Here is a 71,208-nt window from a genome sequence, read left to right as displayed (position 1 = left end):
CCCCCACCTCCATCCCACCCCCGCCATCCCAGGTACTTCTGTCTCCTAGAGCAAGAGGGGCTTTTTAAATGCTTTGAATTGACCAATTAAGATCAAATAATCACACCTGCCAAGTCTCTGAGCCTGAGATGAGGTTTTTTCCTGGTGACCTGTTTATGGCATACGGGCCATACTGACCACACCTTGGACATAGCCCTTGACTTTGTTATAGAGAGGTCTGATGGTGAGCCTCTCCCCCTCTGCCCCTCCTCCTCCTCCCCTCCCCATCTCCACTCCCTCCTTCTTTCCTTCCTCCCCTCCATCTCCCTCCGCCTCCCCCCTCCATCCCTCATCTTAGTCCAACCCACTCATTGTACAGGTCACAGGATCTTAGATTTAGAGCCAGAAGGGACCTTAGAGGTCATCTAGTGCAACTCTCTCATTTAACAGATGAGGAAACTGAGGCCCAGAAAAGTGAAATGTTGGCCAAAGTCACACAGCCAGTGAAGAAGAGCAGGGTCAGAACTTGAACCTGTCTTTGGATTCCAAGTGCAGGGCTGCTGCAGTCTCCTTTAGGTGCCTCTTGCGGGGTTTGGAGAGAGGGAATAAGGGAACAAGAGGGTGCACATATCAGAGGTCTCCCACCAATGAGGGGGAGCCTTTTGGAGAAGGTTCTGGGCTGGAACCCCTAGTTTGTAAGCTGCTCCAGGCTCTGGGAACCCTTAAGATGATTGCCTGTTTGTCGAGGTCAGAAAAAATGGATCCTCCCCTACCCCACCTCTGTCTCTAGAGGGACAGTTGGTAGGATGTGAGTCACTGGGCTCCTAGGGGCTGGTGGCTGGAGCTCAGGTAGGAATGCCCTGCTGGCCTCCACAGTCAACAGGAAGAGCCTCCTGGGCTTCCTGGGAGGAACAGCAAGCAGGCAGGATAGGGGCGTTGGGGGGCGGAGGGGGTGGGGCTGGCAAAGCCTGCCTAGTAAACAGCACATTTGTTCAGGCCCCTGGGTCACATGGGCATCCCTGCCAGGACCACCTGCTTGGCTAGCCTCCCCCACCTTCCCTCTGTGCATGACGCTTTGGGACTTGTCCGTGGCTGCACACCGCCTCACGCTGCCCCAGCTAGACTTGTACCTTTAGAAAAAGAAAAAAGTGGGAGTGAGCGGGAGCTAACAGAGCAGGCTGGGAGCTGTCGAGGCAGGACGACTGGGGCAGAGCCAAGTTCCCGGGCCCCTTCCAACACTGCTTATTCTACCCTCCCCTGGACCTGAGCATCATTTTAAAATGCTTTCCCCTGAGCAGCCAAGGGCTCAAAGAGATCCACTCTGGAGCCCCTTCTTGATTCCTTGGTGCAGGGCCACACGGGCTGCCCCGTGTGCAGAGCTGGGGGTGCGAGGGGCCCTTTGGAGCCCTGTAAAGAATCCTAGGAAGGGACCTGACAAAGGTCATCATGGCCCAGATTGGAGGAAGGTGATTTTGCCCAAGGTCACCCATAGAGAGGTCTAGAACCTGGGCCTCTAGCGTTCTTATCGCTCCTTACCCTGACTTTCCTAGAACAAGCCTAGAACCCAAAAATCCTCCGGAAAGAAGAGGCCAAGAGGTCAGCTGTGGTTCCCCAGAGAGTTCATGGGATCATAGATATAAAGATGGAGGAAGGGGTCATAGAAGTCCCCAAGTCCAACACTCTTATTGCATAGATGAGGAAAATGAAGGGCAGAGAAATGAATTGGTTTGTCCAAGGTCATCCAGGTGCTAAGTTGCAAAATTGGAATGTGGATCGTGGGTTTCTGAGTCCTGGTCCAGAACACTTTCCAGCTGCTGCCTCTCCTTTAAGGAATCCAATAGCCAAACCAGCATCACTCTGGTCACCCCCAAACATAAATATGTCAGAATATATTTCTAGTTCTTTATTCTGGTTAAATGCCTGGGCCTTTCAGTAGGGAAAGAGCTACTTTATCAGAGAATCAGTGATCCAGAGAGATGTACTTTGCCCCTAGACCAAAATGTGGGGGCCCAAGATGAGTCATTTCACCAGTCGAACCTCAGTTTCCCCGCCTGCAGAATGGGTATGATGAACCTCATCACCTTCTTCTGCTACCGGAGATAATAAGGAAGAAGCTAATAAATGCCCTGGCTGACCGGACATGACTGTACATGAGATTAACTTGGGTCCTGCCTTAGGGCAGAGAAATGGACCCGATGACCTTTTCTTCTTGCTACCTAAGGATTCTGTGAGAGGCAAAATTTTCAAGGCCTGCTTGTCTCAGCCTTCCACCTGAATGCTGCCTATCTTATCTCTTTGGACTACATCAAGCCAGACTGCTGATTTCCCAAGGGTATTGGGAGTCAGGTTTCCACAGGCCTCAGGATCCTTGGATAAAGAACGGGAGTCTCGGGCTGGAATCTCATATTGGCTATGTGACCTTGGGGAAGTCAATTAACTTTTCTCAGCCTCAGTTTCTTTGTGTAAATGGGGAAAGGAGAGAAGATGGCTTCTACCAGATCTATGCTCCTATGAGTCCTCAGTATTCCGTGCTTTGGATGTCACATTCTGGGCCAGCTGATAGCTTGTTAGAGTCCCCTAATCTTTTATTTTATTTTTTTTAAGGCAATTGGGGTTAAGTGACTTGCCCAGGGTCACACAGCTAGTAAGTGTCAAGTGTTTGTTCTGAGGCCAGATCTGAACTCAGGTCCTCCTGATGCCAGGGCCCGTGCTCTATCCACTGTACCACATAGCTGCCCCAGAGTCCCTTAATCTTTGATAGATCCCTTCCCCCCTTATGCCCCTTCCACCATGAAATGCCCCTTCTATACTTCCCTTATAGACCATGAATCTTCTTTACATAGCTCTATGCCTGGCACAGAACAAACATTTATATAGCACCTACTATGTGCCAGGCACTGTGCTAAGCACTTTACAAATATTTTCTCATTTGATTCTTGCAATGACCCTGTGAGGTAGATGCTATTAATATCCCCATTTTACAGTTGAGGAAATTGAGGCAAACAGAGGTTAAGTGACTTGCCCAGGGTCACACAGCAAGTGCCTGAAGCTAAATTTGAACTCAGGTCTTTCTGATTCTAGGCCCAGAGCTCTATTCACCAAGCCATCAGCTGCCTAGAGCTTAATAAATACTCTACCTATTCACCTATCTCTCTAGCTCTGTCTGTATCTAACTACATATCTGTCCATCTGTCTCCAGAGGCATGCTCATAAATATCTACCTACTTATTTATCTACCTGTCCATCCATCTGTTTATCTGTCCATCTACCTGTCTGTCTATCCATCCATCCATCCATCCATCCATCCATCCATCTATCTCAGCTTAAAGTTTACCAATTTCAGGAAGCCTTTCCCTATCCACCCCACAAAACCAGTGAACACGTCTTTATGACCCATCCTCTCAGTGAAGGAGACAGTATTGTTTACTGAAAAAAGCCCAGAACCAGGGGTCAAGGGTTCATGACTCCTAGCCCTACCATTTATATATATATATATATAAAATTTTCTCCATTAATAAGCATTTATTTTTTCCTCCTTCCCACCTCCTCCCATGGGAAAAGAAAAAGAAAACCCTTGTGACAAATATGCATAGACAAACAAAGCATATTTCCACTTTTAGTCTTATCATTTGATAGTTGAGTAACCTTAGGCGAGTTATGACCTTTCTGAACCTCAGTGTTCTCATCTGTAAAGTGGGGATGATAATATTTGTACCAACTACCTTGGTACAAATAGGGTGGTCAAGAGGACACAATGAGCTAATACATGTCAAGGGTTTTGTCCCTCTCCCCTCCTTCCCTACCTCCCTAACCAAACCATAATACAGAAAGCTTCATACAAGAGCGCCCTCAATCCATGATTATGACGAGCTGACCAAGCTCTAGAAGAAAGAATCTTGGGTGGCTTCAGGCAGCACCATGACTGGCCCACTCTGGGAGGCTTTTCATTGGCCTTTGGAGTATAAAGCCTACCTTTCTATATAGGTTGATCCTATGGAAACTGCCTCAGTGGCACAAGGCAGGTAGAGAGGAGACAGAAGAACGTGGGCTCCCCCCCCCCCCCCCCCCCCCCCCCCCCCGTTCTTTACAAGGCACAGCTGGGTCAGGGCGGCTTTAAAGAAGTCAGGCCAAGGGAAGGGAGGGAAAAAAACTGGCCTTATCTCCAGCTAGATAAATGCTGCCTGTGCCAGAAGGCCTGCTGATAGAAGCCAAACTGGGTAAACAAGCCTTTTGCACAGAGGGCAAGACCCAGAAGGGAGGCAGGTTTTCTTCCCAGCAATTACAAGGTTTAGGAAAGCTGAGCAAACCATGGGACACCTCTGGCTGCTGCTGCAGTGGCCCCCCAGGAGTCAGGCCTGGGAGCAAGGGGCTTTGCAACCTCTGTTACCATGGAAGAAGCAACTATCCAAAAACCTTCACGACTGAGAGGGAGTGAGAGAGGAAGTAGGAGGGACAGAGATAGAGACAGAGAAAGAAGAGAGAGAGAAACAGAGAGACAGAGACAGAGACATATACACAGACGGGGAAGGAGGGAGAGAGAAACAGAGAGAGAGAGAGAGAGAGAGAGAGAGAGAGAGAGAGAGAGAGAGGAGACAGAGAGAGAAAGAGATAAAGAACATACCTACAAGAGAGAGAGACACAGAGAGAGAGAGGCAAGGAAGGAGGAGGGAGAGAGACAGAAAGAGAGAGAGGAGAGAGAAAGAGAGACACACAGAGAGACAGGGAGGAAGAGAAAGAGAGGAAGGATAGAAGGAAGGAAAGAGAGAAAAAGAGGGAGACAGAGAGACAGAGAAGGGAAGGGCTGTCCTCAGAATTTTTTTACTCTTAGAGGTTTCAGTCTTCAGTCTCTGTTATTTTTTAAAAATAACATTTCTTTTAGCTACTGTATATTCATCTATAGACCCCAAAATGAAAATAATCAGTGGTCTCTACAATTTGGAGCTTGTTACCATGGGGAAAATCCTTCACTTGGTGACTGAAGTCCTCAGTTAGATGTCCAGCTCTGCCCCTTGGTATCATTATCTTGGAGCTGAAATGGACTTTAGAGGTCATGGATCTGGGCCTTGGTTTTCTCATCTGTGTAACAAGGGGTTTGTACTTCCTGGCCTCCAAGGTTCCTTGCATCTCTAGATCTCACAACCCAGAGATAAAAGTCTGATACAATATGTTAACAGTGAGAGTAGAATTTCCAGCACAAAGCCTCCTATCTTACCCTTCTTGTGCTGGAGATTTCTTCCCAGAGATTCTAAACAGTAAATGGACATGTCATTATTGGATTCATCCTCCATATTTTCCAAGGAGTACCCTTCCCCTGAGAGGGTTCAGAGAAATGACAGAAGTTGTTCAAGGTCACACAGTGGGAAAACCAGGACAGCCGATCTAATTCTGTGCTAGATTTGGGGTCGGAGGATTAGGGTTCAAATCTAAGTTCTGCTTTCAGTTCAGTGAACCTGAGTGATTCCAGTCTGGCCCTTTCTGGGCCTCCTTCTAGAGCCAAATCCAGAATCTTATTATTTTGAGACTGGGACCAGAGGAGGTTGAGTTTAGCCTGGAAGCCTGGTTCGCCTCCCCTCCTGTGACATCCCTGTCTGGGTTAAATAGATCACGTGAAGTTGCGAGATTGCGGTTTCCTTGACTAAAACACGTCAGTCCCGTTTCTCTGGGGTAAACCACAGTGTGCTGGTGACGACATAATTATTGAACAATGCACTGGAAAAAAGGGAAATCAGATCTCAGAAATGGTGTTAGTGCTGCCGGGTCTAGCAGACTGGTTGAGCCACAGCTGTGCACAGTCTCCCCGCACCTGCAGAGACCCTGCCTTGGAGATGTCTGTCAGGTCAAGGGAGGAAAGAAAATCCCAGCATCCCCGGATCTCAGAGACGCAAGGGACCGTGGAGGCCTGTACCTGAGTAGGGGTGACCTTGGATAAATCCCTTAACTTTTCTGAGCCTCAGTTTTCTCCTCTATAAAAATTAGGGTGGGAGGCAGCTAGGTGGCACAGTGGATAGAGCTCCAGCCTTGGAGTCAGGAAGACCTGAGTTCAAATCCGACCTCAGACACTTGACATTTAACTAGCTGTGTGACCCTAGCAAGTCACTTAACCTCGATTGCCTCACCAAAAAGCAAAAATAAAAAATTAGGGTGTTGGATATCAGGCGCCTATCACTGCCTTATGGCCATTGATGGCCTTAGGTATACCATTCTTCTGATGAAACTAGACAAGGATTCTTTCCTCCCTTTGAAAGGTAGTGATACAAAAATGTGCTTAATATCATACAGTAAGACATAGACAAGCTGTTGAAGAGAATTCCTTCCTTTGTGTCATGGTACCTCTGGGAGGGTCTGGTGAAGCCTATGGACCCCTTTCTTAGAAGAACATTTTTAAATGCATCAAATAAAATCCATGGGATTTCAAAGGAAACCAATTATATTAACATACAAACAGTTATCAAAATATTAAAAAAAACGTTCACAGACCCCGGGTTAAGAGCCCCTAGCCCAGATGGACTTCTATGGCCCTCCCAGCTCTAAATCAATGATCAAGATAATAATCAATGGTTAAAATGATTATCTAGCCTTCACTTGATGACTTCCAGGAATAAGAAATTTATTACTTTGGAGGTAACAACAGTTCTCATTGCTGAGAAGTTTCCCTCACTACTTCCTCTCTGTCTAAATCTCTTGCTAGCTCGTAAGAGCCAAACATTAAAAGGGGCAAATCCAGGGTATAAAAGAGACTTGGATTTTTCAAAATCACTTTGAACTGACTTTACTCAATAATTAATAATACTTGTACTTACGTGGATAGGAGGTTTACCAAGCACTTTCCTCAGGGCTAAACCATGAGGTAAGTGGTGTTAGTATTATCACCCCCATTTTACAGATGAGGAAACTGAGGCTCAGAATGTTGAAGGGACGGTTATACAGCTTGTAACAGAACCAGGACTCAGAACTGTATGTCTCCAGACTCCAGCAAGAAGCTTTTGGGAGAAGCTATGTATATGGTTCAAATCCTATTTTTGCCAATTACTACCCATGTGACTTTGGGCAAGTTAACCTTTCTGGGCCTCAATTTTCTCACCTGTAAAATGGGGCCATTGCACTAGATGTCCTCCAAGTAACTTTCCAATTCTATCCTATGATATTTTTTAAAATAATAAAAATTGCATTTTCCCCCTAAATTTCAACTGCTTTTAAGTATAAAACTCATTATATCCATCATCTCATTGGAGGTTCCCAACAGCCCTGGGAGGTAGGTCCTATAGGTATTATTAGAGGAAAATTTAAGACGAGGAAATTTAAGATGTGATAAGTTAAGTAACCTCCCCTGAGTCACATAGGTAATATACGGCAAAGGCAGGATTTTCCTGCCTTCAAACCTAGCATTGTTTCCACTAAGTTACACTGCCCCATGGCCCCTGATGGCCTTGCCCACACCATTCTTCCTGATGAGAGCAGACAACAATCTTTCTTTTCCAAAAGTATTGATAGAGCTGTCCAGGAGTGTGATTAAGATCATACAATAAGACATAGCCAAGCTGTCCATGAGAATCGGGGATCCTGGCTCTTAGTTCAGCCCACATGACTTCCCCACCTCCTTTCTTAGGGTCAGGCAGTCTCTCCACATTCCAAAGGGGTAGGCTATTGCTGTATTCTCTCAACATGGAAGGCTTGTAGCAGCTGGACCATCATTGGCCTGGGTTCTTCTCCTGTTTCTGCCACTGACCTTGAACAAATCCTTTCCTCTCTGCTTTAGTTTTCTCCTCTGTTGGACCAAATGTTCTCTGGGGTTCCTTCCTGCTTGATCCTGTGGGATTTTCCCTGGGATCTAATACCCTGCCCCATAGGGATTGGTAATGGAGCTAGGAAGTAAGCCTTGGGTGAACTTTACCAGATTCCACAGTCTCCTGCTCTGGAAAAGTACAGCAAAAACCTAAATGACTTTGGGAGTGATTTTTCCTTAGGATGGCACAGGAGAGGGAAAGAGTCAACCACAGCTGCCCTGGGAGGAATGACCTTCCTTTGTCAGGGAGGGAATGTGAGTTAGTACAAAAACCTTGATGTTGGATTTAGAAAGACTTGGGTTCAAATCCTGTCTTTGACACTTACTGTGTGACCATGAACAAGTTATTTCACCTCTAAGACTCAGTTTCCTAATATGTAAAATGAAAATAGATCACCTGTAGTGCTGACCTCAAGAGATAATCAAATAAGACTATGAAGAGAAACTTTTGTAAACTTTCAAGTGTGATGTAAATGAAAGCTTAGAAGCAGCGAGGTGGCTCAGTAGATAGAGAGCTGGTCCTGAAGTCAGGAAGACCTGAATTCCAATCCAGTCTCAGATATTTACTAGCTATGTGACCCTAGACAAGTCACTTAACCTCTGTTTGCCTTAATCCACTGGAGAAGGGAATGGCAAGCCACACTGGTATCTTTGCCAAGAAAGCCCCACGGACATATGGGGTCCATGGGGTCATAACTGAACAGTAATAAATGAAAGTTGTTATTAATATCTAATGTAGCCAAGCAGGTCTTGCTGCCCTGCCTGAGAGATATGTGTCCTTCTCCTCTCTTGGGGTTTGCTGTCTGTCGTAGGCTGGTCTTCCAACTGTCCCACAGTACTGCCAATCTTCTATAAATTAAAATTTTCTTCAAAATAGCTAGCATTTACATAATGCTTTCACATTTATGCAACATTTTATATATGTTATCTCTCAAGAGTTTCTCTGCCTCCATGGCTGTTGACATGAGTTCATTCACTTCCATTTACTTTCTCCTGTGGGAAAAGAATGGGGGAGATCCCCATCAGGCACAAGAAGTCATAAAACCATAAGCCTTGGAAAAATTAAATCAGAGGGAATGTGGGTGAGGGATTGGCATGATTCTTAATCTTCTGTTTTAGTCTCCCTTCCCCTACTCAAGCTGGCATTTTTGTATTTTATCTTCAGGAAAAAAATCAGCATGTATTCTTTCATTTCTGCATTTCACAAGCATTTATTAAGAATCTACATTATACACAGGCTGCTCCTCTCAGCTTGGCCTCTAAGAATCTCTAGCTTCCTTCAAGGCTCAGGTCAGGAGCTGCTTTCTCACATGAGGCCTCCCCATGATTGGCATCTTTTGTATATTTGGCTTTTACTCATCTTTGCACAAGTTTCTACCCAACAGAATGTAAGCTCCTTGAGGACAAGAATTATTTCATTTTGTCTCTATCTCCAGCATCTTTCTCAATGTCTAGCATTTAGTAAGTGCTTAATAAATGCTTGAATGAATGAATGAATGTTGAATAAACCAAAGGTAAGATAGTTAGAAGCCAGCTAACCAAAGAGCAGACAAGAAAGTCCAGCTTTGTACTGCATATTTCTAAGTGACTTAAGACACTAAGGTGGAGCACGGGATACAGCATTGGACTTGGAATCAGAAAGACTTGGGTTCAAATCCCACCTCAGATACTTCTCAGATGTGTGACCCCGAGCAAGACTTAACTTCCTGGTTCCTGTTTTCTCTCCTATAAAATGAAGGGGTGGGATCCAGCGACCTTTAAGTTCTTTCCTTTTCAATTCTGAGTCAACGGTTCTCTGGCCTAAGCATGATGACTTTGTGAGGAATTGGTACCCAAAATATTTGGATGGTGCCTTTCATAACTAATCAAGATAACCTCATGGCTTAATTTTCTTGTTAACCTGAATGAAGTAGGTTTGTGAAGGTGTTTCTATGAAGTCAAGCCAACAAGTATTTATTAAATACTTATTTCATGCTAGGTACTGTGCTAACTTCTGGGAACACAAATATAAGCAGAAAGACAGCCCCAGCCCTTGAAGGGCTTACATTTGAAGACGATGCATGAAAGGAAGCCAAAAAGGAAGCCAAGATGGGGTATAGTGGAGAAAATCTGGAGAGTCTGGAGTAAAACCTGGAAAGAAATGACTGGCTTAGGTACTTTCCTTAAAATGGAAGCTCTGGGAGGAACCAGCCAATCAGAGGAAGGGACCAAAGGGCAGAGTAAAATTCCAGGGTGAGGAGGCCAGGGCAGAATGAACTAAATGGTCCTATTTCTATATTCCAATTATCATTTTATAGCAGTCAATTCTTATTGGTGGTTTATATCCTTCAATGAAACTTCTGGGGCATTTTATTCAATAGAGCTAAGATTTTTATTCTCTTTCAAATACATTTCAGATGAAGAACTATATAGAATCTGTTCATTGCCACATTGACTAACTAAAAAAAACCAAACCAACTGTTCTAGAACCCTTATTTATGATGATAGCATCCAGTGATCTCAGAATTGGGAATCAGCCTCTGAGAACGCTGTCTAGATCAGCCCGCACTGGAACTGGAATGCCCTCTCCATCATCCCCAAACAAATGGTCACCCAGCCTCTGCTGGAAGTCCAGGGAGAAGCTATGGCCATCTCCTTCTTGATCCATTCTTCTTTCTAGGTTGTTGTGACTCCTCTCCTTCCTGGTCCTCCTCCTACCTATGTGACCAAACCTTCTCAATCTCCTTTGCTGGATCTTCCTCCGGGCCATGCCTGCTAACCGTGGATGTCTCTCAAGGCTCTGTCTTCGTCTCTCTTCTTTCCTCCGTCTGTACCATTTCACTTGCTGATCTCAGCAGCTTCCATGATCATCTCTTCACTGATGATTCGCAGATCTATTTGTGCAGCCTCACCTCTTTCCTGATCTCCAGTCTGGCATCACCAGCTGACTGTTAAACATCTCAAACTGAATGCTGGCAGGAATATTCAGGCAGAAATATTAATACTGAGGCAGCTGGTGGCTCAGTGGATAGAGCACCGGGCTTGGGGTTGGGAAGACCTGAGTTCAGATCCAGCCTCAGACACTTCCTAGCTGTGTGACCCTGGGTAAATCACTTAATCTCTGATTGCCTGACAAAATGGATCCACTGGAGAAAGAAATGGCAAACCACTCCAGGATCTTTGCAAAGAAAACCCCAGATGGGGTCACAAAGGGTCAGTCACAACCAAAATAACGGAACAATGAAATATCAAACTCAACATATTCAAAACTGAACTCCTAATCTCTCCCTCAAAATCCTCCCTTCTTTCTAACTTCCTTGTTACTGTTGAAAGCAGCATCACCCTCCAAGTCACCCAGGCTCCTTACTGAGGTGTTCTCCCCAACTTTTCTCTCGGATCCCACCCCCACAGCTAGTCTCTTTTGTCTCTTCGACCTTGGTCACATCGCTCATATGTGCCCTCTTCTCTCCTTCGACACTGCTGACACCCTGGTACAGGCCCTCGTCAATGCCAGACTATGCAATAACTGGCTGGTTAGCTTCTTTGCCTCAGGTCTCTCCCCATCACCTGTCAAACTGATCTCCTTAACACCCAGGTCTGACCATATCCCCACCCCCTCCCCATCCAGTAAGCTCCAGGGTTCCCTATTACCTCTGGGACCAAATTTAAAATCTTCTATTTGGCTTTTAATGTCCTTTGTAGCCTGGGCCCTCCTACCTTTCCAGTCTTCTTACACCTTACTCCCTATCATGGGTTCTGTGACACTCGCCTCCTTGCTGACTTTGAACAAGACCTCCCCTTCCCCACTCTGTATTTTCTCTGTGGCTGCTCCCCATGTCGGAATGCTCTCCATCTTCACCTCTGCCTCCTGGTGTCCTTAAAGGGTCAGTCCAAATACCACCCTCTGCTCCCCAAAGCACCTTCTCTCTGAGGTTACCTCTAATTTAGCCTGTTTGTATTTTGTTTGTCCTAATTACTCTCATGTTGGGTCTTCCACCACCCCTTTTTTGTATCCCTATGGATTAGCACGTGCTTGCACACAGTAAGTGCTTAATAAATGCTTGTTGCCTTGACGTGATTTCCATCTGACAGCACAGACATCATGACCCACCTCTCCTCCAAGTCTTCCAGGCTAAACATCCCTAGTTTCTTTACCTGCCCCTCACATGGAAAGAACATGGGGCCATTGATTATTTTGTTTACTTTTTGCTGGACACTCTCCCAGCTTATCCATGTTTTCCCTCAACTGTGGGACCCGGAACTGAACACAATTCTCTGAGGCAAACTGCATATATATACACATATATACATATACACATATATATATATATATATACACACATATATATACACACACTCACACATATACATATATATATACATATACACATGCATTATTCTGAGGGTTCACTGTATATTTTGTTGTTGTTCAAAGTGTCTCATAAAACAAATATCATTGGAAACCACTGCTACAGGTTAATGTAATCACACATACCACACATATACATATATATATATATACACACATATATGTCCATATTATATATACATACATGTGCCTACAAATACAGACACACACATAAATGCATGTGGTTGTGTGTATATGTATATAATGCGTATGTATATAGGTATGTATATAATACCCAAACTCTGTATTTCTATGACAACAGCAGGCTGAAGTAACAACCAAATATCTGAGATTGTGGGTTTCCTTAATTTTTCTGTGCCTCAGTTTCCCTAGCTGTAACCTGACCCTCCCCCCTTTCCCCTCCGCCCCCACCCCCAAGCCTTATGGCTTCATAAGACTGTAGTAAAAAGTCAGTCCCCTCCCTGAATTCTTGTTTTCTGGTCAGTTTTGTTTAACTTGCTTCGCTCATTTAGAATCATGAATCACAGAATGTAGAAGTTGGAAGGGACCTCAACTCTTCCAGCACAGGGCTTCTGAGCTATTTTGTATCATGGGCCCCTTTGGCAGTCTGATGAAGTCTTTGTGCTCCCTTCTAAGACTTTAAAAAGTGAATAATTGAAGAAAATGATACATTTCAATTAGAAGATAGTAAAAATAAAGATGTCATTTTTTCCCTATTCAGGTTCACAGACCCATTGAAATCTATCTATAGTCTCCTGGGGAGTCCATGGACCCCAAGTTAAGAGCCCCCCAATCTAGGCCAACACACCATTTTACAGAAGAAAAAAGCTAAGGCCCAGAGAGGCCCAATGTATTGCCCATAGACTTACAGGTAGGGAGTGGTAGAGGTCGGATGAGAACCCAGGTATCCTAACCCTTAGCCCCAGTACCCAGTGCCCCTACCCCACCTCTCTGCCAAGTTCATCCATTCTTCCAAAGTGCTTTGCGTATATCACTGCATTCTGTCCTCACCTGTTTGAGGCGAAGGCAGCAGGGTTTTGGGCTTGGGAAGAGGACGGGAGAGGTTGAGGATTAGGGGTAGTTCTTAGCTGGAACCCCATATATTAAGTGCAAGACAACCATCCTCATAGCCTGGCAGGAGGCTGTGGCATGTGTGGCATTGGTCACAGGGTTAAGTCCGAGACGGACTCAGGGTTCCTGGATCCAGGAGTGATTAAGGGGTGACTGAGGCTGGGGCTGAGCAGCTGTGAACCTACTGGCCTAGGCTCAAAACTGCTCAGCTCTCAGGTGAGTGTGAGAACTCTGTTGTCATGTGCACCTGGGATATCTTAGGCCCTGGATCATAGGAACAGAGAGTTACAGCTAGAAGGGAACTTCGGGGACATCTAACTGAAGGCTTCATTCTTTTTTCTGTGGAGAATTTAAGACCCAGATTAATTGAATTACCTAAGTAATTAATAATAATAATAATAACGAGGAGGAGGAAGAGGAGGAGGAGGAGAAGAAAAAAGAAGGGGCGACTAGGTGGTACAGTGGAAAGAGCACCCCCCCAGAGTCAGGAAGACCTGAGTTTAAATTTGGTCTCAGACACTAGACACTTACTAGCTGTGTGACCCTGGGCAAGTCACTTAACCCCAGTGCCTAGCAAAAAAGAAAAAAAAAAGAGGAGAGCTAGCATTTACATAGCACTTTAAGAACTGTAAAGTGCTTTACAAATACTTCTTTTTATCCTCATAGCAACCTTGGGAAATTATTATTATCTCCATCTTACAGAAGAGGAAACTGAGGCAGTTAGTGGTTAAGTGACTTATTTACCTAGCTAGTAAGGGTTTGGGGCAGGGGATTTGAACTCAGGACTTCTTGACTTCAAACCCAGGCCTTCTGACTTGATTAGCTTCTCTAAGGTACTAGAGATTTCCACCTGGGTTATTTCCTTGTTTTTGGTGATTTCCAGCCTCACCCACTTTCATGGGTCCTGGTTAATCAATCATCCCTGGCAGGAGCCTGTGCCAAGGTACAGATTAGTAATTCTCTGGTCACCATGAGTTTATCTCACCTGGTTCTGGCTTCTGACTCAGGTTGAGTCATCCGTCCCGCATGTTCTGCTTGGTTTCTGTGAAAGATGACTTGTCTACTAGTTGTTGCCTAGTAGATGAGAAATCATGGCCTTCAGAAATTAATTGCTTCTTCTCCGCCCACCCCCATTTTGTTAAATTACACCACAATACTTTAGATCATCCAAGGACCTCCATGGCGATGGGGGATGGTAAAAGGCAGCAGGAGGGGACCAGGGCAGACACCTCACCTGACATAAAGAAGGGAAGCCTCATCCCTCCCTGTGACTGACTGCATTCCCTCCGGAGAAGGGGGAGCCTTCTAGAGACAATCTCAAACATCCCCTTGCCTCTAGCTCATATTATATAAATGCTGCTGTTTTTAAAGAAAATACAGCTTTGCTGAATAGGAGAAGGCACAACAGTCATGGGAGACGGACCTAACCTGAGGAGCTCAGTCCCCCCATGAATCCAATTTCACTCAGCCTCATGGCCTCTCCCAGGGTGAAGAAATGGGACCTGAAAGCCCCATGACACTTGGCTGAAGTCAGCAGGCCTGATCACTCCTTAGGAGGCATAGGCTCCACAGAAGATCCATGGGCTTTCCCAGTATCAAGACAGCAGTGAACATACCTGGAGTCATTTTTGAATCATTCCCCTCCTTCCTCCTTCATATCCTGTCACTCACCCAGTCCTGGTGAGTCTTCCTCCGTAGAGGTACGAATAAGAGCACGTACCAGATGTTCTGACACACTCCAGAGCAAACACTACCATTGGCCTTTCCCCTTCCTCCTCAAGGAGAGGGCCAGCAGTAATGTTCATCATAGATGCAGGCCTATGGTGGTACAGTGGGAAGTGTACCAGCCCTAGGATCAGAGGACCTGGGTTCAAATTCTGCTTCTCTTACTGCCTGTCTTTCAATCTCCTCGGGTCTCAGTTTTCTCACCTGTAAAATAAGACAGTTGGATTAGACATCATCAGAAGTCCCTTCATGCTTTAGACCTAAGATCCTATTATAATATCTCATGTCCATCATTTCCTTTCCATCCATGCTGATATCACCCTGATCCAACCTCTTATCACCTTACACACAAACTAACTAGAAGTGGTTCCCCCATTCCTGTTCCAATCCATCCTGAATATCCTGCCAGATTCATCTTCCTTAAATATAGCTTTCACCATGTCACACAAACCCACAGAAACTCAGTTAAAAGGGACTAACAGCCACACCTCCCCCTCCTGTGCTTAAGAAGCTGATTTTTCTTTTCAACTCAAGAATGGGACTTTATATTGATCTATATTACATCTGGTTTGATATGGCCTCACCTCCTAGCCAGTCAAGATCTTTTCAGATCAAGTGTCTGTCATTCCAGGGGCTAGCTCTCTCCCAGCTTAGTATCATCTGAAATTTTTGAGAAGCATTCCATTCACATATTTTTCCAAGTCACTGATAAAACATGAAATACCACAGGATGAAGCAAAGGTCCCTGGGACACTCCACTAGAAAGACCCTTCAACTTAACATTGTCGCATTAATGATTATTCTTGGATTTGGTCATTGAACCATCATTTGTGACCTAGCATACTGGTCATTTATCCAATATTTAGCCCTTTGGGGCTTCAGTTTCCCCATTTGTATAATAAAGAGGTTAGATGTGATGGCCTCTGAGTTTCCTTCTAGCTAATCCTGTTGTCCCATGGTCCTACTGCACTTTGCTCTTACCTATATCTCTTCATCTTATCCATAAAAAAAAAAATAAAAGTTTTTTTTTCAAATACTTTGAGGAAATATGGCTAAGCTATAATTATGGCATTTCTCTTATCCCCTGAGCCTACTAACCTTGTCTAAAAAAGGGGACATGAAGCTAGCAGAAGATGATATCTCCTTGACAAAGCCATGCTGGCTCTTAGTAAGCACTATTTCTCTTTCTAAATACTTGAGAAGGGAGTTTCACAAGAAAATTCATATAATCTCCTCATCCCATCAACTACCCCAACACCCAGCAAATGAGTTATATCTCTTTCTTCACAAGAAATTCCCTGGCTCAAGTACCCTCATTAACTGCACATCAACTCTAAACTCGCCCTCCTAGTTTTGAAGGCCTCTACAATCTGAATTTGTTCCACCTATCCAAATTTATTCCCCTCTGCTCTCCAGCACTCACCCTCTAGTCTAATCAGACTGGGCTCCCCAATGTCTCATGAAGACACTGTATTCATCATTTTGACCTATATGCCTCTACTCACTGCAAGGTTGTGAGCTGCTTGTGTATGATATGAATATCCATGTGAGTTGTCTAAATGTGGCTCATGGGAGACATTGACAGATATGAACAGAAGTCTGGACAGCCCCTGAGAAGAGAAGAAGAAAAGAACAGCACAATAGCTGGGGGACAGGGGCAAGCTGGGCACTCTTTACTGGGGTCTCTGAGGAAATATCAGACTAGATTTATGTCTATCAGCCTCCCTAAATAGTGCAGGGCCTGGGGTACAATAGATTCAATACAAAAGCCACTTCCCTGGTCTTTCTTTTTTTTTTTGGCTAGGCAATGGGGTTAAATGACTTGCCCGGGGTCATACAGCTAGTAAGTGTTATGTGTCTGAGGCAAGATTTGAACTCAGGTCCTCCTGAATCCAGGGCTGGTGCTCTATCCACTGTGCCACCTAGCTGCCCCATCCCCAGTCTTTCTTAAGTAGAAAGAGTTACCCCAGGCTGATATCTTTAGTTTAACTCCTTCCTACCAAATGCTAATTATACAAAAGACCATCACAAATAGTGAAGATGGTGAATAAATCCATTTATCCAAGCAAATAGAAAGAGAAATCAGAAATGTTATACAGATTAGAGTATATCAGAAGATACACAAAGTGTATGAGCTCTTTAGATGGGAATGAGAACCAAGAAAGAAACACCAGACTCAGCCAAGATAAAATGCTCCTCTTCCTCCTCCTCCTCCTCCTCCTCCTCTTCCTCCTTCTCCTTCTCCTCCTCCTCCTCCTTCTCCTTCTCCTTCTCCTCCTCCTCCTCCTCCTCCTCCTTCTTCTCCTTCTTCTTCTCCTTCTTCTTCTTCTCTCTCTCAGTAGTCCTTTTTTCTCCCAAGCTCTTGAACCATGCAGAAATGCCTCAGGATTCTCCCTAGCAATTCTGAGTCAGCCCCTAAGCAGCAGCATGCAAAACACCCCAGGTTACAATCTGTTGTTTAGGTTACAGGTTGTTGTTTAGCCGTCATTTATCTACCTTCACTGGGGACTCCCCATCACAATTAGTCTGTAACTTTGAGAATGACCTACCATCCTTTAGTTTTCCCCATCGTGTAGTATTTCTTCCATTTCTTCCGTTTCCTCCATCATGTCCACCACACTGCTGAAGTGCATACTTGTCAGTGGATTGATTAGGAGGAGGCTAAGGGAAAACTGGGAGACTCAGTTGAATGGAAAAATCCTTCTCATGATGAAGTCAGTCAAGCAACATTTTATTAAGTGCCTACTATGTCCCAGGTGCTAAGCTAATTGCTGGGGACATAATGACAAAAAAACCAAAAACAACAATCCCTCACTTGAGTAGTTTATATTCCAATGGGAGAGACAACACATACATATATAAGTATATACAAAATACACATATAAATACATTAAAAAACATACAAAGCAGATCTACAGTCACCTTGGAGGGGAAGGCAGTGGCATATAGGAGCACCAGGAAAGACCTCATGTACAAATTGTTACTTGAGTGGATCTTTAAGGAAATTAATTATCCCAAGAAGCAGAAGTGAGGAGGGGGAGCATTCCTGGACTGAGGTGCAGCCCCCGTGGAGAGAGGTATAGGGATGGGAACTGCAGTATCACCTGTGAGTAAGAGCACCTGGGCCAGTGTAGCTAGACCATGGAGTTCATGGGGAAGAATAGTATATAAGAAGGCTGGAAGGGTAGATGAGACCAGGTTGTGAAGAGCTTTCAGAGAAAAATGGAAAAGGTTATATTTGATCCTAGAGATAATAGGGAGCCATTGTAGTATATAGAGTAGGGGATGATGTGGTCAGACTTGCTTGAGGAAACTTATTCTGGTAATTGTGTGAAGGATGGATTGGAAAAGGGTGAGATTTGAGGCCCAGAGCCCAATTAGAGGGCTACTGTGATTATTCAGTGATGAGAGGCTGAGTCATGGGTATTTCTTCTTGGTCCCTTTCCAGAGCCAGGCTATCTCACTGAGCATCCAATAGTTGGCCTGGTAGTGCTGAGAAGCCCACTTAAGAAAGGCTGGAGGGGGAGGGGAAAAGAAAGGTGGGATCAGCTGCTGAGTTTTCTCTCTTTCCCACTTCCTAATAAAAGCATGCAGAATGTCATCATTACATTTATAGATTTTATTTCTTTATATTTAAATTGTGTTTTTCAATTGACAAGCATTTATTTTCTCTTCTTCCCACCTTCCTTCCATTAAAAAAAAGGAAAAACAAAACCACTGTATAACAAACTTGCATAATCATACTCAATTTCAAAAATGTTCAGAAAATGGACCCCAGAGATCCTCTAGTCCAGCCCCTTCATTTTTATTTTTTTTGAGGCGTTTGGGGTTAAGTGACTTGCCCAGTCACATAGCTAGTGAGTATTATGTGTCTGAGGATGGATTTGAACTCAGGTCCTCCTGACTCCAGGGCCGGTGCTCTATCCACTGTGCCGCCTAGCTGCCCCCAGCCCTTTCATTTAAAAAAAATTATATTAATTTTTAATTTTTGGAATAAAACAAGCATTTCCATAACATAGCATAACAAAAATGTTTTCATGTGAAACTGCAAATCTATTATGTAGAACTTGCTATTCCTTTTAAATATACAACAAAGTTATTATATACAAACAGCAGCACCCCAGAAAGAAGTGACTTACTCATTGTCACACAGCTAGCAAATAATAGCAGAGCAAAGATTCAAACCCAGGTCTTCTGATTCTAAAACCAGAGTTCTTCTCCCTCCGCCTTAGGTGATGATAAAGTGAATGAGTGAGAAAATAAAGGTATGAAACAGGGAGGAAAAAAACCACCATCCAAGTCTTAAGAGACTACTTGGCAGGTGGCTTCCCCCACTTTTATGTGAGAAGGGGAATCTTGTTTCCCCCTCCCACCTACATGTTCTGAGATGTTGTCAAGGACTAGGATGGAAATGAGGTTTCTGCAGCTGGGTCCCAGCATGGACTTGTCTGACTTTAACGGGCCACTTTCTAATTTATTATTTATTTTTTAAAGAATCCTTTTCAGTTATAATTACAGGGTCTCTTAATGATCTATTAATTGGATCTTGTTCTTTTGCTTCATGTCTTAAAGGTCCTACTGGGTTGGCCTGGCATCTCCTGACTTGCACTGGGCCTCGGGGGATGCGTCAGCAGAGTTCCATGCATCCAGCCAGGGCTGAATCTCACTCAGCTACAGGAGCCTCTGAAGTCATCTCTAGTGCATGTGTCCTGCTCTAGCCTTCTGGTTGGTCTCCCTGACTGGAGTCTCTGTCCGTATTCCACTTTGCTGTCAAATTGATCTTCCTAGAATATAGATCTGACCATGGCACCTTCCTATTTGATAAACTCCAGTGTCTCCCTCTGGCCTCCAGGATCAAATATAAAATCCTCTGTGCTTCCACGTTTCTTATACTTTTCTCTCTTCTACATACTGTAGTGAAAGTGTCCTTTAAAAAGATACATTTCTCTTTGCCTATTCCCTGATGTCTCCTACACTTTGAAGGCTCTCTCTTCTAACTTCCATCCCTTGGCTTCCTTCAAGACCCAGCTCAAATTCCATTTTTGTAAGGAGCCTTCCCTGGTCCACCCATCCTGTTAGTAGTGCCTTTCATGTATGTGCACGGTATTTTGCATATTGTAGTCCTCTATTAGAATGTAAGCTTCCTGAGGGCAGAGACAGTCTTTTGCCTTTCTTTGTATCCCCAGTGCTTAGCATAAAGCCTGGCAGGGGAGTAAATATTCAATCAATGCCCATAGCCTGAATGACGGTGTCTAGGGCCATTTATCAGCATGATAGTTGCAGATGTAAACATATCCTTTGAGCCAAGTGTGTAGAGATTATAAATCAATCAACAACACTGCTTGAGGCACCGTCAAGTGGAAAGAAAACTAGGCTAGCTAGCTGGAGTGACAAAGCTAGTGACCTTTGGTAAATCATTTAACCTCCTGAGTCTCTCCTTCCTCATCTGTAAAATTAACACTACAATATCTTTACCTCACTCAGCTTTTGTCATGATCATGTGAGAGAATGCATGAGATAATGCTTTGTAACCATAAAATGCTAAATAAACTTAAATTGCTACGGCTCACTTTGCTCCCACTTCGAAACCCAGCCTTATGTGAGATGCTCTGGGACTTAGAGATATATGAGAGAATTCAAGGGAGCTCACAGTCCAATTATGGTGGTAATTATGTAATCATACCATTGAAACAGACTTCGGAGGCCCTCTAAAACACCCTACCCCTGACTGCTAATTCCTTATATATATCCCCAACAAATGGTTGGCTGAAGAACTCTAGGCTGAAGACCTAGGAAGGAAGACCTTTAGGACAGGTTCCCTAAGGTAATCCGACTTACTTTTGCATCTCTTAATTGTTAGAAAACTCTTTCTTAGGTCAAGCAGAAATCAGACTCTTTGAATCACCCATCCACTGCTAGGGTAGTTCTGCCCTTTGAACCAAGCAGAAAAATTCTAATCCCTTTTCTAGGTAAGAGCCTCTTAAATACTTGAAGACAGCTAGCATGTGCCCTTTAAATTTTCTCTTTTCATTCTTTGCTCCTTCAACCTTCACCATCCTGCCTACCTTTCCCTAGATGTCTTCCAGTTCATCGCTGTCATTCCTAAAATGTAACAGAGACCTGAACACACCAGGCCAGAGTTAAAGCAGGCCCACCACCTTCCTCTCTCTGGATACTTAATGCAAGGCAAGGTCAAATTAACTTTCGTGTGTATGTCAAACTATTGACTCATAACGAGCTCATAGCCAATAAAATCACAAAATTCTTCCTTTTTTTCAAAACTGCTATACAGTGACACCTTCCCATCTCCTACTTGTGAAGTTGATTTTTTGAACCCAAGTTCAAAAGCATTGTATTTATTTCAATTAAATTTCATCGGTTTATATTTGCCCCAGATTTTTAGCCTGTCAAGACATTTTTGGATCCTGAATCTATTATCTAATTCTATCTATCCTAGCTTTGTGTTATTTGCAAATTTGATTGAAAATGTCATCTCTAGGTTTTTGTGAGTCACTAATAAAAATATTAAATAACACAGCTTCAAGCTCAAATCCCTGGGGCACTAAGACCTTCCTCTAAATTGACATTGAACTACTTAATGACTACTCTTTGGTTCGGATCATTGGATCACTTCCAAATCTATCTCACTCTAACATTTAGCCCAGATTTCTATATCTGGTCTACAGTAATAACGTGATAGTCCATCAAATACTTTGCTGAAATCTAGGTAGACCGCATATAGAATTTTGCCAATCCACCAATCTAACAAGCCTGTCAAATAAGGTATTATGGCTAGTCTGCATATCCTGTTCATAATGAAACCATACAGGCTCTTTGTGATCACCGATTCCTTTTCTAAATGTTCATTAAGCAACCCTTTAATAATGTAGCCTAGCATTTTGTCAGGAATTGGAAATCAAGCTCATTGGCCTATATACTTTAAAGGATCTATTGTCTTCCTTTTTACAAAATTGGAACAACATGGCAGGTATGAGTATAACCTGTACAAAAGGCAGTAAGAAGACTTGATGGGAAGAGTAGAGAATATATAATAAGGAATAGTAGAAAATAAGGTTGGATAGGTCAGCTGGTACTAGCTCATGCATGTTCTTTAAAGCCAAGCAGAAAAATTTGACTTTAATGTAGTAGGTAAATAGGTAGTCATTGTTGATTTTTGAGGAGGGAGAAAACATTGATTATGTAGTAATTGGGAAGGGTGGGAAGGTGAAGATGACCCAAATTAATTTTACAGGCCAAATGGAATGATTGTATTTTAACCAGGAGATTGGGTTAGGTCATAAAATTAAACTGTGGAATTTTAGAGCAGAAGAAACTGGAAATCTAATCCTGTCCTCTTTTTACATTTATGTGGCGGGGAGGGGAGGAGACCAAGACTGGCCAATACGATATAATGGGAGGTGTAATGCTATAGTAGAAAGCTCATCGATTCTGAAGTCAGAGGACCTGGGTTCAAATCTTGCCTCTGAATCCCACTATTCTATAACCTTGGGCAGGTCTCTTAATGTTGCTGGGCCTCAGTTTCCTCACACATTAAAAAAAAATGAGGGAAGGGAATGGGGTAGGTGGTCATTTTTAGGTCCCTCCTAACTCCATAGTTATCAAATGAGACATTTGTAAAGGATTTTGTAAACTAGAAGGACACTAGCTGTTATTAGTATCTCTGTTTGACGTAAATGGGTAAAGTTGGACCTTAACAACAGGTGAAGGAGAGGCAGGATCTTTCCAGGTACCATTATATCTCTGCTCAGAATTTAGCCCAGAAAGAAAGAAAAAAATAATAATCTTCCAAATATTGAATTGAGTTGAGTACTGAAAGCAAGAATTCCAAGCTTTTCCCCCTAAGGTTGCTTCAGATTTTTACAGAAAAATAGCCTTCCGTTTCTGGAAGACCCTAGAGCAGGCTGGCTCAGGCCTTGACTAGCTTCTTGTCACATCACAAAGGAAGTCAAGCTAAGGACAATTTCCATTTGGAGGATGTGGTGGGCCTGTTATTTCCCGGGACTTGGAGTAATAGCGCCTCACATTTCTATACTGCTTTACAAAATGATTTCTTAGCAATAACCCTGTGAGAAGGGTAGATGAGGAACCCAAGACAGAGACTCCAAAGTCACAAAGCTGATAGGTGCCAAGACTGACTCAAACCTAGATTTCTGTGGCTACGACTTCTCTCCTGCTCTCTCAGATGCTGCTAAGGTGACAGCATGTCCTAGGAGAGGCAGGCTAGGCCTGGGGGGGACAGTTGGGAGGCAGAGGCCCTGCAGTGCTTCTGACTGCCCCCCTACCCTGGAGAAACCTTGGACTTTCTTTCTGCACAATGAGGCTAAAGGAGGCTTGCTTTCCAAAGAGCCTCGGTGGCTTCCTTGAAGCTTACACAGCATTTCAAAGGCATCAGGCTATAAGATTCCACATAAACACCAAACATCATTTCTCTTCCTAGGACCAGACACAACTCTTTCTCTGTCTCTCGGGGCCTAGTGAGCACAGCTGTGAGCCTTGGCCCTGTCCCAGCATCCCTGGAAAGCAGCATGAGCTAGTCCCTAGAGCATGCCATTTCCAGGGACTGGGCCTGGCTTGTGGGAGCTTTGCACAGCCCCCAACCCACCCTGGCCCTGGCTAGGCTTCAGGCAAGAGAATAAGAGGGAACATGCAGCCAGCCCGAGGGGAGGTAACTGCAGTCACATTGGCGACCAGGCCTCCAGATCTTGTCTAACTGGATAAAGATGCCATCTAGAAGCAAAGGCCAGGTGGGCATCTGGGACAGTTAAACTAAGAGACCTCAGGGGAAGGCTCTGAGGAGGGCTTTGAGATCCAGTGTTTCTGAGTTCATTTATCCCAAGAACAAAGCATCTCCTCCATGCCCAGACTTGTTACACACCGGGAGCCACACAAAGAAAAAAGGAGAGGACAGCTAGGTGGCTCAGTGGATAGAGCACTGGCCCTGAAGTCAGGAGGACCTGAGTTCAAATCTGGCCTCAGACCAAACACTTGACACGTACTAGCTGTGTGACCCTGTGCAAGCCCCTTAACCCCAATTGCCTAAGAAGAAAAAAAAACTGCAGAAAAAAGGAGACTCTGAGCCTGTCCTCCAACAGCTTGGACAAGTCTTGTTGGGGAGAAAATACAAGAACAGCTCGGGGGATGGTAAAGATGGCATGATTGGTTCAGCTCACTACTGTTAGGGACAGATTGGCCCTGGATTCAAATCCTTACTGCCATGTTACTGTTTGACCTTGGGCCTCCCATGTAATTAGACTGGCCATTGAGGATCATTCCAATTCAAAAGCTATATTTCTATGTTGGAATATTTGTAAATTGCTTAGTAAGTAACTGGCACATAAGAGGAGCTTAATAAATCCATGTTCCCTTCCCTATTGCGCTCTAAGGATCCCTTTCTGCTCTGATGCTACAACCTTATTGACTACTAGGGGAAGATTTCAGGAGAAAAGTTGGAAGATTAAGTAGGATTTAGACAGCAGGAAGAAAGAACTTGGGGGGCAGGGGTTGAGGTGGGGAAAAATGGAAGCAAAATGATCAGATGAGATTGGGAGATTGGCATTGGCTTTGCTGACACCTAGGGTTCCCGCTGTGGGGTCACAGGATTGAAGAGGTCAAAGGCTAGTTTATGGAGGAGGTAGAATTAAAGGCTTGGACTTGATTCTACTGACTACGGGGAGCCCATGAAGGTCTCATATCGACTTACCCTGATAATCAGCTTCACTAGAAAGGGGCAAAGGGACACATCTGACTTTGTCCATCCTGCTATTGAGCATATTGGAGTTGAAGGAAGAAAGGCAACCCAGGCCTACTTGTTTGTTGCTTTTCCAAATGAATTCCCCTGAAAAATGACTAGGAAGATGCTCACACCAAGCCAGGACATCTTCACCTAGGGACTTTGAGGTTAAGTCCTCCCTCAGCAAGTGGGCTGACAATCTATTATTGCAATCAGAGAATTTCAATCTTAGTTTCTACCATCAGGGATAGAATCTATGCTAGTTACCTGGAGAAGCTCCTGGTCATTATCAACGTAGAGAGAACCAGGGAAGGGTCAGATGCAGGGGTGGGCATCCTGAGATGGAAAAAGATGATCACCCCCCCTCCAGACAACCCCTCCCTTCATATCTTCAGACCTCTCCCTCACCCACTTTTGCACCAGTGATTTACGAAGCACAATCATATGTAACAAACTTGTTTTTATTAGAAAAGTAAAAAATATTGCATAGGTCTTAATAATACTTGAACATCAAGTGTATTCACGTAAACGGTTCTAGATGGAAGCCCCATATGGCACTACTTTGGGGAGGGGGTTCCAGCCCCCCCCACTGGTTGGCCCCAGCACCCATTCCCCCCCCTTCAAGTGTCAAGATCTGCAGAAATCCCAACACCCAAATCCTTCCTGTGTTCTTACATTCGTGTGAGTCTCTAAGATAGCTGCCTAAAAAAAGGTCAGTAGTAGTGAAGCTGATCCAAAAACATACACACTTGGCCCCTTCAGACCCTGGTTTTAAGTCACACAGGACAAAAATTACAGAACAATCCTCTATGAACTCCCCCCACCCTCCCACCTTGTTAAACACAAGCACACGTACCCCCCTTTGCAAATGGACCAGGACCAACACAGCCCAGCTGCTCAGTTCTGGTCTCCACAACATTACCACCCCACTACTTGTCATCTTCACTGTCAGTAATAATAACAATAATAACAATAAAATAAGGAAATTCATGCTACATATCAGTTGGGAGAACTGTGGCTGGCCCCTAGGCATCTGCTGATCCCATCCTCCATCCTCCCCATCCCCCACTGGGGAAGTTAATACCTCTGCAGGAGCCAGCTCTACTTTCCCCAATTAGCCACCTGCACACACCTCAGGACTCTGTTTGTGACCTTCTCCCCAAAGAGAAGGTGACCCTCCCACTCTAACCTCACCCAGTGGCGGCTACAGTCAGTTTTCCACAAAGGATGCTCCATCCCCTCCCCACCTCAGCCAGCCTGCTGTGTTCCCCCTTGACTGTCCTGGGGTAGGGGGCCGAGGCGGCAAGGCCGGGCTCTCAACACTCTTCAATGAGGAGCTGCTCTGAACTGTACAATTTCTTCTTAATGACCCGGAAGCCAGTGCTCAGCGTAAGTGACTGGCTGAAGCCCGGAGTGAAGGATGTCGGCCCGGCGCTGAAGAGTCCCTGGATCTTGGGCCAGAGGCGAGAATCCAATCTCAGCACCAGGGTCAGCTGGAAGGTGGGCACCAGGCTGGGGTCGACGGCCAGCTGCTCCACGCTGTGGCAGCTCTTGCCCTGCTCCACGCAGACATCCAGCAGGGCGCCCCGGAGGCCACAGGGCTCGCTGTAGGCCAGGCGCATCAGCTCCTTGCCCACCTGGGCCACCAGCTGACTGGGCATCAGAAGGCGGGCTGGGCGCTTGCTGCCCAGCTTGGCCTGGGCCAGGGTCTCTTGGAGGAGCTGCATCAGATTGGTACAGAGGTGCTCATCCTCCGGGTCGCTCAGCAGGTCGAAATCGGGCAGCGACACCTCATCCATGTACTCTGTATCTGGGGAGAATATTGAGAGAGTGAGCTCGGCTCCCGCAAGCCGGGGACAAAGTGAGAGGATGAGAAAGGGGCGGAGCTAGCTTCTCTTTCTAAAGAGCCAGGGAAGGCTCCGGTCAGCGATCACAGCCCACCCTCTTCCTCCTCGGCCTCAGTTTCCCTCAATGCCCTCCGAACCCGAATGCCACCTCCCCTACAGAAGGCAGGGCCACGAACGGCAGCCAAGTGGGGCGGCTGGGGCTCCCGGGGTTAACCCTTTCGGCGCTGCATCCCCGAACCTCCCCGCCCCCCTCGGCCCGTTTTCTTCCCTCCCCTGGGATCCAACTTACCCTCCTCGGGGCCGTAGCTGCTGTTGCTGCTGTCCAACGACTCGCAGTCGGAGCTTTCCAGACTCGCGCAGCGGCCAAGGCCCTCTCCTCGGGCCGCCGTTCCCCAGGCCGAGCGCTGCTGCGGCTGATCCGGAGTGGATGGCCGCGAGGAAGAGGAGGACGAGAAGCGATCCCAAAGCCCTGGCATGGCTGGCACCTTTTGCCGCAGCCGCGTCGGAGGAACCAGGGTCAGATTCAAGGCACAGGAGGGAGGGACAGGTCGGGCTGGAGGCTCTGCAGTGGGAGAGGAACACAGACGCCGGGGGTCAGTCTGGGGGCTGGCACGGCGTTCCCCCCCAGGAAGAGAGGAACCCAAGGGGATGGATGCTTCGGACCCAGGGGAGGGTGGTCCCAAACGCCCCCTGCCCACTGGACGGACGGAGCCCAGGAGCACTTACCAGGTAAGCCTAGCGAGAGCCTCGGTAGATAGCACCGGCTGGTAAGCGGAGCCGGAGGGCGACTGAATGGATCAGGACACCCGAGTTCTGTACAATGAAATCTAGAGAGAGCTGCCCAAGCTCGCCCTCCCACTCCACCCTCCCCCCTGCACCTTTACTAACCCGATCCCCGCCGCTGCGCCTATTATATAGCTTGAGCGGAACGAGACCACGCCCCCTCGCCCAGCCGGAGTCCGGGGCCTCTTAGCGGCCCAATCTCGATCCGGGAGTGTGGCCTTGATAGACCAATGAGAGCCGGGCGCACGTTCGCAACGTTCTCTCCTGCCTGGTGACAGAGACCAGGGCCCCTCCTTCTTTCCTCTCCCCACAGCAACCGGTGCTCTCCGCTTCCCCCGCCCCGCCGCCTGAGAGCGCTAGCCACGCCCCCTCCTGGTCCTGCTGCTCCCCAGCCGCAGCTGCCAAGGTCCCCGGGGGCAAGCTGGGCCTGGGAGGATCAAGGAAAGACTTGTTTATTATAGGGTCCGGCTGCTGGGACCGTGGGGCGACGGGGATCGGGGACTGAGCTAGGGCATGAAAGGGGGAGGGGGCTGGCGACCTCCGCCTTCACCTGGGGGGCAGATGGGGTTGGGGGGAGGGCGGAGAGAAGGGGAAACTGTTGCAAAGAAAGCAGCTCCCAGGAGCCTGTGCCAACTGCGGTCACATCTGGGTGCAGGGGTGGGCGTTCGTGGGAACCCGGCGGGGACACTGATAAGCAGCTCCCCATTTTTCTATCGAGGAAAGGATGGTGGGGTGCAGGGAGATGGGGGATGCTTTCCTTGAGGGAGGTGTAGCTCTTTGTGCTGAGCTAGAGGGGGGAAGGAGACTGGGTGTCAATCAACTTCGTAAGCCGTCCCTTCCCCCTCCCCCACATTGCACACCCCTTCCTCACCGGCAAACATGCCCACCCGCCGTCACTTGGCCGCTGCCCACTGGCAGAGGGGGTGGGATGGCTCCTAGCAGAGTGGAAGGTTTAATTCTGAGGAGAGGGATATCCCTGAAGGGGTCATGAATCCTGAAAACTCCAGGAGCCAAGCTTGGTCCCCCACCTCCACATCTTGAATATCTTCTGCTCTCCCCCGACTCCCCGCAGCTTGGCCACTACCCCCGCCCCAGTGTCTCCAAGCATCCCAACCCCAGGAGAGGATTTTTGGGGTGGTGGGCGGCTCGAGTGTTTGTTACAGAAGGTCACAGGCCCAAGACGGCTCTTTATGCTTAAGGACACGGTCACTTGGTCCCCCACTGAAAAAACCTGGAGACTGACAAACAGACGGAGCCAAGCTTCTGCAGGCTTCTAGCCCGATCTGGGCAAACGGTGCCCTGGCCAGCTGCTAGCCACCAGGGCCGGGAGCTTCCGTTGGGTCCTTGCGCCGGCCGCTTGATCCCAGCCTGGGCTTTGTGTAAAAGACTCAGAATATTGCGTCATGACCTGGGACCTAGATCGAGGGGAAAACCCCCACTGGCTGCAATGGGACCATAGGTTTCATCAGACAGACTGGGCTGCAGGAAATCTGGGTTGACGGCAGTTAACGCTAGAGGAGGGTGGTGTTGACACGCTATCAGGAAGGCTGGGGCCGATTGCAAGGATGGGAGGTGGTTGGGATGGACGGGACCTTTATTTATTTTAAGACTTAATCGGGGGCATAAGGACCCTGATGGCAGCAGGAGCAGGATTTGCATCAGACGGTTCACACACTCCGGGAGGGGAACAAGATTAGATGACCTCCCCAAAGCTGGCAGGCAGGTGGGCAGGATGCCAGGCCACTAAGCAGTTTCCAGGGACTCAGGCCTCTGCTGCTTCTGGCAACTCCCCCTCCCTAAAAGAGTCTTAAAAGCATAGGGTGTCTACCCAAGCTACCCGGCAAAGAATAGGCTGAGAACAGGAAGAAAGGCCCTACTTAGGCCAGCCCCCTCATTCCTCAATTGGGGGAAACTGAGGCATTCTACTTAACCCCCTACCCTAAGAACCAACTTCTAAATGACATTTGGTGATGATGATGGGATGACTGTCCTCAGAGGCCTAGATCTCTGCCCCTTCCCAGCTCCCTCCTCTCCCCTACCCTCATCTCTACCCCACTTTCTATCTAGTTCTCTCCACACTCAGGGAAATCTTCAAAAAGCAGACCAAGGGTCTAGTTTGGGCTTGGAGAAAAGAAGAGGGGCAAGCAGATGGTGTTTTCAGCAAGGCCATGGTGCCCAGCATAGGAAGGAGGTGAGGAAAGAATGGGGCCAGATGGTGTTGGGGATGAAGAATTGGGGGTGCCTGTGGCTGTATGGTGCTGAGTAACTTGTCCTCAGAGAGATAAAAACGTCAATGGTAGCAACTCCAAAGAAGAGGGAGAAAGGAAGAGAAAATGAGTCAAGTCAAAGGGACTGACAGACAATCCTGGAAGCTGTTTCTGCTTCTCAGCTGAAAAATTACCTCGTTTCTCAATTTTTCCATAACGTTTGTCCCCTATCCCATTCTACTTCACTTGAATCAGTAATTATGTACTAAATACTACTGTCAGGTATGTTTACCTTTTATGTCCCCCCTCGCCATTAGACTATAAGCCCCTTGAAGATAGGAATACCATCTTTAAAAAACAAAAAACAAAAACAACTTTGTATCCTCAGCACCTAGCAAGGCATCTTGCTGAACACAATAAGAGCTTCATCACTGTTTATTGACTTGAGGGGCTGAAACATAATAAGTGAGAGAAACCCAACTCTATCCAAAAATATGGAAGTGGGTCATTTTGTAGAAGGTACAGCCATCAAAATGAACAAAGCACAGTCTCTTCTGTGAGTGAGATTCTTTGTGGAGGATACCTGTGGATGGGGCCTTGTATCAACAAGTATTGGAGAGCTGAAAATAACCTTTAGGTTGCAGAAAAGAACCCAGAGTAGGCCTTACCAGGGCTCTTCAGTCTTGTGACCAGGAGAAGTAGGGAAGAATGCCCGAGGCCAACAGTGCAATACAAGGGGTGGATTTCGCCATGTGGGGGCGGATTCCATTCCTCCTGGGGCAGAGGTCCAACATGGGGGACACTGCCAGGCTCTGCTGCTCCCTTGCTCAGCTCTGCAGAGAGAAATCTGTCATGTAGCTCCCTCACCCTATGGTCCAGGTAGAGGAGTGGGACAAGAGGGCAAAGATGAAATCCTTCCTAGAATTGCATCAGATCCTCAGCTGCTCTATCCAGGAGGATCTGGGTGGGTCAGGTGGTCCGGATCACACACCTTCTTAGATTCCCCTCCCCATTGTTTAGGTCTTCCCCACAGGCAGTTACTTTGTTTTTATTCTTTTATGTTTCAGCATCCTTTCCTCACCCCACCCCCACTTCCACCTCCTCTCAAAATGTAAACTCTCAGAGGTGTGGGACAGTTTTCTTTTTGTAGTTATCCCCAGTGCCTTGCTCCCCAGAGGTACTTTAATATTTATGGGTGTTGAATTCAGTAGATCAAATGCCACCTCCTATGCTGAGACCTTTCCAGGTCGATCAATCAAGCAAACATTTATTAAGTGCCTACTAAATGCCCAGCATCACACAAAGACCAAAGCAAAACAGTCCCTACCCTCAAGCAACATTTATTCTAACTGGGGCTGTATACATAGATAGCCTCCGGGAGTTTGAAAAACCTGGGTTCAAATCCAGCTCAAGACACTAGCTGCCAGACCCTGGGCAAGTCATTTCATCTCTCTGCCTCAGTTTCCTCCTTTGTAAAATAAGAATAATAATAGCATCTCTTTCAAAGGGTTATTTTAAGGGTCAAATGAGAAAACATGTCTAAAGTGCTTTGTAAACATTAAAGCTCTATATAAATTCTTATCACTGTCATAATTAATATAGATTCTAAAACTGATACAAGAAGTTTTGAGGGGTGCAGGAGGTACTAGCAGCTGGGGAGATCAGAGGTTTCAGGAAGAATGTGGAGCTGGCATTGTCTTGAAGGAAACTAGAGATTTCTCTAGCTGTTATTCCTCCTCTCCTCAAAAAAACAATCAGCTTGTATTTAGTATATGTGTACAAGTTCTCTCTATAGAATGTAAGCTCGTTGGGAGCAGGGACTGTTTCATGTTAGTCTTTCTATCCTGGGCACAAGAGCACATGCCTTAATAAATGTTTGCTGATCGATTAATTGAACAGATCTCTTTGTCTCCTGGGCAGTGACAAAATTCCATATGCTCTGTCCCAGCCTCCATCCGTCCTAGCCCAGAGCACACAGATTTGGGGGCATATCTAGACATTCTCCTTCTAACATATGCCTTGAAGTATTATCCTTCATGACCAAGCCTGAAGGGTGTGGCTTTGCTTTTTGGGGCCAGCTGGGGGGGAATTTCTGAATGACGTCTGGAGTCCTCTTTTGAGAATTGTGGGATACTGAGTTGGCTCTCCAGGAAGAAGTGGGGAGGTAAGAAACTACTCCAGGCTTACTCTAGGGAAGGGGCCTGGGTAAGCTGCCAACTTTTCTTTTAAAAGAGTCAAAGCACTTTAAAGTCATTGTTGATGGGAATGGGGTGGGCGGGGAGAGACCTTCCTGAGATGGGGCTTTGACCTTGGGGTGGGGGGTGTCCAGGGTCCTACAGGAAGTCAAGAGAGGGTTTCAGATCTCTAGCCATGCAGGTCAACGTCTGGCCATTTGGCTCCCCAGCCTTCTGAGCCCCATTCCCGTGGGACATGCACTGCACTCTGCAATTTTCAGTCAATGAGCATTAACTATCCAGACTGACTCAGCCCCTCCCTGTTTAGGCAGCTTATGTCCCTAGCACTAGTTCCCAGGGCCTCAGTCTGGCAAGCCACTTTGTTCGGGTTTGGGGAGTCAAACCAGATCTGGGGGTGGAGGAGGAGGGGCAAATCTGGGAACCAGAGAGAGCAAGACGGACAAATGAATGGCTGCCTAGAGGTCCGCTTCAGAGCCTTTCTGCCAGTGGGCATTGCTGGCCACAGATCTGGGTCAGGACAGGAGCTAGGGAGAAGCATTCGTCTTCTCAAATATTGGGGTGGGGTGGGGAGAGGTGAGATGTAGACAATGCACTCTGTAAAATAATAATAGCTTGCGTTTATATAGTGCTTTAGGGTTACAATGCCCTTTGCATACAGTGTCTTATTTGGCCCTCAATAAAAAACCCTGTGAGGTAGGTAGTAGAAGAATTATTATTCCCTGAGAAAAGTGGAAAGAGCTAAGGTTTGGATAGGAATCAGGGAAGTCAGGTTCTAGTCCAGTCTGGCTTCTGCCACCTATTTGCTATCTTTATGACTTTGGGTAAAGTCATTTCCCCTTTCTAGGTATTTTTCCTTAACTGTAAAATGAGACAATCTCTTAAATCCTCTTGTGTTTTTAATGGGTGGAGATTATATGATGAGAAAATCCAGGTTTGGAGGGATTTCAAGCTTCTTAGGGTTGTATAATTAATAAAGGTGGGTGGGATGGGGAAGAGAACCAGAGCTCATAGTTGAGTCCCCTAAACTATGTGACCTATAGGTTGTGATTTCCCTGCTTCCCAACAGTTGTAGTGTGGTGTGTTTGACTTCTTCAGGCTGTAGACCAAGAAAAAAAGTGTGTGTGTGTGTGTGTGTGTGTGTAAGTGTGTGTAAGAGCATAAGATTACAAGTATTCCGACCATGGATGTGAAAAGTTGTGTGGAAATTCAGTTTTAGTGCCTGGTTTGTAAACACCAGAAGGGAGCCTATAATATCAAGAAACTGTCTGAAAATCCAGGACTCATTTTTGTAGTGGAAATAACAAACACCATGTACAGACTTCATTTATTTGCTTGTTTGTTTAGGGACCAGCTTTATTGTCCCCTTTTGGCTGATGGGGGAACTGAGGCCACTTGCCTCTTGTTCTTACAGAGAATAAATTCTATTTACTGAATATTCATTCAGTACCTTATGAACCAAGCACTGTGATGGACTGGAAGAGATACAAAGATTAGGCAGAATGAATATAATTAATATACAAATAAGCATAATACAAAATAGGTCATGCTAATTGCTTGAAGAGAAGAAAGAGAATTTCTAAGCAGGAGGAGGGGAAGATAATTTTCACCTGGATGAGAAGCAGGGAAGGGTTCAAGGAGGAGGTGGAATTTGAGCTTAATTAAAAAGGGGTATATTCCAGGCTTAGAACCCAGCAGGAGCAAAGTCCTTGATGTAAGTAGACTAATTTGTTTGTAAATGGAGTTTGTATGTGGAAGAGAGAGTTCAAGATAAGTCTAGGGAAGTAATTTGTATAGTATCAAATTAGGAACATCCCGAATAAGGAATATGGATTTTATTTGGTAGACGTCTTCAAGGTGCATCCTACTCCAAGTCTGATCTTTTGAAGGGGAACTGACCTTGGAATCCTGAGCCCCAAATTCTAGTTCCAGTACCTCAGCTCATTTGCTGTGTAATCTTGGCAAATCATTTAACTCTTATTCAATCATCATTCATTGTCTATTGTGTGCAAGGTGCTGAACTCAGCACCTAGGATAAAAAAATGAAATAAGGCCCAAACCTTGTATTCGACAAGCTTACAATCTAATGGGGAGGCGGGACTCATTCACAAATTAGTGTGGATATGACAAGTGCAAAGAAGTCCAACCCCCCCCCCCAAAAGTCCAGAGTCACAACTGAAATCCCACCTTCTACAGGAAGCCTTCCCCAACCCTTCTTAATTCTAGCGTCTTCTCTCGATTAATCATATCCTATTGGCCATGTATGTAGTTTGCTTTGTATATATTTGTTTGCATGTCCTCTCCCCCATTAGATTGTAAACTCCTTGAGGGCAGGGACTACTTTTGCCTCTTTTGTATCTCTAGGGCTTAGCACAGTGCCCGGCACATAGTAGGCATTTTAATAAATGTTTATTGATTATTTGCTATGAGAATTGAGAAAGGAGAGATCAATTTTTAGCTTTGGGGATCGGGGAAAGCTTGTTAGGGGGCATAAAACATGCCCAGGCATGAACTAAGACACGGAGAAATGAGAGCAAGAATTTTCAAACGGAACCTTGAGCACTAGTTTGGTTTGGCTGGGGAAAAAAAAGTATGTGAAGGGGGCAGTAGTGTGAGACAAGGCTAGAGTCCAATTCATAAGGGCCCTCAATGCCACGATAAATCTATATTTTATTTAATGGTAATGGGGAGCCACGGAAGGTTTCAGTGTAGACAACTGATCTGATCCAATTTGTGCTTTAGTAAGATAATGGAAAACAGTTTTAAGAATGGGTTGTAGAGAAGAGAGACTGAAGGTAGTAAACCAGTTTGGATATGTGATGAGGGCTTGAACCAGGGTTGTTTCAGCGGCAGTGGAAAAAAAGAACAGATGGCTAGGATATTGTGGAGAAAGAATCAACAGGGCTGAGAAACTGATTGGGGCTGGGAGGGAGAGGAAGAAGTGAAAGGTGACTCATGATACTTAGAGCTCATTTTTCTTTTCTGTAAAATGAAGGGGTTGGACGATGACAGTGGTTCCCATTTAGTGGTTTGAATGGTTTGCCGGCACATTAAGCATTAAATAATTGTAAAGAATATTAGATATGAAAAGTATATTAAATTACCCTAGGGATTCACAACATATACTTTTGTTGTTGAAAGCGATTCCCAGAACCAAAAAACATTGGGAACCACTGGACCAGAAGATCCCTAAGGTCCTCTCCAGTGCTAAATTTTTGGGTGATTCACTGGTAAATGATTAGAGGGGGCAGAGAGCACTTTGGAGTCACCCCTAAGAAGCCCATCTTCTCAGCACCAGACCTGTGATTTTATTGAAACAGAAAGCTACTAAATAAAGAAACTTCTTCCCTTCACCCAGGCTGGTTGGCTGCTTCTCTTTAACTTAGAGATTTAGAGAATTGTTTAGTGCCCTAAAGAGGTTAAATTACTTGCCTTAGGGGGACAGCCTGGAGCATACTGGAGCGGGCTCTAACCCCGAGCCAACCGTGAAAGTGTCAGTGTGAGCATTTACACGTCAGAAATCAGCAAATGCCACAAGTCTGGGCTTGATTTCTCATTTTATTTTCTAGACTAAAGAAAGTGATAGGGAAAATGTTAATAATGCAAATGAGACAAAAGTGTGTCAAGATACATTCTCTGCTTTGTACCTTCTCTCCCTTTCCCCCCAGCTACACGTTTACCAGTGCACTCTGGGCAGAGCTAATTTCTTCCTTCCTTCCTTCCTTCCTTCCTTCCTTCCTTCCTTCCTTCCTTCCTTCCTTCCTTCCTTCCTTCCTTCCTTCCTTCCTCCTTCCTCCCTTCCTCCCTTCCTCCCTTCCTCCCTTCCTTCCTTCCTCCTTTTCTTTCTTTCTTTCTTTCTTTCTTTCTTTCTTTCTTTTTCTTCTTTCTTTCTTTCTTTCTTTTTTCTTTTTTCTTTTTTTTTTTTTCTTTCTTTCTTCTTCTTCTCTCTCTCCTCCTTCCTTCCTTCTTCCTTCCTTCCTTCCTTCCTTCCTTCCTTCATTCCTTCCTTCCTTCCTTCCTTCCTTCCTTCCTTCCTTCCTTCCTTCCTTCCTTCCTTCCTTTCTCAGATCTTCCTGAGTCTAAAACCTGCTCTCAGGTCACTGTGCCGCACAATTATCTCTGCAAACCTTATTACCAAATGTTCCTGCTTTGGTGTATGAGGGGGATGGATGGAGAGGTGGGGAGAGGTCCTTAGAATTGCTGATAGCTATAAAACCGCTTCAAAATTTGCAAAATTTCTACACATTTGGGTCTCATTTGAGTCTCCAATAGCTCGATGAGGGAGGTGCTATCATCGTTCCCAACTTACAGATAAATACAAGAGTGGTGAAGGGGGGGGGGAGGCTTTAGGATAAGTGTGATTTTTGTAGTTAAGTATGTGGGCCAAGATTCAAACTAAGGTCTTTTGTGATTCCAAATCCAGCTCTCATCTATGCTTCTTGTGGTAGGAGGGCACTTTTGCTAAACTATAAACATTTGTTCTCTCCCAGTTTAGGAGTCTTGCTCTTTGTAGACCCAACCCCTAGTCGTTTATCAAAGGATACTGAGCTGGAGAGCTGGGTTAGGGCAGAAGGGAGTGGGGGGAAGGAGGGTGAAGAGAGGAGGGAGCAGGGAAGGGAACAGGAATGGAAACTTTGGGCAAATTTCTTCCCCAGAGGCAACTGAATGAAAACTAGCCAGGAATGATGACTCCCATAAGAGCAGCCCCAAGTCCAGCCCCAATCCTGCCGAGTGCAGCAGAGAGAGGATTTTCTTTCTTCTCAGGTTAATACCAGAAGAGAACAAAATAGCCTTCCACAGAGCTGGAGGCATTTTCTAAGATTCTGAACAAGACAATCTACTTATGTATTCTAGCTGAGCAGGCCAGGGTCTGAAAGACCGGGTCAGAGAATTAGAGGATGTAGTTGGGGGTGGGGAGGAGATAAGTCCCATTCTTTTCTGTTATCAGAGAACTTGGATCTTTCATAAGTAGTCTGTATCTCAGGGAATGCAAATCTCTAGTTACATTGAAATTCATAGGATGAATGAATGAATGAAAAAGCATTTATTAAGTGTTTATTAATATGCCAGGCACTGTATTAAGTGCTGGGGATGCAAATACAAAATTGAGATAGTCCCTGCCCTCCATAAATCTACATTTTATTTTATTGTAAATAGTATTTTGTTTTTTCTAATTACATGTAAAATAGTTCTCAACATTCATTTTTATAAGATTGTGAGTTCCAAAATTTTTCCCTCCCTCCCCTCCCCCTTCCCCAAGATGGCAAGCAATCTGATATAGGTTATACATGTACAGTCATGGAAACATATTTCCACATTAGTCACGTTGTGAAAGAAGAAATAGAATAAAAGGGAAAAGCCACCAAAAAAAAGTGAAAATAATAGACTTTGATCTGCATTCAGACTCCATAGTTCTTTCTCTGGATGTGGATAGAATTTTCTGTCATGGGTCTTTCAGAATTGTCTTGGGTCATTATATTGCTGAGAAGAGCTAAATCTATCATAGTTAATCATTTCATGATGTTGCTATTGCTGTGTACAATGTTCTCCTGGTTCTGCTCACTTCACTCAGCATCAGTTCATGTAAGTTTTTCCAGGTTTTTCTGAAATTCATCTGAGAAGCCTACATTGTAAAAAGAGGAGACCACATACGTGGGGAGTTTGTAGGCAGGGATGGTGTAATTTGGTGTAGGAAGTCATTGTGATGGTAAGGATCATAGTTTTAGAACTGATGGACCTTAGCACTCATCTGCTCCGATCTCATTTTACAAATGAGGAAACTGAGGTCCAGAGAAGTGAATCACTTGCTCAAGGTCACATATTTAACAAGAGATGATGGTAGGTAGATAGATAGATGATAGATGGATAGATGAATAAATGAATAGATGGAGAAATAGATGATGGATAGATAGGTGGGATGGATAGATAGATGATAGAGATATTCAGCTCCCCCAGCCTCAAGAACAAGCTTAGTGTCCCTCCTGGCTCCCAGCAAACCCAAGTCAAAAGGGTTTTGGGGAGGAGGCAGAATTCCCAGAACTGGTTAGGTAGTTCCTAGAGACCAGAAATCAGTGAGCCAATGTATTCATGAAAAGCCTTAAATGTGCATGATGAAATAAATAGGTGGATGGATAGATAGATAGATGATAGATGGATAATTAGGTAGATAGATAAATGGATAAATGGAGGCAGGGAGAGGGAGAACATTTAGTAAGTACTAATTTAGTTATTATATAGCAGATCCTGGGCTACAAATACAAGGAGCCAAGACAGCTTTAACTCAAAGTAGTCCACACTAAGTTTGGGAAGAGGAAAAGAAGTCCAGAGAGTCAATTTCTGAGTGACAAAGGTGGAATTTGAACCCAGGTCCTCAGGACTCAGAGCCAGTGAACTTTTCACCATAAGCTCTCCTTAACCTCCACAAGCAGAAGACAGTCTTTCAACCACAATCTGGGACTTTTGTCATTTCTCAGCTTCCCAGTCTTTGGAGAAGGTTTTGAAGGCCAAAACCCTGAACTCCTTCCCTTAACCCAAACAAAAACACAGACTATTATGTAGAGAAGCTTCTACATTATGACAATATACTAAATGATCCCATTCTCCCTCCCCCTTTTTTTAAGCGATGGCAGTCATCTGGTTAAACCCTGGGGCCAGTCCTGTGACCTTGTACTCAGAGCCTTCCATAACTTTTCTGTCCCAGGCTCATTCCCTTGAAGACTCATGTCCTTACTGTCAGGAGAAGGTCACTGAGCCTTAATCTTTCTGTTCCTTCCAATAGAAACGTGTGATAAAACAAATTGTTACAAAATGTACCCGTAGCACAGTCACCCAACAAACATTAAGCACCTGAGCCATACCAGGCACTGTCCGAGGTTCTGAGGTCATAAAGAAAGGCCAAAGGGGCTCACACTCTATCGAGGACAAGTAAACAATTAGGTACACATGACATTGATACTGAGTAAATGGAAGATAATCTCAGAAGGGGAGGCATTAGCAGATGGGGAAGGAACCAGGAAAAGCCTCTTTAGGAAGATGTCAGTTGAGCTGAGACTGAGAAAGCCTGACAAACCAAGTAGCCAAGTGAGGCAGGGAGAGCTTTGGAGTAGTGGGAACAAGCAGGGCAGAGGTGGCGGATGGAGTGTTGGAGCAAGGAGGCCTCCTGCACATACTGTGCCCCAGTGACACTGATGCTGTAACTGGACACTCCACCTCCTGACTCCAGGCATCTTCTCTGGCTGTCCCCCATGCCTGGAAGCCTCCTCCTCCTCCTCCCCTCCTATTCTCCCTGGCTTCCTGCAAGTCTCAGCTATAACCCCATCTTCTGTAAGAATCGTTGTGTCTTCCCTCTAAGACTACCCCCAATGTATCTAGTCTATATCTTGTTCACACACACTTGTTTGCCTGTTGTTTCTTCCATTAGACTCTGAATTTCTCATGGGCAGGGGACTGTTTTTTGTCCTTTATATCTCTAGCACTTAGCACAACGCCTGGCACACAATCGTTCACTGACTGACTGATTTTGAGACTCAAGCTCAAGAGAATGATTGGGGCTGGATATGTAGAACTATGAAGTTGACTTGCTATCTTTTTTTTTTCTCTTCTGTTGAGTTTTGTTTCCTCTTTCTGATGGTTCCTCCTATTGGTTTTAATTTTTACTTACAACTTCACTAATGTGAAAATATGTTTAATAGGAATGTAAATATATAGCCTATGTCAGATTGTGTGCCATTTTGGGGAGGGTGGTGGGGAGGAAGGGGGAGAAAAATTTTAAACTCAAAAGCATATGGAAGTGATTGTTGATAAATCCAAAAAAAAAAGAAAAAAAGAAAGAAAAGAAACTGAGAAAGAGTGATCATCCAGATAGGAGACCCAGGAGGATCATAAAAACCAAGAGAGGAGACAATATTCAGGAAAAGATGGTGAGTAACAGTGTCAAATATTGCAGAAGGGTCATGAAGGATGAGGATCCAGAAAGGAAAGATGAAAGGAAAGAAGGAAGGAAGGAAGGAAGGAAGGAAGGAAGGAAGGAAGGAAGGAAGGAAGGAAAGAAGGGAGGGAGGAAGAAAGGAAGGAGGGGAGGGAGGAAGGAAGGAAGGAAGGAAAGAAGGGAGGAAGGAAATAAGAAAGGAATGAGGGAAGGAAGGAAAAGAAGGAAGGAAGAGAGGGAGGAGGAAGGGAGGAAGGAAGGAAGGAAAGAAGGGAAGAAAGAAGGGAGGGAGGGAGGAAGGAAGGAAAGAAGAAAGGAAGGAAAAGAGGGAGGAAAGAAGGAAGGAGGGAAGGAAAGGAGAAAGGAAAGAAGAGAGAGAGGAAGGGAGGGAGGGAGGAAGGAAGGGAGGAAAGAAGGGAGGAGGGAGGAAGGAAAGAAAGAAGGAAGGGGGTATTTATTAAGCACCTATTATGTCAGGCACTGTGCTAAGTGATTTACAAATATTATCTCATTTGATCCTCACAATAGCTCTAAAAGGGGGCAGCTAGATGGAACAGTGGATAGAGCACTGGCCCTGGAATCAGGAGGACCTGAGTTCAAATGTGGCCTCAGACCAAACACTTGGCACTTACTAGCTGTGTGACCCTGGGCAAGTCCCTTGACTCCAATTGCCTAGAAAAAAAAATAATAACTCTGTGAGGTCGATGTTCTCGTTATTTCCATTTTATGCTTGAGGAAACTAAGGCAAACAGAAGTGAAGTATCTTGCCCAGGGTGTCTAGGGCTGGATTTGAACTCAGGTCTTCCTGACTCAGCAATTAAGAGATCATGGACAACTTGGTAGTGGAAAGAGATCTGGCTTTTGAGTCAAAGATTTTGAAGCCAGCTCCTACTATGTGACTTTGGGAAAGTCACTTAACCTCTGGCAGCCTCTGGCTCCTCATCTGTGAACATGAGGGGATGGGGTTAGCTGAGCAGTGGTCCCCACAACATCATAGCAGATCAACTCTGTTGCTGGAATAGACCTGGGAGACTACGTAGTTCAAACTCCTCATTCTAAAGATGAGAACTGAGGCTCTGAGAGGCTGTGGACTTACCCAAGGCCTGAGAGTGAGAAAGTTAGTGAGAGAGACAGGATTCAAACTCAGGTCCTGCAAGTTCAGATGCAAGAGTTACGCTGCTACACCTTCCTTCAGGGTCTGAAGTCTACAAACCTATAAGTAATGCAGCTTCCTGCATCTGTTGTCCTACCTTCTTAGAGACAGCTAGATGGTATAGCGGATAAAGAGTTGGACCTCGAGTAGGGAGGACTTGAGTTCATAATCCAGTCCAAGACATTTACTAGCTGTGTGACTTTGGGCAAGTCACTTGGCCTCTATCAGCCTCAGTTTTTTCAACTGTTAAATGGGGATAAGTAGAATAATATTTGTAGAGCACTTAACACATAGTGGGTGCTTCATAAACACCTGTTCTCTTCCCCCTTCCTCCAATCCTATAGGGCCTAGATAGCGAGACCGTGTCTTATTTCTCTCCATTCCCTCTGATTTGGGGGAAAGCCTCAGGAAGCTGTGGCCTCAGGAAGCGGGGCCCATAAACACCTCTTGCACGCAGTCTATTTCTCATCACGCAAGCTCACAGCTTCTCATGGATGCATTGACTCACTGATTCCTGGTCTCCAGGAGCTGCCTAACCAGTTCTGGGAATTCTGCCTCCTTCCCAGAACCCCTTTCCCTCAGGTTTGCTGTGAACCAGGACTGTCACAAGGCTTGTTCTTGAGGCTGGGGGAGCTGGAGGCAAAATAGAGAGTGTTCACAGAAGCCCTGCAGGGCGGTGGGACAAGGGGATCTCCACGGGCCCTCCTGGCTCGTACCAAGTGACATGGGATGGAGAACGTGGGCTATGATGCGATGTTTAAAAACAAACAGTAGTACAGGCACTCAGAAAATAGAGCATACTGGGACAGCAAATAATGACTTTTTTAAAAAGTATTTTTCTTTTGTCAAAATTTTTGTCAAAAATCAGAGTTTATGGCTTTATTTGGGCTTTTATTCCTCATTCCATTTATTTGATGCGATTGTTATTCTTAACAAAGAATTTTTTTTAAGCAGCTGGAGGAGGGAAGAGGGCTCAGGGGGAAAAAAGTGAAAAAAACCCCACCACTAAAAACCGAAACCCAGGAGCTGCTGTAGTAAGTAGGAGCCTGGAAGCTGTTTACACAAGACCCTTTTCTCCGCCTGTCTGTTCCTTGGCTCCAGCTGGTTTCTGCTGCCCTCTGGTAGAGTCCAGTGGGGCCCAGCCCAGCAGATTGAGATACTGACATCCTATCACCCTGCTCAGCTGGGTAGAACGAGAAGAAGCCTTCCAGCATCCATGGAAGATGCCCTGCCTGAACCAGAAGAGTGAGCTGGTCCTCGGGTGCAGACTGACTGAGGCTCCCTTCTCCCACACCTCCCCTCCCCCAATCCCCACCTGCCCTCCCTCCCCAGGCATTTAAAGATAAGGGAGCCAGATCTCTCTCCTGCATGGATTTGGGCTTGCAAGGAGATAGCGTTGCCCCACAGGAGATCCATCAGTAATCAGGTTTAAAGTTAGATCAGGCCATTTCTGAACTTGCTTGTTACCCCCTTCCGCAAATATTATTATTTTTTTAAACTCTGGTTGGTTTGGGGAACTAGACGGTAGCAAGGTAGTAAATTGATTTTTCCCGGATTTGTTCCCTGCTTCTCGGGGAGGTGGGGTGTTGGGGGGGGGGGGTGTAGGAACAGGAAATTGGAGTCTTAACACCCACCTCCTACCCACTTATTCCCACCTCCCTCCCCCAAGCCTAGGTGAATTCTGCCTGGCACAAAGTAAAAAAAAATGCCACCTCAAAAGTGACATGCTGGGCAGCTGACACGTTGAGCAGCTGACACCAGGGCTTTGTCCCCTCTGACCCTCAGCATGGGGAGCCCGTATGGTAATGAGGCTGAAACGTGACCCAGAGAACAAGGTACTGGGGGAAGGGGTGGGAAGCAGGGGCCGGCGGCCAGGCGTCACATTCTGCCTAGTTGCATCAAGACAGGGAAATCCAACCACATAGTTGCTGAGCTAAGCATTTTTTGGCCGCTTGGGGCTACTTGTCTGGGGGAGGGACTGCACATACATCCTCCTCCTTCGGACCCAGGCTGGCAGGGGGAGGAGGAGGAGGAGGAGGTTGGAACAGCCTGGGGGCTTTTTGTACTTCTGCAAAGAGGAGGCCCTTGTACTAACCCGGAGGAGTTTTCTTGGGATGGGGGTGGGGCAGGATGGACGGTTGGGAAGGTTACCAGACAGGGGCCTGTGACTCACTGATCCAAGTCTCTGACCAATCCAGAAGAGCTTGGGGGGAGGGACGAGGGAAGCCCACTGAACTCCAGGGGCTAGAGCTCACCGAATCCGACCCCTTCATTTTATAGATGGGGAAATTGAGGCTGAGAGAGGTGAAGTTAATTGTCCAAGGTCACACCAGTGGTAGTATTAACAAACATTTGTATAGCATCCACCGGGTGTAGTCGTTGGCACCAAGACTGAATGAAAAAGTAGCTTACCTTGGGGGGTTGTTAACCTTCTTTGTTTCTGTGGACTCCTCAGAAACACGTTTTTTATTTTTTTGCAAGGCAGTCGGGGTTAAGTGACTTGCCCAGGGTCACACAGCTAGTGAGTATCATGTGTCTGAGGCCATATTTGAACTCAGGTCCTCCTGACCCTAGGGCCGGTGCTCTATCCACTGGGCCACCTAGCTGCCCCTCCTAGAAACGTGTTTTAAAGTAAACAAATAGGCAGCTGGACTCATCAGAAAGATGAGTTCAAATCCAGCCTTAGACTCTTACTATCTGTATGACCCTCCCCATGTCACTTAATCTCCTGTTTGCCTCAATTTCTTCATCTGTTAAATGGGGATGTAATCCCAGTTCCAAAGCTGAATTGGTATGGGACTCTTTCCTCATTTGTGGAGATGAATGCCCTTCCCTTCTTTAGGGGTGAGGCAGAGTTGGTAAGAGTTCCTGGAAGGGCAGCAAATCTTAAAGCACTATGTAGACACTAGCTATTATTATTGAAGGAAATGCTACATTTTAATTAGAGGTTAGAAAATAAATATGAATCCCCCCCTCCATGTAAATTCATGGACCCTCTGATATCTATCCCTATATTCCTTGGAGGGGAGAGAGTGTCAATAGACTCCAAGCTAAGAACCCTTGCTTTAAACAGATACATAAATCATACTATTCATTACATTATAGTAAAATGTAAATACAATATTAAATAGATAAATAAATTCCAAATAGACTAGAATTGTAAGGAAAGGGTACTAACAACTTTGAGGCTCAGCAAAGGCTGCTATTAGCAGAGCCAGGAATCCCTAGGGCCTCATATTTGAGATCTCCTATGCTACCTGCCTCCTTTCTGATCCTCTCTGATCTCCCTCTCCCTTTCCACCCTTCGTGACAGCTAATAGTGGTGGTGAAGGTGAAGTGGGGGCAGACAGAACAATTTTTTGTGTGAGGTCTGTGACCAGGACAATCAAGCCTCACTCTTTCCAGGAAGTCTGGAAAGGGTTTAAGGAAGCATCTTCCAAGCCAGCCTCCTAAGAGTTAAAAAAAGAGGAGTAAAATGAAGAAAATCCTTTATCCCTACCTGGCACAAGAGATTACTCACCCAGAACAAAAAAGGTGACTATTTCTGAGTCTGACCTACATACTTATTTGCCTCTTTAACCTTTTATGATCACATATGATTATTATGTAGCATTTTTTCATACTCCAAGCTCTCCTTGCTCTAGGGTTGCTGGGTGAAGCATCTTGCTTCCCAAGGGTCCAGGGTTTCATTCTCTGGGAATTTTAACATCTCTGACCAAACTCTTCCCAAGCTGAACATCTTAACCAAGATGTAGTACAGTATCCAACAGACCTTGAAACCAAAGGTTAGCACCTTTTGGGAAGGGAGTGATGGTGGAGGGATGTAATAGGCATTGGCAACTATTATTATGCTTGGTTTTCTCTTTTAAAAATGCTTTATGGGTCTCGTTTTTTCAGCACAGTTATTTCTGGATATTATCCCCACCTAATCCATTGTTTACCCCCTTCCTGCACACAGAAATGAACTGTATCTTGTAACCAAGAAAAATAATTAAGCAAAACCAATGGGAACAGTGACCTTGTATGAAGATGTATGCAACATTTTGCACTTGTAGTACCCCACTTCTCTACTTAGGAAGGCTGTCTGCCTTCATTATCTGTTCTCTTGGAGCTTTTAAGAGTTGAGCTGTTGGGGTGTCCAGGTGGCTTAGTGGATAGAGCACCTGCCCTGGAATCAGGAGGACCTGAGTTCAAATCTGGCCTCAGACACATAACACTCACTAGCTGTGTGACCCTGGGCAAGTCACTTAACCCCATTGCCTAGCAAAGAAAAAAAAAGTTCAGCTGCCTTTTAGTGTTCTTTTCATTTACATTATTGGAATCCTTGCATACACTGCTCTCCTGGCTCTGCTTACTTCATTCAGCATCACTTAATAAAAGTCTTTTGATGTTTCTTTGGATTCTTAGGATCTGAGATTTGGAGCTGGATAGGACCTCAAAGGGCAATCCAGACCAACCCTGACACTGAGGTTCACAGAGATTAAAGGACTGGTCCAAGGACACACACACAGAGGCACAGTTTGAACCCAGGCCCTCTCAATCTGAATCCAATTTTCTCTCTTCATATTCATTATTTCTCATGGCATAATAATGCTCCATTATGATCACACAGCACAATTATGGCTTGGTTTGCATTGAGGCAAGCCTAATGGCTAGGTCGGGTCTAGTTGTTTTCCTGGGTTGTCTATTCTTTGGCTAATTTCAGAGTTTTTCCCACTTGGCAGATGTCCAGGCCATTGAGACCATGCAGAGCAAGTCTTGAAATGTACAGCTCTTCAGCTCCTGGTCACTGTGACCCCTTGGTTCTTAGGCTGGGAGGGCCATTGCTCCCAGGATCCAAATGGAGTTGGTGGCTAGGACTTTCAAAAATTAGGGAATGAGAAGATATTGGGAGATGATGCAGGGCTGGCATTTCCAGGGTCTTGCCCCTTTCTGTGGCCATATTGTTTTAAGATGACTTCTACAGACTGCTTCCCCTTGTAAATCCTCCCCAGCCCTCAAGGCCCCCTGCTCTGCACAAACATATTCTGGGAAGTCTTTTCCAACCAGCCTCAGCCTACAGGGAAGTGATGTCTTCATTCCTCCTAGGAATTACTAGAACTCCCAGACAGGCTTTTAGTGACTATCAGTCACGCAATGTTAGAGCTGGAAGGAAACTTGATTCTTAACTAAGATGACTCTTTATTTTACAGATGAGGAGACTGAGGCCCGGAGAAAATCACAGGTTTGGTTTTTTTTAAAGACTAGAAGGGCCCTTAGGATGGCCTGTAGGCCCCCCAGTCATTCTTCTCACGTCCCTAGAGAGGTGAAGGGACTTCTCTAAAGTCATAGATCTATTAGCAGACCTGGGATCATTCTTCCACGCCAGGCTCCATCCTTGCGCCTGACAACATTCGGTGCTTTTGTCTAGCACAGTGCATTGTATCACTGGTTATCTTTTGAAGAATCTTATCTTCTCAACTAGATGGAGCCCCTTCGAGCCAGAGATGGTATCTTATACTTTCTATCCACCACAGAGCACAGCTATTTTAACTAAGGCCAGGTAGGTGGGGTCTTTCAAAGCTTCTCTCAGGTGTGGGGAATGTTTCCTCCCTGAAATGGCCCTCAAGGTCAATGCCCTTTCTCCTGTGCCCCACTAGGCCTTCCTCCCTTTCCCCCCCACCCTGTGGCTGTGGCCCCCTTCTCCAGGGCCTGTTCGTGGGGGTTGAGAAGACAGGTACTTTGGGCCATGTCCAGGCACGTGTTTGGCCTCACACTCCCTAGAGGCAGGCTGCCCTATCTATCACCTGGCACAATTCAGCTGAATCCTGCCTAGACGATCAGTCCTCTGCTTTCCCTTACCCAGCCCACTTCCCCACCTCAACTAAATTTGCCCTGGACACAAGAATTCCTGGTTAAGGCTCTGCCTACAGAGCCCTGTGCATAGTAGGGCTCAGGAAATATCTGCTGGGTATAAGCGATCTTTTCCAGGGGCCCTTTCAAGCCAGCGGTGTTTCATTAGGCTTAAAAGTGGCTGGAAAGCCAGATGCCGGGTCTTATGTGTCTGGGAAAGCCAGCATCCCAGGGGAGTTCCCTGGGAGGCTCTATTGTGCAGGGAGCTCTGGGCACTGTGCCTCCAGATGCAGGGCTCGGAACTAGCTTTGTGAGTGGGTGGGGGAAGATGCTTGTTGTGCCGTGCTGGGGAGGGCAGGCAAACCAGGATGGATCACCTTTAGGACCCCACGGATTCCTTGGCAGCTTGCCCTAACTTGGGGTTGGGCCCAACTCTTGGTACAGACCGTTCTGAGGCTGGGCTGGGACACAAACAAACAGAGGCCGCCTGGCTGGGGAATGAGGTTTGCAGCTCGGCCTGCCTCCCACCCAGCCGCCAGTGGCACAAACATCCTCCCAGGCTGATGTGGCTGGCTGGCCTTCCCTCCTCTGGTTGGCCCAAGCGTTGGGGCCAGGCAGCTGCTTCGCCCTGCCCCGATCCTGGGCCGGGAGTGGCAGGCATCAGCCCTTCTGTGCCTGGGAGAAGCCCGTAGAAAACACCCGGTTCTTTGGCCATCTTGGCAGCACCCTGAAGCACGGGAAGCTAGAACAATCCAGGAGCCTTTGGAGTGAGAACAGAGAAGGAGGGATAAGGATGAGAGGAGGATTTTCTTGGCTTAGAAATGATAACATAGAGGCAGAGAAAGGTCACGGGTGAAGCACTGTTCTGAGATTTCTAAGAAAGAGGCCTGCTGTCTTCCAAACTCTTCTTCCAGAGACCCCTTCGGTTCTAGGGGATGGGGACGGTAGGACATCCTCCAGGGCTCTACTGGGGCTGAGAACCTATGAAAGCAGCTCCCAGCCCTTTCCCAGCAGGAGTTTCACTCAGCGTAATCTATCTCGTGATTCTAATTTGAATCCACAGTCTCCAACTTTGCAAACACCTACCTGGTAACCCAGATGTCTTTGGATAAGGGGTCACAGAATCATAGGGTATTAGATCAGGAGAGCCATAGGTTTATATTAGAGCAGCAAGGGAGGGACCTTAGAGGCAACCTTACCTGTCTGAGCCCCCTCATTTTACAGGTCAGAAAACGGAGTCTCAGAGTGAGGGAGTGACTTCCTCAAGCTGGTAACTATATAGACTGAGTATCTCTATGTGTCTGGGAAAGCCTGGAGGTTCTTAGACCTTTTTTTTTTTTTTTGGTCATGGATCTGTTTGGCTGTCTCTTGAAACCTATGGACCCCTTCTCAGAATCATGTTTTTAAATGCATAAGATAAAATTAAGAGGATTTAAAAGAAAACCAATTATGTTGAAGTGCAATGATCAAAGTACTTGTGCAAAACAAGTTTACAGACCCCAGATGAAGAATTCCTGCTCTAGCCTAAATCCCTCATTTTACTGATGAGGAAATGAGGCACTAGCACTTTTCTTCCCCCTTATCATAGAAACATTATAGATGATTTTCAGGGTTCTTAGGCAGCGTGGTATAGTAGAAAGAGAGGTGCTTTTATTGAAAGAAGAGACCTGGGTTTGAATCAACCTCTTGGACCAGTCACTTGATTTCTCTGAAGCTCAGTCTTCTCATTTGTAAAATGGGTATAAAAATGCTAGTACCTTCCCTCTAAGGATTCTTTCTTTTTTTATCCATACAGAGCTGTTTTCATGCAGTCTCCCTCATTGGACTATGAGTTCTTTCAGAGCAGAGATTGTCTTTTGAATTTCTTTATGCATCCATGAATTTGCATAATGCCTGGCCCATAGCCTGAGCTTAATAACAGCTTATTGACTAATCACCTCAGTACCCAACCTGAAAGGCTGTCCTGAGGCCCACATGAGATAACGTGTTAAGAGCTACATTGGCTTCAACACCAGCTAGTACTAAAAGTCTATTTTGCCCATAATATTAAAATATAATATAGTGTAATATATTATAGTATAGTATAATATGACTGATTATTAATGTGTTAGGAGCCAACAAATCTTTAATTTCATTATAACACAGAAGCTTCCTCTACCAATGGTTTGTCTTATTACCCTCTTTGTAACTTATGGTTTCAGAGTTGCCTGAGGGCATTGAGAGTTTAGGTGACTTGTGCAGGGTCACACAGCCACTAAGTGTCAGGCAGGATTTGAACACAGGACTTCCTGACTCTAAGTTCAGCTCTTTATCTCCTATACCTCACTACCTCAGAAAAGGTATACAGTCAGTAGGGTAGCCTTTGATCTTTGCTCTTGGAGATACCATTGGAGTAATGAGAGAAGGGCCCTGCCTCAGATCTACTATTTTTTCCCCCTTTTTGGTGGAAGCTATCAAGCTTAAGTGACTTGCCCAGGGTCATACAGCTAGTAAATGTCTGAGGCGGGATTTGAAGTCAAGTCCTCCTGACTCCAGGGCCGGTGCTCTATCCATTGCACCACCTACCTGTCCCTGTTCTACTGTGTTCTGCTATGTCCCAGGATTGAATCTGTGCATTTCTCGTTATGCCCAGGGATGGAAGTATCTTAAGTGACTTAACATTGTACCATGCTGTTTTGCAATTTAATATTAACTTAAAACCCGTCAACTCTTTTATGTTTCACAAGAATCCTCTCATTCTGGTGCTCCAGGCATCATTATTCCCAATTTACAAATAAGAAAAGAGAGGGTAACTAATTGGCCCTAGATCACACAGCTGGAAAGCATCAGAGACAGAATTTGAACCCGAGTCCCCAAGCTCTGTATTCTCTCCATTAAGGGACTCCATGCTGCCTGCCCAGGTCTCAGTTATCTCTGTGTGTGTATGTATACACACTATTATATCTATGTATATATATAATGTAGTATGTAATATATAATATATATGTATGTGTGTGCATTTTATGTGTGCATATATGTGTACTTATATACACATACTGTATGTATAAATGTGTATATACACAATATTATATATGTATATATAATATAGTACATATACTGTAAGTATATATCTATGTGTATACACGTATATTTTTATGTGTGTATATGCATCTATATATGCTTATATATACATACTATAGTATATATACTATACATACTATATGTACATATGTGTGTGCATACTATATTATATATGTATATATAATACAGTATATAGTATATATGTATATGTGTTTATATATTTTTATATGTGTACATATGTGTATGTACACTTATATGCACATGTAATATATGCTACTTAGTATATGTGTTTCTTAGTATATATACTATATATGCTGTATATATGTGTGTGTGTGTGTGTGTGTGTGTGTATATACACACACACACACACACACACACTCATACACACAGACATACACACAAAGTATCTTCCTAGTAGCCTGTAAACCCCTGAAAGGCAGGAACAGTTCTGTTTTTCTCATCTTATCTCTAGCACTTAGCACAAAGCCTTGCACATAGCAGGCCCTTAATAAATATTAGCTGAATTGAAATTGAATCAATTAAAGCACTATAGGTCTATGTTCACAATATCTGAAGTTCAGTTGTTTTAGGGCAAATGAGATGGAGGCTGAGCTATTAGGGAAGGGGACTCGTTTCTGCAGATACAACTTACCAAAGGGTCATTTCTCCCCTCTGGCACCAAGGGAACCTGTTTGTTAGCAGAGAAGGTTTCCCAGGAAATCTTTGTCTCCAGGAGGCTTAAGCAGAGTATGTAGTAAGCTGAAGGGGTAGGGGGTGCAGGAAGAGGCTTGTCCTGGGACTGCTCCTGGCTCTGGAGACCAGGAGCTGGGGGCCTCAGGACCCTGACTCCTCAACCATTTCAGCCCAGAAGACTGTCACAGCTTTGGTGTTGAGGGACAGGCTCTAGGAGATCTGGGCTTTAGCCCAAATTATTAGCCCTGTGACTGTGGATTACGTCACTTATCTGAGGCTGTCATCTGTAAAAATGTAGATAATATTATCTCCCCTGCCTGCCTCCCAGGATTTCTGTAAGAAATAAAAGAGGTAAGGTATGTAAAAAGAGTTTGAAGACTTTGAACGACCGTACAGGAAACTTATTCTAAGCTCTTGGGCTTTTAGCTAATCACGCCCTCACTTAAGCTCCCTCCGCTGCCAACACTGAGGTCTAGTTCTTGAATCTTAACAAATCAAGTCTGCCCTTGCTTTTGGAAAAGATGTGGTGTTGCCCTATTCTCCTCTGCCTCCCCTCACTATTCTTGGAAGCTTCCAACCAAACATCCCTCGCTGGCCCCTACTTCCCAATACGTGTTGCCTCTCCCTTGCAGGCAGGTCTTTGTGTTTGTATCTGAATCTCCACCATTCAGCACAGTCCTTGGCACATAGTAAGCTCTTGCCTAATGCTATTTTTTCCCCTTCCTTCTTCATAGACTCAGATCTGGAAGGGATCTCAGGACCAACCTTGGCCAACCCCTTCATCTTCCCTAGTGAAGTTGTAATTTAATTGTAGTTCACATTTATAGAAGATTCTTGACATCTTTCCCTCCCTTGATCTCCATAACAACCTTATAAGGTTGGTGCTATTATTATCCTCATTTTAAAGATGAAGCAATTGAGTCTCACATATGTTAAGTGACTTGCTTAGGACCACACACCTAATGAGTGTCTGAGGCAACAGCTGACCTCCTGTTTTCCTGACTCCAAGTCCAAAGCTTTGTGCATTATAACATACGCCCTCACGAGGCTCACACGCCTCTAGTCTTAGCACATGGTCCTGAAGAGTGGCTGTAAATGAAAACAGCCAACCAGGGGACAGGGCTTTCTGCACTTAACCAGGCTGGTCCAAGAGGCAGAGAGAGTCCATTGCTGGCCTGTACTCCAAGCCTTTCAAGTTTGGGAGGCTCTGCCGGAAATTATACCCCACTTGCATAGCCCTAGAGCATTCAGGGTTGCCTCTATCCCATGGGGAAGGACTGAAATAGACTTGTTTGTGATGGCATTTCACAGAACTGATATAGGAACCTATCATTTATAATATTGTTTCCTCTGGAAAATGTATTCCAAATTCTAAAAAACTGATAGTAAAAGTTAAAAAAAAACCTTTTAATGATAATAGCTATCACTTTAGGTTTTGCAAAGCACTTTGCAAATATCAGTTTATCCGCACAAGCACCGTGGGAACCAAGTGCTGTTATTATCCCCATTTTACAGATGAGGAAACTAAGGCAGACTGGAGTGAGCAATCAGGATCACGCAGCTAGTAGGAGTCTGAGGCTGGATTTATATAAACAGGCACTTGAAGAAACGGGCCCACTCCCAATCTACTCATGCATGGGGCTCTAAAAGTAACAGCTTGGCTACATTTTGGTTTAAAAAGGCTTTTATTTGCACCAAGTAAAACAGAGGCTCTTGTGGGATGGTCTGAGAATCTAACCATTATCTATAACATTGTTTCTATGGCAAAAAATGATCCTGCAGTAGTCTGCTTGCCAACAAGTGAATATTCATGGAGCCAAGAGGCTCTTTCAGGTGTCTATTGAACCAAGGAATGTGCCCCAAACTGGGTGTGCCCATGGGGTTGCTGCCTTGGCTTTCAGAACTGCCCTACATGGAGATCTTCGTGGGAAGGGAGGTTGTGAAGCTTCCAACGGGGAGATGCCAAGGTGCTGGGCAGGGGAGCAGGCTTGCTTGGGCTTATCTAACCATGGACGGGGGTGCAAGGTGACTCTGCAGACACACATTGATCAGTCAGAACATGGTTCCGCAAGAATCAAGCATTAAAATATAGGTCAATGGCAAGGCTTGGCCAATCACAACAAGGGACTCCTGTTACACCTGTGCCCTGAGGTGCTAGCCATCCCAGGATACAAAGCAGAACCGAGAACACTGTGATTCCAAGCTTCAAGAGGTGAAATCTCACTCCCTGCTTAGGAGGGCTCCTGGACTTGACGCATTTAGGACATACCCAATTAGGAAGACTTCTGTGATGGCCACTTCCCCCAAACTTGATGCCACAGTCTGGTCAGAAAATCAGGATGTTGGCACATGGCAAGAAGTCGTCCTCAGACCCCCAGAGGATCCTATCTCCTATTACCCACAAAGTCAGATCAGCTATGTGGGTTTTTAAGCTGTGTGATTGCAAATCTGAAAATACCAGTTGGAGAGTGTGCCTGCCCACCATAATGAGTTTCTTCCCCTGAAAAAAAAATGTCTTTCCCTTCCTTAATTCAAGAGTTTAACAAACATTGATTAAACACCTACTATGTACAAGACACTTGTGTGAGCCATTAGGGATAGAAAGACAAATTTGGTAAGACAGTTCTTGCCCTCAAGGGCCTTATATTCTACTGGGGTTTACAAGCTGTATGCCTAAAGGTAAACGCAGATGATACTCCAAAGGATTTCAAGAGCAGAAAGTGCAAGCAAATGAATCGGGGAATCTGGAAGGGTCCCACATCGGAGGGGCAGCCTGAACTGGGCCAAGAAGGAAGCTGGGGATTTGATGAGGTTATGAGGCAGCCTTGGCTGGAGATTGAATAAAGAAGACACGTTTGACTGGAACAGAGTGCACGGAGGGAAGTCTAAGATAAGACTGCAAAGGTGGTGGGAGCCTCCCTCCCTCTCTCACCATCTCCAGTTGCTGGCCTGAGTCACATTACAAGTTTCCTCTTTCAGAATAGAAGGCCAGACCTATTGGGACCAGTTTGGTCATCCATGCCATAGAGGATGATAATGGCTGACATTTGTACTGCGTTTTCAACTCACCGATGGGCTTTTTGAACTTAACAAACCTATGAGCTGAGAACTGTCAGTATTATTGTCTCCATTTTGCAGATGATGAAATTGAGGCCCAGCAAGGCGAAGTGGCTTGACCTATGGTCTCACAGGTAGTAAATGTTGTATGGTAGGATTTGAACCCAGAGCTTTCTTACAAGTTCAGTATTTTTTCCACTACAAAGATAGTGTGTTACCAGGGTAAATGTATACCAATACATCTGCAATTTTTAGGTAAGCTCCATGAGGGCAGGCATTGTAGTTGGTCTTGATTTTGTATCCCCCTCAGTGTCTAATAACAGTGGGTGCTTATCAATAAATGATGACTGAAGAAGGAAGGAAGAAAGGAATAGAATGTTCCTGGGGTTGAATGAATGAATGAAAGAAGGAAGGAGCAGAGTGTTCCAGGGGTTCAATGAATGATGAAGGAAGGAAGGAAGGAAGGAGTAGAGTGTTCCTGGGGTTGAATGAATGAATGATGAGGGAAGGAAGGAGGGAAGAAAGGAAGGAAGGAAGGAAGAAAGGAAGGAAGGAAGGAAGGAGGGAAGGAGGGAAGGAAAGGAAGGAAGGAAGGAAGGAAGGAAGGAAGGAAGGAAGGAAGGAAGGAAGGAGCAGTGTTCCTGGGGTTGAATGAATGATGAATGAATGAAGGAAGGAGTAGAGTGTTCCTGGGGTTGAATGAATGAATGATGAGGGAAGGAAGGAGGGAAGAAAGGAAGGAAGGAAGGAAGAAAGGAAGGAAGGAAGGAAGGAGGGAAGGAGGGAAGGAAGGAAGGAAGGAAGGAAGGAAGGAAGGAAGGAAGGAAGGAAGGAAGGAAGGAGCAGTGTTCCTGGGGTTGAATGAATGATGAATGAATGAAGGAAGGAGTAGAGTGTTCCTGGGGTTGAATGAATGAATGATGAGGGAAGGAAGGAGGGAAGAAAGGAAGGAAGGAAGGAAGAAAGGAAGGAGCAGAGTGTTCCTGGGGTTGAATGAATGAATGTTGAGGGAAGGAAGGAGGGAAGAAAGGAAGGAAGGAAGGAAGAAAGGAAGGAGCAGAGTGTTCCTGGGGTTGAATGAATGATGAAGGAAGGAAGGAAGAAAGGAATAGAGTGTTCCTGGGATTGAATGAATGATGAATGAAGGAAGGAAGGAAGAGAGTGTTCCTGGAGTCTTGAAAGGCTGCTATTAAAAAGTTGGGTGTGGGTGCATGTTCTAGGCACTCTTTCCCACAAGGAATAAACAGAAGTCCCTGCTTACCTTTTTGTTTCTTCCATGGAAGGAGAGGGGCTGGTCAATGGAACCACAGAGCCATGGGGCAAACAGCACGTCTCAGAGAACCAGGGCCTGGGCTCTGACCCAGCACCTCCAGCTCCAGGTAGCTTTCTCACGAGGTGGCTTTGAATTTAGGCCCCACCTTGAAAACCAGAGAGTCTTGAGTGGGGTTGGTGTGCCATGGGCCCTCCCTCTAGTGCGCTCCCTCAAACTGCTCATCAGCCTCATCCCTTTTCTCATCTTTTCTTTCTTTCTGTGCTGGAGTGTCTGCTCTGAATCCAGTTTTTTTTTTTCCTCCAGGGGTCCCTGAAGTGCTTGAGCACAGCAGGCAAAGGCCTGACTGTCTTCTTGAAGATGGTCAAGCCCTTCTGTTTGGAGGTCAGCTAGAGAAACTGGCAAAGCAGCTGTCAATCCAGAAAATCCAGGGGAACTGAGGTAGGGAGGTCTCCACAATTCAGCATAAAAGCAGCTGGTGAGTGGAGAGGGAGCTGGAAGGAAAGCACTGTGTCTGATGCTGGGCATGTGACCGTGGGCAGTGGTCAAAGCCTAAAACTTCCCTGGAGGAAGCCACCTCCTCAGTTAGTGCCCCCTCCTTTACTCTGAGAAAATGACTTTGTATGAACCTCATAGAGGCCACATGGTATAAGGGGATAGTGTGCTAGCCTCACAGTCAGGAAGACCTGGGTTCTCGACCTGACCTCTGATCTGACTGTGTGACCTCGCCCAAGTCCCTTTACCCCTCAGTGCCTACTTTAAATGACTCTTAAGTGGCAAAGTTTGCCTCCTCTTCCTTGGTAGGGGAAGGTTTCCTCTTTTGGAGTGTTCTGATTCCTCAGTGCCTGGTGCACAGTAGGTACTTAATAAATGTTTATGAATGAATATATCTGAAAGTGGGCATTTGTGGGCACTCCCTGCCGGGCCTGTGGTGAGGAAACCTTGAGCAGTCCCCTCGTAGTGGGAGTTATTTATTTGGATGGCCTGGTTCACTTTTCCTATTTATGGGCTTGACTCTCTGCCCAAAGCTGAGCCAGCAAATCTGGGCCCTTTGGTGACTGCCCCTGTGATTCTGACCGCCAGCGCCTGAAGAGAGCTCCCCATTGTTCTAGTTCTGCCCGGCTGTGGCCAGCACTAGGACCCAGGGGCTGAGCGAACGCCTGGGCTCTCCGTACGTACACTGTGTTCTCTCCCTAGCCACAGGAAACCCTAAAGAGAACTGAACACGGGTCTTTGTTGGGCGTGTTCTGATCTCAGGCTTTTCATTCCCCTTCCTAACCTCAGCCCCCACTTGTCTCTCGCATCCTGTGTAACCTGGCCTGCCCCAGGACCTGGGCAAACCATCAGCTGAGGAACAGATGGCTTGCTGGCTTTCTGAATAAGACTCATATTTTGCTAACCTCAGTTTCCTAATTCAGCCTCTTGTGATGGAAACTTTTTTTAAAAACAGTACTGAAGACTGGGGAGCAAAGGTAAATTTCAGTCTGGCCCAGGAGACAGGGGAAACAGCTGATGGCCCTGCCCTTCCTCCTCCTCCTCCTCCTCTTCCTCCTCTTCCTCTCTGATGTCTCATCCTCATCTGGGATGTCACAGGCCTCCTCTGCCTGCTGTTGGGGACATCAGGAGACGCTGGAAGCTCCTGCCAAGTGTGGTTCAGTTTTTGTTTCCAGGAATGCTGGGATATGCTGTCCCACCAAGCTATTTTTAAGCATGAAAAAAAAAACCCACCCCAACTACCCCAGGACAAAAACAAAATGGGACACCACACTGTCCAGTGTGCAGTCGACATGAACTTTTCACATCTCCTCTCCCTCCGAGGCGGCTCACGTGTGGCTTGGTGGTCCCCCCTACTCCCTGCCCGGACCTGCCCAGGGCTGGGTGATCTGCGACCTTGTTTTGCTGGATGCAAGGAGCAAGTGTGGGCTCTGATGCCGCTCAGAGGGGCTGGACCAGGACCACGTCCTCATGGCGTGGCTTCTTCCAGCTTCCTCACAACACATCGCAGCCTGAGCACACCCATGAAATCCGGCCCCTGCATAAACAGGCCAGGTACCTGGCTGCAGGCAGAGGGAGTGAACCTGTGGGGGAAAGTGAAACTCTGGTGAAAGTAAATGTGAGAAACCAAATCAATTCGGAGCCAAAAACATTCTAATTGCAGTCCTGCAAGATCCAGGGAGATTTCTGAAGAGCCACCTTTCCCCCACTTCAACTTAAAGAACTTCTCATTTAATTTTCTATTTTAAAAACATGTTTACAAAGGTATTTTGGGGGGATATTTATTGGGAAGATATAGTAAGGCTAATATGATAACTTTACCCCAACACGTGTGGCCACTGTCTCCCTTATAACTGCCTCATTCCCTGGAACAGTGGTCTCAGATTTAACTCACTTTCTACCTAATAATCCTCCACCAAGTTTACTTCCAATTTTGGTGTGACTGATGGATGGATAAGTCTACATCTCTGCTACTTTTGGGCTGGGGTAAACAGAACCTTGCATTTTATTTTTTTTAATTAATTAATTTATTTTTAGTTTTCAACACTTCCATAAGCTTTTTTTCTCTTTTCTTTCTTTTTTTTTTAAAGGCAATTGGGGTTAAGTGACTAGCCCAGGGTCACACAGCTAATAAGTATGAAGTGTTTTGGTCTGAGGTCAGAGTCAGGTCCTCCTGACTTCAGGGCCGGTGCTCTATCCGCTGTGCCACCTTGCTGCCCCCATAAGCTTTCGAGCTTTAAATTTTCTCCCCCTCCCGGCCTTCCCCCCTCCCCAAGATGGCGAGCAATCTGCTATGGGCTGTACATATACATTCTTATTAAACACATTTTCACATTCATCATGTTGTAAAGAAGAATTAGAATGAATGAGAGGAACCTGAAGAAAGAAGAAACAAAACAAAACAAAAAAGAGAGAGTGAACAGTATGCTTCGATTTGCATTCAAGCTCCATAGTTCTTTCTCTGGAGGTGGATGGCATTTTCCATCATGAGTCTTTTGGCATTGTCTTAGATCATTGTATTGCTGAGAAGAGCTAAGTCTATCAAAGTCAGTCATCACACAATGTGGCTCTTATTGTGTACAATGTTCTGGTTCTGCTCTCTTCACTCAGCATCAGTTCATAGGAAGCTTTCCAGGTTTTTCTGAAATCCTCCTGCCCCTCATTTCTTATAGCACAATAGTATTCCGTTACATTCATATACCACAACTGGTTCAGCCATTCCCCAGCTGATGGGCATCCCCTCACTTTCCAGTTCTTGGCCACTACAAAAAGAGCTGCTGTAAATATTTTTGTGCATGTGGGTCTTTCCCCCATTTTTATGATCTCTTTGGGATACAGCCCTAGAAGTGGTATTGGAAGTCAGGGGAAGTCAGGATTAGATCCCAGCTCTGCTATGAAGTCCTCGTGTGACTTTGGAGAAGTCACTGGCCCTCTCTGACCTTCAGTTTCTTCGATGGTCTTTCAGCTCCCTTCTAGCACCGATGCTTCATGGTCCTTTTTTGTTATCCCCTTCCATACTACTCCTATCTCTAGCACACCCTTTCCTCAGCCCATTTGCTGGTACGTTTTGGAGGCTTCTCCACATATGGTAATGCAACCAGTGCTGCACCACCAGATTAACATTCATTCATGCATTTATTAAGTACCTACTGTGTGCCAGGCACTGTACTAGGTGCTAGGGCTACAAAGACAAATGATCCTTGTCTTCAAGGAACTTCCATTCCATTGGCAGAAGGAACAACATATACATGTTGTTGAGTTGTTTTCAGTGGTGTCCAACTCTTTGTGAGCCCATTTGGGGTTTTCTTGGCAAAGATACTGCAGAAGTTTGCCATTTCCTTCTTAAGCTCATAAGTGACTTGCCCAGGGACACACAGCTGGTGAGTGTTTGAGGCTAGATTTGAACTCAAGGAGATGAGTCTTCCTAACTCCAGGCCAGGTGCTCTATCCACTTCACCACCTAGCTGCCCAATACACACACACACACACACACACACACACACACACACAAAGATGCAAGAACAGGCACTCGTGTGTGTATGCATACACATATATGTGTGTGTATGTATGCAGTATATATTAAATATGATGCAAAACATCTATTCATCCAATACCTTTATACAAATATATAAATGTTATCTATAAATGTTACATAACTGTTAGACATAAATATCATATAAATATTATCTATTGTTCTCATGCTGACAATGTCAGGCTCTGGAACCTGCAGAGCCTCCTAAATGAGACATGTAATCTCTCTGAAAAGTTGTTCCTAACCTTTCAACAGGGGAAACGAGGTGAGTGAAGAATGCCCATTTTCCAGATGATAATGTGCAGTTAGACGGACAAACAAACCATGAGAACTTATAGCCTGGACAGATGGTGCCAGGTGACACTTCATTCACTCACTCACTCATTCATTAATCCATTCACTCATTCATTCATTTGCTCATTTTTGGTTTGGGATTTAAGATTTCAGTGGCACAAAAGACCACCAGTGAGGAGAGCAGGGGTGAAGAGCTCCAAGTCTTCTTCAGCTTAAGGTTTTAGACAGTTGTCTGGGGCACTGAGGGGATAAGTGTTTTGCTTAATTAAGGTCAGCCAGTATTTGTCACAAAGGGGACTTGAGCTCAAGTCTTCCCATAGATAAATAAAAACTCCTTAAAGGTCAGGTATGGTTTGTTCCTCTTGTATTTGTATCTCTGGTGCCTGGTACCTTGCCTGGCTAATAGCAGGTGCTTAACGAGTGGCTGTTGATTGACAGATTGACTCCTGATTCTAATGCTTTGTCTTTTAATAATGATGATGATAATTAATAATAATTAATAATTATAGTAATAGTAATAGTGCTGGGCTTGGAATCAGGGAAACTCATCTGAGTTTCAAATCCAGTCTCAGACACTTAATAGCTGTGTCACCCTGGGCAAGTCACTTAACTTGTTTGCCTCAGTTTCCTCATCTGGAAAATGAGCTGGAGAAGGAAATGGCAAACCGCTCCAGTATCTTTGCCAAGAAGACCCCAAATAGGGTCATGAAGAGTCAGACACAGCTGAGAATGACTGAACAACACCACCACAAACTTTTATAGCGCTTACCATGTGCCAGGTACTGTACTAAGCACTTTTACAATTATGATGTCTTAGGAAATAATAGTTCACAGTCATATAGTGCTTTGCAATCTACCGGATGTTCTGAGGTGGGTAATACCAATATTATTGTTTCTATTTCCTAGAAAGGAAATTGAGCAAACCTGAGAGGACTGAACTGACTTGGTAGCTACAAGATTCTCAGGACTGTGACGCAGTCCCAGGTCTTCTGAAACCACTATCATGTCTCTCCAAGTGGGTTAGCTGGCACATTTTCATTTGAAATATTGTACTATGTTATAGAAATGTTTGCTTTATTCCAAAAATTAAAAATAAAATACAAAGAAATGATTAGTCTAACAGTGGTGAACTTGGTGGCTTTTTTTCCCGTCTTTTTTTTTTTTTTGGCTAGGCAATGGGGTTAAGTGACTTGCCCAGGGTCACACAGCTAGTAAGTGTTATGTGTCAGAGGCTGGATTTGAACTCAGGTCCTCCTGAATCCAGGGCTGGTGCTCTATCCACTGTGCCACCTAGCTGCCCCATCCCCTGTTTTTTAATGAATAAAACTCACTTTTGGCTGTGGAGATGACAGGGTCAAATGAGACTCCAAAAGCCCAGGAGAAAGATAAAGTAGAGACCCAGTTTCTCAAGTCTTTTACAGGATGTAAGTGGTGATAGATTTTTCTCCAATTTCCCTACATGTCCAAGGGGGGATACTTTACTCAGTATGTCCTGACCAGAGATTAACCAGAGGGGGCTTTGTGCTTCCTGGAAGAAAAGGACAGTATTCTTCTTGCTGCCCTCTCCTTAGCTGGCCTTTCTTAGGGCTCCAGGACTGAATGCCCCAACTGTGTTTCAAGATGGGATGGGAAGATAGAACAGCTTCTCTCTGGCTTGCCGATCACTGGCAGCCCGAGGCTGAAGTACCGCCATCTTCAGCAGCTCCATGTTGTAAGGGTGAGGGCTGTGGTGAGCTTGTTTTCCTTTTCATTAACTGAAGGGTTTTTAGGAATCCCACCTCCCTCCCTAAGAGTTTAAAGGATTTAAAAAGAAGCAAAAGGCCTCTTAAGGCACGAAAGCCAAGTCATTAGCTAGGAAGGGGAAAGGCCTCTATGTTTTCTTCTAACATTTTTGTGTCTATTGGATGAGAATGAAGAGGCCCACAGCTTTGTCTGATGAATGTACCAGGTAACCTCCATTCTTGAATTTGCTGTGCACCATGTAGCAGGGGAAAAAAATGAGTGAGAACACAGAGCCAATAGCCCTCAAATGGAACTGTCTAGGCCATTTGGATGACATTTACAATACATTTGCAGTTTTGCCCTCAAAATATATGCTTGATGATTTCTGAGAATAACAATTCAGGGAAGAGAGTTGGAGGCTACTCCAGGCCTACAGTGACCATGGAGGGAGGAGAAAGACTTTTTATGGAAGAAAAAAAAAAAAGAAAATTCTCAGCAGCGATCATCCACTTTAAATTTAATCATTTTAGGCTGTTTCTTTTCCTGCTTTCTTGGAACACAGCCCAGATGGGGAGGACCCTTTAGCATCCAACTTTTCCTTTATTAAAAAAAAAATCTGTCAGTGTTCATTTTCTAGAAAGATTCCAAATATATTCTCACCACCTAGTGGCCTGCAAAAATCTCATTCAACACACTTCATTAGCCTACATGTACAGTTTAACTATTCCAAGAAGCTGGAAATACTGTCTTCTGGTTCATTGTTTAGCTTAGGTATTCATTTCATTTGTCAAATGCACCTCGTAGCTAAGCAACTTTGGAAAAATGGGATTTGTGAAGGACCATCCCTTCCCCCTCCATTTCTTGGTGCCAGTTATAGTATGTATACTTTTTTAAAAAATTAATTTATTTTTAGTTTTCAACATTCACTTCCATAAGCTTTTGAGTTTCAAATTTTCTCCCCCTCCCTCCCTTCCTCCCTCCCCAAGAAGATGTGCAATCTGATATGGGCTCTACATATACATTCCTATTAAATATATTTTCACGTATTATATGTATACTTTAAAGGTCTGTCATTCCTTCAGTGGGCTGGAAAAATTAGGGAGATCAGATTACACTATGGGGGTTAGGTTGTTGAGGCTTGTGACCCTCAATCCTGACCCCATTCATGGCCAAGCTGTATGCTCTTCTACCACTGCATATGGTAGAACCTGACGATAATCCACCAATCATTTATAAATATCTGCTGTGCACCAAGTACTGTGCTAGGCACTAGGGCTATGGAGACAAAAGTGAAAAAAAAAAGTCCCTGCCCCTGAGGAGCTTGTATGTTCTGTTGCAGGGAGACAAATTCATGTATAAATAGGCATTGCTGTTATCGTTCATTGTTTTCAGTTGTGTCTGTCCCTTTCTGACCTCATTTGGGGTTTCCTTGGCAGAGATACTGGAGTGGTTTGCCACTCCATCTCATTTTCCAGATGAGGAAACTGAGGCAAACAGGATTAAGTGACTTGGCCAGGGTCACATAGCTAGTGTCTGAGGTCAGATTTGAACTCAGGAAGATGAGTCTGTCCTCACTCCAAGACCTGTGCTCTATCCACTGTGCTACCTAGCTGCTCATAAACATCATGCATATAATGTTTTTTAAAATTAAGATAATTTTTTGGAGAAAGGGAATGAGCATTTATATAGTACTTACTGTGTGCCAGTCACTGCTAAGCTCTTAACAAATACAACCCGCCAAGGAAGGGTGCTTTACAAGTATCTCATTTGATTCTCATTACCCTTCAACGTGGGTGCTATTATCCCCATTTTACAGTTGAGGAAACTGGGACAAACAGAAGTTAAGTGACTTGCCCACAGTCACACAGCTAATAAACGTCTGACGGTGGGCCAGGTACTACATGATGACTCATGTAGAAGGTGGCACATTAGCTAAGCTTTGAAGGAAACTCAGGATACCGAGAGATAGAATACCAAGGAACTCGGTATTCCAGGCATACCAAAAATACACAAGGAAGGGAAGGGTGTCTTGTGTGAGGAATGGCAAAGACAGGTTGGCTAATCTGCAGAGTTCATGGAGAGGAGTGAGGTGTAAGGCGGCAGGTTGGAGTAAGATGTGTAAGTGCTTTTAAATGTCAAATAGAGAGTTATAGTTAATCCAAGAGGTAACAAGGAGTCACTGGAGGCTGCTGAGGAGGGAGTGATGCCATCAGAATGATGATTTAGGATATTCTTTTTTTGGGGGGGCAATTGGGGTTAAGTGACTTGCTCAGGGTCACACAACTCTGAGGCCACATTTGAACTCAGGTCCTCCCGACTCCAGGGCCAGTGCGCTCTCCATGGCACCACCTAGCTGCCCCTTTTAGTATATTCTTTGGCAGCTGTGTGGAAGATGGTTTGGAAAAGGGAAACTTGAAGAACGGAACCCCTAAGAGCAGTCAGACAGGCAGGAGAACCAGGAAGGCAGTGCCATGAAAACAGAACAGCGTATCCAGGAAAAATCATCACCTGCTGTAATTCGGTTATGGGGATTTTAGGTCGTAGCAAAGAGATGAGAGAGAGTGGAATTGGGGATGGAGGAGAGGGGATGGGGAGCTTCCTCCTTGCCCTGGAGTTTTGGCTAGTCGCAAAGGTTAGAAGCTTGGGCAGGAACGCCTCCCCCCCCCCTTCCTCTCTTTTAATTTCTTCCATCTCTTTACCCTCAAATCCTCAGATTCTTCAGACCCAGAGCCCATTCTCCCTATGGCCTTTCTTTTTTACCTCCCTAGCTCCACCACAAATGAGGGCCTGGGTCTCCTCACTGCCCTACAGAATGGTGATTGTGTTATAACCTTGATCATGTTCCCTGATTTTTGGTGTTCCTGCTGCCTAAAGCTCTCCACCCAGACTGGAAGCTGGAAATATGGGCTCCTTAGATGTTGGCAAAAAAGTGGCAAAGGGGAAACTTGACCCCAAGTAATGGGGTGTGCATCATATTTCTCTTCCCAGGGATAAACCTGGGAGGGCATGGGAACTCCACTGGACTATTGGAAAGTTAAGGTCCAAGAACAGGGCTGACCCAGAGCACAGGATTCAAAGCTGGAAGGACCTTAGAGAGCGTCTATCAACCAACAGGACTTCTTGGGCCCCTTGGGCAGTTTGGGAAAGCTTAGGACCACTTCTAAGCACCATGTTTCCTTTCATAATAGAAGGAAATGTAAATTTCAGTTAGAGGTTACTGAAAATAAAGATGTCATTTTCTTTCCTAACCAAGTTTATGGAGCCCCTGAAATCTATCCACAGGGGTCTGTGGACCCCAGATTCAGAATCCCTGGTTTTACGGAAAACTTGAGACCTGGGGAGACAAAGCAAAGGGGCCCAGGATGGTCAAGTAAGTAACAAATCACAAAGCTGGGATCTGAACCCCTGTCCTTTCACTCCAAGTTCAAGGCCTTCTCCATTACAGGGCTGCTCAATGATTCAGTGGCACATAGTATCAGGGTAAATTGTGAAATGAGACTGATTGTAATACCCTAGAGAACAAAGTTAGAGGAAAACCAGAGATCTGTTTTGGCTGTCTGATGGTAATGCTAATTACAGTCATTTTTGTGAACTGCTTACTATTTCCATTTGTGCCTAATTACCACGAAACACAATTAGCAATTACATACACACACGTGTGTATACACACATATATAGATAATTGACATGTCAGATTAACTTTGTTCTACGTTTAATGTGGTTATGACAGCAAACTATAAATGCTTAGCTTAGTAGGATCATTAGGACAGCTCAATGCTGGTTATTAGTATCTGTGGCCTGTCTCTGAATTCTTCCTCTTGTTTAGATGTTTCCCAGGTCCCCTCCCAAATTTATTTAGTTCGACATTTTTACAAACAGACTCATTGAAAATAATAATGGAAAATACCATTGAGCTTGAGTTCAGAACCTCACACTGGTACTTACTAGGAGCTCCATTTGACAGCCCTTACCATTACTCACCCCTGACTCTAGAAATCCTCAGTCCTTCTTGAACATCAAGCCACTCCCCTCCTCCCCACCCCCCACTTTGCTGAGGCTGTTTCAATATTACTTTGCATTATTTTGCACAGGGGTTAAATTTACTTCTGTGTCTTCCCATCCCCCCACCCCCTATGTAGTTTGAGGGCAAAGATGATTTCAGTTTTGTCTTTGGAGCTCTAGTGCTTAGCGATATCAGCACTGAACACAGTAGGTGCTTAATAAATGTTTGAAGTCCCAACGCAGATGCTACCCCTCCCCCCATGGGTGATTTCCTTGTCCTTTGCTTCTTTTTCCTGTTGCCTTTTCTTACTGGTATGACGCTTCTTAGAGTACACATTATACACCTTTCATTTCCAGTCAACTACAGTAAAGTCCATATGGGCAGGTATTACCTCATTTTTAACCTCTGTACCTCTAGAACCTAGCACACCACAGGTACTTAATAAATGCTTCAACTGAAATGCATTTTTTCTACTTCTCTGGGACTCTTTCCTAGAGAGGAACTGGAGAGAATACTCGCATGTAAGCATACTCTGTTAAGAGTAATATAAGCTTTAAGGCATTGCTATTGTTAATCTTAAAAACAAAACTGATATGCCATTAATTCAGATCAAAGGAAGAGAGCGTTCTTTTACAGTGCTGGAGCCAGGAAGACAGGACGACAAAACTGACTCCTCTCTCTGAAATTGGTGGGTTATGTAGACATATGTGAACATGTTATTTGTTATTTAGTATTTGTAGAAAACACCAATAAACCAGAACCTAACCAAATGTGAGGGCAAATCACCAGGAAAAAATCCCAAATATGAAGTATTTTGACCAAATAAAAAAAAAATCTAATAACATTTTAGCAAACCAAGCCATTTTCTGTCCTATTCCAAATCTATGTACTTCTCTACAATTGTAGTCATTAGCTACTTACTCCGCTGACTTCCATTTCTATCACTTCATAAATTTACTTGTACTCTTCTTGCTTACGCATCACAGCACCTCATATTAATACCCTTTATTCAACCATTCCTACTGTTGGTTACAAAAACTGCTTATTAAAAACCAGCTCTATCTTTGTATATTGATAAGCCATTTTTGTATTCATAGGCTCCCTGCCTCCCTTTCCAGCTGTCTTTGGGTCAAAGGGTGCAACTGACTCCATGATTTATCCAAGGTGTCCCAAAAGTCTTGGTGCAGTTTAAAGCTATTAAAGAGCTTTTCAAAAAATCCCTAGCAGTCCCCAGTCCAGGAATGTCCCTGAAGATGTGTCAGTGTTTTGCTGTTTGGGTGTGAAGCAGTATTTCAAAGTCTTGATCTTGATTTCTTTTCATTAGGGAATCTGAACTGCTTTTCCTGGGGTTAACAGTATGAATTCCACCCTACAGATATCGTGTCGGGCCTTTGGCCATTTCACTAATAATGATTCCTGAAAGCTATCACGCAGGAAGCGCCACAACCTTCCTATGATTTAGCAGAAGTTGGATGGCTGTCTATCAGAGATGCTCTCCCTAGAGGCCAGACTCCGGAACTTCTACAGGCCTTCTTAACTCTATGTTTCTATGATAAAAAGAAAAATCATCACATCAAGCCTAAATACGTAAGACGCTGGCTGCGTAAGTTCATTTGGCAACTTGGTATAAAGTTACAAACGAAATAAAAAGGGAAAAGATGTGAAGTACTTTCATTGGAAAAACTGAAAATGTTTACAGTCTCTTAGAAAATTAGCTAAGCTCTTAGAAAAATTTTCCTTGGTAGTTATTAGAAGTTTTGATGTTAACATGTAAAATCTATTTAGAAACTCAATTGCTTTCTAAATATGAACCTTGTTTACTTTTAGTTGAGAAAACCAAACATGGAGGCAGGTTTGTCTGCTGTCTGGCACTCGTGAGTTTTGGTTTGGTTTCATGGCTAGAACTGTGGTTTGAGTTAAAGAGCAACTTGTGGTCAGATTCCAAGGTCCTCTACTGACTGAGCTATGTGACCGTGAGCAGGGCTCTAATTGTACAGTCCTCAGCTACACACTTACTAAACAGGGTAACACCAAGCACCAGGTAATATCTGTTAAGCATTCAGAACTCATGAAATCAAAGACAATCAGTACCAGGATTTTACTTATTTATTAATCTGGTCTAAGAAGGTCAATTGGAAATCATTAAAAAACAAAACAAAACAAATAGCCCAACCCAAAACGACCAAGATGTTTTCTAAAAGGCAAAATGTGCACACGGTCCAATAATGATGTTTACAACTCTGGGACCTCAGGAGGGATAGCAGAAGGACTAGCTGTTCATTTTCAGGCTTTCCTTACCAATGGAGAAGAAACTAATTCATGCTCTGGTGAATCCATCTGATGCAAAGTGAAACATGCCACCATTTGCTTATGAGAAATGGTTTTGTTTCCTTATTCACAACAAAGCAATTTAACCACCTCCCCCTTCGCAAATCCCTGAGACTTTGAAAGGATAAAGAAACCAATTTGAAGCTCTTTGAAAGGATTTCTTTGCCACAGAACAGCTTGAGTCCAGCACTGAGAAGGGCCCTGGATTTCTGGGTTTAAAAGGTTCCTGCTGTTTCACTTCTATACTGTGCCAACATGAAAATGCCAAGTCCCTTTCCAAGCATTCAGCATGCAGTCAACAAGGTCATGTCACAAAGCTGGACTCAACAGTGCTGTGGTATCTAATGACAGAAAATACAGCTAACATTTTTTTTTCTGTTCTTCATTTGGACCTGTCCTGATTATAATCCCATTCATCTTCAAAAGGAATTGCTATCTTTCCTACCTCTTTATCTTGACCATGACTTGGTGAGGTGCTCTAGGCCCAGAATGACTGACTGGGTGGACTCTTCTCAAGTGGACCACTTTGGGCACATTCACTGCTTGTTAAGTGAAGTTTCCCAAAAACCCCTCAAACCCCAAATGGAAACCTTCCAATTCTCTGAAACTGACTGTCTCACTTAACCCAATCTCCAGTGGGTTCTTAGGGAAGAAAAATGCTCCCCTGTCAGATAACCTAGTTAAGCTGTAGTGGTTTTTCCCCCCACAGGCATTCTAGCTTACATGGAATGTAGTTTATTACAGAGGCACCAAGTGTGAATGTGAGCAAACCATTTCATATGCAGCTCTGACTCCCTGGATCCCAGATGCTGTGCAGAAAAGACCCTCCCCAGTCATGCCCCTGCTTGTGCTCCAGAGGTAATCCCAACATTGTCAGCCTGAGGAGGGGGTAAAGCCCAGCAGCTGTTCAATGGGTTTGTACCGCCATTCATCTGCCTCGAGCTCTTCCACCAAGCCAGCCAGCTTCTCCATCCGAGCAACTTGCTGATCTGGAAGGAATTGAAGAGTAAGCTGTGGCACGGCAATATATCTTACACTAAATACTCAACAGCCATGGAGATGCTCATTAATAAAATCAATAAACAATTTTCAGGCAGTCTTATTCTAGTCATTAAAAAGCAGCTTTACTTTGTGCTGGTTTGACATCTTACAAAGTTTTAATTTGTACAACCGATGCTTCCTAGCAAACAAAACAACAACTTTCATGACAACAGAACCACCAGTTGTTCCTCCAATTTCGATTTTGTTAGTATGCTACAAGTCAGAAGGCCTAGAAAGGTACAACACATATTTCTTTTTCATGTATCAGTCCTATTTCATCCCTTTGAGGCATAATATGTTCAGAACTCGGGCTGGGAGGGTCAGGGAGCCAGTCTAACTGGCCCAGGCTCTACGTATACCCATGATAACACATTAGATTCATACATGTGACAGCAACAACAATGATGAGCTTTCTCTTCAAAAGTCATCATTTATAGCCCATCTGTTAGAAAAGGAACCCTTCTAATCCTTTCCCTGTCCCATACTGCTTTGAATGCTACAAGCCTAATGTCAGAGGTACCGGGAGCCCAAATCTAATGCTCTTGGTGGAGAACCAGCCTGGGGATGAGAGGTAGGGGGAGAAGTATCATAATGAGGATGATGTTTACTGCGAGTAATGTGACACTCAGATAAAGATCAATAACCATCTATATACAGAAACATAAAGGAAGTGACCAGGACTTAAATGACTAGCATCTCTGGCTTTCTACACCATAGGGTCTCAGTAAATGGTAATCAATATTATGATAATTAAATCAGTATTCCACAGATGGAAGAGCATGGAAACGAATGGAACAAAAGACCCCCCAAAGGTACAGACTACACCAGGGCCCTAAGAAAATATGATTACTTCAACTTTAGCTTTGGGCATTCATTATGTTTGGATCAAGACCTCAGAATGTCCTCGCTGACTGGTAATGGAAGAAATCCGTTTAAATAGCATTCTTGGCTTTTGGCGACTTGTGTCAGAGTGGCCTGACCTCTGGGGTTCTCCCTGGCCCCCACAGCCGATTTACCCTCACACAGTCAAGCATGCGACACTCACCATGTTTCACCTGTTTAAGTGTAGATGCCACTTGATAGCTGAAAACAGACTCACAAAGGAATCTCTCTGAGCCGTCTGTGAACAGGAAAAGAAGACACTTTTATCTGCCCCCCAAGACTTTTACAGTTCTTGACAAACTGAGTAAATGCTGATCTGTTCATGGTTTTCTATTCCAGAGCTAATTTCTATATGTCTTTCTGGAGCTTCTACATTTTTCAATTTCTTCACCTTTGGTCAGTCTTAAAAAACATTTCTTAAAAAAGCAAAAGCAAATAACCCTATCCTGATGCCCTGGTCAACCGCTTCCCCTCACAGTTGAATAGATTCTTTCATTTTACCTTTTCTGTATATGATTTGCTCTAAAGGGCATTGAAGTGACTAATGGACCATCAAGATATCTCCATCCCATTGCCCTGTAAAGCTTCGTGAGACACAAAGAGCACAGAGATCGTATCTTAAGTTCAATTTCTTTTCATTCTAAGAAAAATAAAGCTGAAAAAACAGCTGTTGTTGATCTCTGAGATGACACTACTATCCATCCCTCTGACCATCACAACAACTGTTGGGTAATTTTATCCTTTAAATGCAGACTGTGACCTTGATTTTCCAAACAAACCAAATCATGACAATTTTGATGGAGATAAGAGTTATGGTGCAATTTCTGAAACTAGCCCCACGCCAATCCCAAGAAACAACACACAATGTGGTGGCTGACTCTGTCATGAAGTCAGCACAGAAACTGGCCCTGCTATGATGTAGGACTTGGAAATTGATTATGAACCTGGTATGAACATGTGTTTCTTATTACCTTGCAGGGGCTGTCAAAGAATACAACCCAAACATTGTGTGTGTGTGTGTGTGTGTGTGTGTGTGTGTGTGTGTTTGTGTTTGTGTATGTATGTATATATATATATGTATATATATATATATGAAGTAGAATATGATACCCCCTTCCTCCCCAGGAGAGCTGAAAGCATTTGCTACAGCTGTCTTATTGCAAAATCCTAAGGTGTGCGAGGGTGGGGGGTCTCAGGTGTGGTTCATTAGATGGCCAATCATGATGGCATCCCTGGGTCACAAACTCAATGACAGATCAATCTTATGCTGTTATATCAACCTGGTATTACATGACAAAGAGATGGGGCTAATTCACTGTTCCATATATCATTTTTACCTTATTAAAATAAGTCAAGGTAACAATAAAGAAATCAGTATACAGCACATAACATAGTTTGACTACACAATGGAAGAGTGTAAAAGAATTGTTGAATTGGAAAATTATGAAGTGTGTGTGTTAAAGGCAACCTCTTCCCTGCATACCGTGCAACAGACTGAGCCCCCTTTTCATTTCATCCTCAGCACTGAGCAGTGCCCTGCACACAAAAGGCAATACATGCTTGTTAAACTGACTCAAACACCACTAATGTTCTATTCTTTTGACTGTATGCAGGCTACTCATAAACTACAATGAATCAACAAGCATTTATTAAGTGCCTACTATGTGGGAAGTGCTAGGGATACAGAGACTTCTATTAGAGTCTTCTGACTAACTGAACCCAAGAAATGCTAAATGTGAGATGCAAATTAACTATACTTCAAACCACAGATGGACTGTAGTGATTATCTGACATTAATGGTGAAATTTATTATTTTAGCTCCTCTGTGTAAATGATGATTTAGCATTTATTATCCTACACACACCCTTGTTTAAACTATCCAATTATATCTGTAAAAGTTTTATTTTACAAAGAGCTAAGCAACGGGAATCAGGGAGACTGTCCTGGAGGACCTGGTCCTATGTATCAGAATCCCACTTGAGTCAAGAGGGATACACAGGATACAGGTCCAAAAAGAGGGTAGTAGCTCCTATTCTTATTTCTGTTGAATTACTCAGGTTATTTGAATAAAGTACTGCAGTTATTTATAGGTCTTTTATGATAATGAACTTAAAAGTTAAAACAATCCTCCAAAAAGCAGCATAGCAATTCTATTCCTACCACTGCTATCCCTTCATCCTCTGATGCATCAATCAGATTGGCTGAGATCTGCAACTCAGTATTAACCACAAAG

General features: G+C 44.8%; 2 protein-coding genes and 2 long non-coding RNA genes across 10 annotated transcripts in view; 1 reads left to right on the top strand and 3 right to left on the bottom strand.

Moving 5' to 3' along the window:
• Nucleotides 1-25,102: 25,102 nt before the first annotated feature.
• DDIT4 (DNA damage inducible transcript 4) lies at nt 25,103-27,403 on the bottom strand. Its single transcript, XM_020980154.2, has 3 exons — nt 27,231-27,403; nt 26,794-27,066; nt 25,103-26,467 (listed from the first exon to the last, which is right to left on the bottom strand). The coding sequence occupies exons 2-3, from the start codon at nt 26,978-26,980 to the stop codon at nt 25,974-25,976; spliced, it is 681 nt and encodes a 226-aa protein (XP_020835813.1). The 5' UTR covers nt 26,981-27,066; nt 27,231-27,403; the 3' UTR covers nt 25,103-25,973.
• A 15,121-nt stretch (nt 27,404-42,524) lies between these two features.
• Nucleotides 42,525-60,119, top strand: LOC110203663 (uncharacterized). Of its 2 annotated transcripts, none has more exons than XR_002323036.2 (3): nt 42,525-42,601; nt 54,985-55,119; nt 59,906-60,119. It is a non-coding gene; the product is annotated as an uncharacterized LOC110203663 (long non-coding RNA). The 2 variants fall into 2 exon arrangements; XR_002323037.2 differs by lacking the exon at nt 42,525-42,601 and adding an exon at nt 54,287-54,787.
• Nucleotides 44,610-54,751, bottom strand: LOC144456258 (uncharacterized). The gene is made up of 2 exons (XR_013485183.1): nt 54,670-54,751; nt 44,610-47,358 (listed from the first exon to the last, which is right to left on the bottom strand). It is a non-coding gene; the product is annotated as an uncharacterized LOC144456258 (long non-coding RNA).
• A 6,693-nt stretch (nt 60,120-66,812) lies between the features above and the next one.
• The window catches only part of ANAPC16 (anaphase promoting complex subunit 16), a 20,150-nt gene continuing 15,754 nt past the window's right edge, over nt 66,813-71,208 (bottom strand). For all 6 annotated transcript variants that reach the window (XM_020980153.2, XM_078150832.1, XM_020980148.1 and 3 more), the window contains 2 exons: nt 69,139-69,213; nt 66,813-68,041 (listed from right to left, as the gene is read on the bottom strand). In XM_020980153.2, coding sequence (XP_020835812.1) covers nt 67,926-68,041; nt 69,139-69,213 — 191 coding nt within the window. In that variant the 3' untranslated portion in view covers nt 66,813-67,925. The remainder of the gene's footprint in view (nt 68,042-69,138; nt 69,214-71,208) is intronic.

Source organism: Phascolarctos cinereus, unplaced genomic scaffold (assembly GCF_003287225.1).
Source record: "Phascolarctos cinereus isolate Bilbo 61053 unplaced genomic scaffold, phaCin_HiC Scaffold_3;HRSCAF=262, whole genome shotgun sequence".
Taxonomy (NCBI): domain Eukaryota; kingdom Metazoa; phylum Chordata; class Mammalia; order Diprotodontia; family Phascolarctidae; genus Phascolarctos; species Phascolarctos cinereus.
Note: the sequence above shows the minus strand (reverse complement) of the source record. Positions and strands in the feature narration are given on the sequence as shown.

Excerpts from the sequence above, each read along its gene's own strand:
- DDIT4 (XM_020980154.2), bottom strand. The coding sequence starts at position 26,980 with ATGCCAGGGCTTTGGGATCGCTTCTCGTCCTCCTCTTCCTCGCGGCCA. Across the intron at positions 26,468-26,793 it reads CAGCTACGGCCCCGAGGAGG|ATACAGAGTACATGGATGAG; the intron begins GTAAGTTGGATC and ends TATTCTCCCCAG.